Source organism: Malaclemys terrapin, chromosome 12, assembly GCF_027887155.1.
Source record: "Malaclemys terrapin pileata isolate rMalTer1 chromosome 12, rMalTer1.hap1, whole genome shotgun sequence".
Taxonomy (NCBI): domain Eukaryota; kingdom Metazoa; phylum Chordata; order Testudines; family Emydidae; genus Malaclemys; species Malaclemys terrapin.
Genome location: NC_071516.1, coordinates 34,422,907 through 34,494,995, shown reverse-complemented (window position 1 = coordinate 34,494,995; position 72,089 = coordinate 34,422,907). Strand labels below are relative to the sequence as shown.

Sequence of the window (72,089 nt, the reverse complement as noted above, 5' to 3'; positions counted from 1 at the left end):
GTGGTCATTGGTCATCAAGGGCCCCAACAAAGTATGCGTACCAATGAGACACTAATCTTACATTTGCTACCTCAAGTCACGTGACTGGGGAAAGTCACAGGTATTAGCAGCTTGGGCACTGGTGACCGTAAACATAGTGTTTTACCCTGTTATGCATATTCGTCTAGTGTTTAATACAATTACTGTGTTGAATATATTGTGTGTTTGTGTTATTTCTTGGAAGTCTCCAACTATCAGGCAAGTAAGTGGGTATTACCCTGTGGTTAGAGTTTTCCTCCCAAGCTGCCCTGGTGACCCTGCCAAGAAGGAGCGAGGGAGGGTGGAGGCACCACGAAATAAATTCATAGGAAAAAATAAAGAAGATACACCCTGCTGAAAGGGTGGCGGGATCCAGAAGAACCCAGACCTGTCCATGAAAACCTGTAAGCAGATTGGCATTAAAGAAGGTAACCGGGTGGAGAGGGGGCGCTACACATAGAATATCAGGGTTGGAAGGGACCTCAGGAGGTTATCTAGTCAAACCCCCTGCTCAGAGCAGGACCAGAGGATGGGAGCTAGGCTGTTCTCAGTGGTGGCAGATGACAGAACAAGAAGCAATGGTCTTAAGTTTCAGTGGGGGAGGTCTAGGTTAGATATTAGGAAACACTATTTCACTAGGCATGTGGTGAAGCACTGGAATAGGTTACCTAGGGAAGTGGTGGAATTTCCATCCTTAGAGGAGGGCACCTCACTCCCGTAGACGCTGCTGGAAATCATACCCGCTGGTAGCCTGAAAAAATTACAACTTGTGTGTTTTGGCTGTGCTGGATCAGGCTGGCCAGATAAAACACACATGCTTTGCTTGACCCTTATATTCATCCACAGGACATATATATAGTGTGGGCACCATCCTAGCTATATTCTAGGAATTATTTTGGGGAAGTTCTCTGGCCTTTGTTATACAGGGGGACAGACTAGATTAGCACAGTGGTCCTTCCTGTCATCAGAATCTATGAATCTAAGCATTGCATTCTTCCCCATCTCTTTATCCTAGTCAGTGTCCCCCAGCCCTAACGTAGAGGGACGATCTGCCTTTCTTTAAAGCCCCACAAATCACCATGATATAAAGGAACCTCCATGGTAAATTGTAACATCTACCAGTTCAGGAAAGTGACATTTACCCGTGTGCAGAGTCAACGCATGGCCAATTAAGCCCTTGAAATAGGATTGTGATGACCCCCTGGGGTACATCTGCGGAGACAATACACAGATACAGCCTATGAAACAGCTGCACCAAGGCAATAGGTATAGCTCTAGAAACACAGTGGGTACAAGAGTCCCACAACTTTGGGATGACGTGGTAAGAGGAAGCAGGGTTTACAGGACTTTAGCGGCATGTGGACCTTGTGTTTTACAGACATTGGTTTTCTGTTTTCAGAAATAAACTTACTTACAATTTAGCTCCTCCTTTGTCTCAATGCTTATTATTTACCACCATCATATACAGTGTATTTATTCCTTTTCCCCATTCCCTTACCTGTGTCCCTTAACTAAGGATGGCTGGCCATGTTGCCTTCTTGTGGTAATTATATATATTTGGCTAAAAGCTTAAAAACACTGTAGGGGAGATGAAGTTTGCAGATGATATTAAACTGTTCAAGATAGTTAAGACCAAAGCAGACTGTGAAGAACTTCAAAAAGATCTCACAAAACTAAGTGATTGGGCAACAAAATGGCAAATGAAATTTAATGTGGATAAATGTAAAGTAATGCACATTGGAAAAAATAACCCCAACTATACATACAATATGATGGGGGCTAATTTAGCTACAATGAGTCAGGAAATAGATCTTGGAGTCATCGTGGATAGTTCTCTAAATATGTCTACTCAGTGTGCAGAGGCGGTCAAAAAAGCAAACAGGATGTTAGGAATCATTAAAAAGGGGATAGAGAATAAGACTGAGAATATATTATTGCCCTTATATAAATCAATGGTACGCCCACATCTTGAATACTGCGTACAGATGTGGTCTCCTCATCTCAAAAAAGATATACTGGCACTAGAAAAGGTTCAGAAAAGGGCAACTAAAATGATTAGGGATTTGGAACGGGTCCCATATGAGGAGAGATTAAAGAGGCTAGGACTCTTCAGCTTGGAAAAGAGGAGACTAAGGGGGGACATTATAGAGGTATATAAAATCATGAGTGAGGTAGAGAAAGTGGATAAGGAAAAGTTATTTACTTATTCCCATAATACAAGAACTAGGGGTCACCAAATGAAATTAATAGGCAGCAGGTTTAAAACAAATAAAAGGAAGTTCTTCTTCACGCAGCGCACAGTCAACTTGTGGAACTCCTTACCTGAGGAGGTTGTGAAGGCTAGGACTATAACAGGGTTTAAAAGAGAACTGGATAAATTCATGGTGGTTAAGTCCATTTATGGTTATTAGCCAGGATAGGTAAGGAATGGTGTCCCTAGCCTCTGTTTGTCAGAGGGTGGAGATGGATGGCAGGAGAGAGATCACTTGATCATTGCCTGTTAGGTTCACTCTCTCTGGGGCACCTGGCATTGGCCACTGTCGATAGACAGGATACTGGGCTAGATGGACCTTTGGTCTGACCCAGTACGGCTGTTCTTATGTAAGTGATTTGCTATTTGGGTGTCTAGATCCTTAGGCTGTTCCTGGAGCCTAAATTCACACCTTTTGTATTGACAGTTGCTGAGATTGGATACCTAAACCCTGTGATAATCCAAGCCCCATTGCTGTCATTCTTATGCACTACAGAGCATTGCTTAAGGACTGACCCAGCCCAGTGTTAGTGGGAGCATGTTACAGAGAGTGAACTTCAGGGATCTTGTCCCAGGGGGAACGAAACAGCATTTAAACAGTTCTCAAGAAATCAGCTTTTAGTCCATGGAGTCAGATGAGGAAAGGCTCTTTGCTCCACTTCCACAGATAACCCTACACAGCTTGAGAGGTTTCACTGCTCCAGGGAAAGTGTGCAAAAGTCACATCCATAGACACATTGGATGTCCTGAGATGCTGCATTACAGATGTAGATAGACAAACTAGATAGCCAAATCCATACATTGGTAGGTAATCTAAGAAAACAGAAAGAGAAAATCATAGGTCAGAATGTTCTCACCACATGTATGATCCATGTTTAAAAGGCAGGTGAGTTGATTCATATTTTTATTCCTTTCTAATCTTTTTATTCTTTCAATTTCAAAGGAACAGAATCTGCCCCACTTATATAGCGGTTGGTCTCTCTGCAGGGTCCCATTGACTTCTGCCTGGATGCAGCAGTCTGCTCTTGCAGAGTCAGTTACAGTACAAGGGCCATGGCAGGCAACCCAGCTACTCTCCCTCTCGCCTAGGACAGGCACTGAGACAAATGAGATCAGTTGGTGTGTGTTAGCAGTAATTTCTATTTGTGGGGTGTATGTGTTAGAGGGTTGCAAGAGTAGGGGCAGGGCATTCTCTGCAGAAAGCACTTAGCTTTGGAATTCACTTTGCACAGAATCTGCCTGCGTTGACATTCACATTCTAGTGCAAGATCTCGTGGCTTGGGCCTTTGTCTGATGAGCTGATAATGGGGAAAAGATTTAGTTTATCTGTGGGGGACATTCAGGATTAAGCATAGATTTGACATTGGACAGAACATTGGCTTCATTCCCATGTCCATTTAAAATCAATGTCAAAGTAGCCAGTCGCTTCCAAAAGGGCAGGAAAGAGACTCTTATGTATGAGCAGCCTGATCTTCAAACTTGCAGGTCCTGTTGCATCAGATTTTAAAAGGAACGTAAGTGATTTATATATAAAACTCCCATCAACTCCCATCAGCATGCCTAGAGTGTGTTTTCTGGGCACATTCCTTTATTATGATTATTATTAATGTCCTTCAGTATTATATAAGATGTATTTTTAAAAAAGAAATAGCTTTCACAACATACAAAATCTTTAAGTTTAAAAAGGATAAAGCTGCTGACTAAAATGTATCCCTGTGAATCACCATTAAATCCTGGTTGAATGGACTCTGTAGGTTTGGGTAGTCAGGAGGTTTGTTAAACCCTTTGTAGAATTCCTGACTTTTAGGTGTTCAAATTCACTCATTCGCCTTTGAATTTCCTTCACATTCTCAAGGTGCCTAAGAGCGCTGTCTGCTGGAAGTCACTGACCAAGATGTCTTGCAGTCCAAACATGTCCATACCCCTGCTTGTCCATAACATTGTCCATAACCTTAGGGATCCCTCCAGGTGCTCGAATAACTGCTGGGGTTGTCTTTGTTCCAGTTTTCCATAACTGCTCCCCTTCGAGTCAGAGTTCTTCAGACTTCTGCATCTTCTCTCTGTGTTTCTTTTTTATGTTTTTGTCTGCAGGCATGGCAACATCAAAAAACACAGGCTTGTTCTGTTGTCTTCTTTTCTACAACTTTGTCTGGCCTGTTTGACTGCACCATTCGGTCTGTGACTATGGTATTGGACTACTGGCATCATGGACATATTAATGGCTGAGATCAAATTCTTAGACTTGAGTTTTGTTCTTAAAGTAATTTGTATACATCTGTAATATTCTTTCCTCAATTTTTCTTTCAATTTCTTATGTTGCAGCTGTGACAGTTCCCTGATTCAAAGATATTTGTAGAAGTCATGCTGAGATATCATGGAAAGTTCCTTCATTAACTTGCATGCCACCAGATTGTACCAGTCGGGCCATCTTTACAGATGCTGACACACAGTTAGCTAAGCCAACCAGTAGCTTTATATCTTCACCAAATTGTTCCACACATATCTCTGTAGCTCCTTCTTGTGACTACTTATGGATTTTCAGATTGCCCATGTCTAACAAATTGTTAATTAATTGTTGCTCTTTGCTGATGTGATAACCACAATTTATCTCAACAACCATCCATGTCGGCAGCAGCCTGGCTACCACAAACAGCACTGGTGCTAAGGAATCACCTTGAAATATTTCTTTTAATTTGGACCTCATCAATAAGAGTCCCTTCCTGATAGAGTCAAGTGCTCCAGTTAAACATAGATTGCTGCAGAAAGGAATTGATCTTTGGATGAAACTTGGACATTCACATTGTCTCAATGGTCCATGATAGTGAGATGTTCTTCTATACTTTCTGGTAGTCAAGCCACACAATTTCTATTTCTTTCTTTCTTTTTTCTTTCTTTCTATCTTCGATGAGCCTCCTGTTTAGCCTCGGGTGGTCGTTTATCACTTTCATGTTTAGTGTGCTGTATTTTTTGCTCAAGAGGCAGCATTCCATTGTGAGCTCACACTATCCAGATCTTCTTTGCCAGATTCATTGATAGAAATGCCCATATAGTTGGTCAATATGTGGTCAGGCTATAATTCATAGGATCACTGCAGCCTTCTTTTTTTTTTCCTATATGAGAAGAGTTACCACTGTCACCCTCTACCTTGGAAATCCATCCTTCAAATATTTATTAAGTTGTTCAAGTAAACAATTATCCAGTGTTGTAATGAATTTCAGCTACAATCTATGCATCCCATCTGATCTGGTGTTTTCCAATTTTTTATTCCTTTCAGTACCTCATAAATTTCTTTCTTTGATCTTTCTGTGTATTTGTCTTTGGTGTGGTTTTCTACATTTTATGCTACAATACATTTGTTACTCTCTAAGATGCCACAAGTACTCCTATTCTTTTTGTGGATATAGACTTACACGGCTACTACTCTGAAACCTGTCATTCCTCAGACTAGATTTCCTTCCAGTAGCACTGAAACTCTTCCACGTCATTTATTGGCTCTATTTTTTTCCTATTCTGCTTTTAATTCTCAATCAGATCAAAGAATCTCCTAATGTCTCAGGTCAAGTGACTGTTCTTCTCATACTTGGTGGGAAATCTTTCAGGTCCATGACACTGAGTGAACAGCTTCCATTTACATTGTTCCTCTACAATTTTCACATCCCTTTCATTCAGCAGATATTTCATCTCCAAGGCCATTTGCTGCTATTTCTCTTCAAATATTTTTTCTCATATTCATCTACTGGGCTGGTATCTCTAAGTAAAACCTTATTTGTTTCCATGGAGGTTGTTGAATATAGATTGTTTTTCAATGGTTTGCATCTTCAGATGGCTTGATGTTAAACTGATGAGCTGCTACTGTTACTGTAGTATAAATTATCTAATTCAGATGGTTAATACTTGTTGGTTTTACCCAACAATTTCCATAAGCACTTCATTAAGTGCTCTCTTTATATCATCCAGTCTTTGCTGGTCTACAAATTTCATACTTGGTAGTGCTGGTCAGTGCTCAATGTCTCTTACACTCTGAATGACCTCCATCAACAACTAATTCATATTTCCTGTACTTTCTTTAGATGGTGTTTCATTCACATTTGTCCTTGTTTTTTCTTTTCTTTTGTGGTTTCTGTCCTATTGTGGTGGGATCCCCGCGGGGAGCAGCCTGGGACTGTGGGACCACTGTGCCTCCTTAACTCCCTCCAGATTGGGATGTCTCTCACAATGCCTTGCTAGTGACTAGCAGCAATCCCCTCCAGGTGCTGTGATCACTCAGCACAAGAGCATGTGGAGCCCCACACGCCCAGCTAGATTGCATGAATGCTCCCAGAGCCACTCATGAATCATACAAAGAAAGGCACCAGAGCCAAATCCCCTCATCTACCAGCACTGTACCTCAGAAATATACCGTTTTGCACCGCTCAAGACTAGCAATGCAGATTTATTAATTGGTTCACCACTTCATCAATGGAAAGTGAACATACACCAGCCTTTGTCAAACCTGAGCAGATTTGCAACACACTTCATTCAAAGTCACTGGCAAAGATAAACAGTAAAATAAATCTATTAACTATAAAAGGTAGAGTTTAATTGATAGGCAAAGTTAGTTCAGAGTTAGTTACCAAAAGAAATAAAATATAAGCACGCAGTCTAAAGTCTCAACCCTATTAGACTGGGCAGCAACTAGATTAAGCAGTTTTTCTCACCCTGCTGGATATTGCAGTCCTTTATATAAAGGACTGCCTCTTAAATCTGGGCCAATCTCTTCTGTTGAAGTCTTCAGTCTTCTTCTCAGTGTCTTTGTTGCTTGCAACATAGGTGGGGGAAGAACAAAAGGACCAGTATGTGCCCACTCTGTCTGTTTTATACCCTCAGTCCGTGTGCTTGGAAAACACAAGTCCAGGCATGTCTGGGGGCATTGCTGAGTCTCCAGGCAAGGTTGAGCAATTGCCCTGGTGTGGCCTCATGCAGGTGAGTCATTACAACGTAGCTCCCTGGACAATGGTTGATGATGGGTTGATTGATACCCCACCCGTGTGTTGGCTACTTTCCTTGCTGTTGCCTCTGGGGAGCAAATGTCTGGCTGATTCCTCAACTTACAGCATATTTTAGTGACCACCGTACAACACAATTCTCATAACTTCATATGCATTAATGATATACGTATATGTATAGAGAAATGACTTTCAGCAGATCATAACCTTTCCCCTGATACCTTACAAGGCATGCTTTGTATGTAAGCTCACAATTATATGAAAATGAGGAATATGGGGTTACAGGATGCTCCCCCACGGTATAGAATGTCACACCTATATCACTTCTTTTATCAAAATGTTTGCATGTGGTTCAATATGATTAATCTCCCTTTTCAGGCTTTCAATCTCCAGTTGCATAAATAGTCCTTGTGGCAATTAAGATCTGAGTTGTCCAGTGAGTTTGTGATTGGTTGTTTCTTTCTATGTGTTGTTGTTTTTCTTCTTTGAGTCTTGGAGCATTCACTTCCTCCAGACCTTCTCTTCCAGTTTTGCTAAAATACAATCTTAGATCATTTCTTGTTTTGCCCAGTGAGTCTTTTTCACTCTTTTGTTGAAAATTATCTCTGCTTTTCTTGGATTGTTTGGTCAGTTGCATGATATTAGCCTGGAGGTACTTGCCTCCAAACAACACAGTTTGCCAGTGTGGGAGCCTGTCATACAGCTATGCTCTTCTGACACCCTCTTTATGGCATTCATAATATTTATCAATTTGTCTGTATTCTCTATACTTAGTTGGGTTGTCAGCCTATACTGGGTCACAAACTAGGCTGGGGATATTGTTGTTTGTATTAATTATTAATTAATTATTAATTATTATTATTATTATTAATAGAAATCCAAGATATTTTGATATGGATGAATCATATAAAATACTAAATACTCTTCACAAATTACCACATGTAACAGAGAAAGAGGTACTACTTATAGAATTGGCCAGATCCCCAGTGGGTATGAATCAGCCACAGTTCCATTAGAATAAAGAGGCCAGATCCCCAGCTGGAAGGGAAACAACTGTATCTCTATATGTTAGTGGGACAGATTAAAACATTATTAGGCCAGAGAGAAACAGCAAGAGAGTGGATGACTTTATAGCCTGGTGGTTGGGTACCTCACACCAGATGCAGTGTCCAGTCCCCTTTCTCCAATGCCTCTTTAGTTATTAAACCACAGTGGAACAGAGTCAACAGGAGAGACTAAGCAAGGCCTGCATCAAACTATTCCATAATCCCATCTGGGTGGGGATTTTGTGAATAATCTTGGGGCCAGATTCTGGGATTTAGGTACTTAAAGTGGCAGTTAGGGGCCTAAATCATTGTCTGTATCTGGCCCATTTTGTCACCGTAAAACATACAAAATCCAAACAGCTTATTTCTATCTCTTTCTATAAATTTTGTTTATTTAAAAAAAATTAAAGGCTAGAATACAGTTCTCTTTTAATTCATACTTCTGAACAGATGGTCTCCACAATCCATTTCAATTCACTTTTAGGATACGGGCTAATTTCATTTTCTTGTCTTACAGGTCACATTTTTCCTGAATAAATGTCAATGGAAAATCAAACCAGAGTGACTGAATTTATTCTCCTGGGACTTTCCAGTGACCCACAGATGCAGATTTTCCTCTTCCTGGTGTTTTTAGTGATTTATCTAATCACTCTGGTTGGGAACATACTGATCATGGTGGTGATAAGAGCTGATTCTCACCTTCACACCCCCATGTACTTCTTCCTCTTCCATTTATCCTTTACTGATACCTGCTATTCCTCAGTCACAGTGCCTAAAATGCTGATGAACTTCCTAGCAGAGCACAAAACTATTTCTGTCAGTGGCTGCATTGCCCAGATGTTCTTCATCCTCTTCACAGCTGGTGCTGAAGTTTTCATTCTCTCAGTCATGGCATATGACCGCTACGCTGCCATCTGTGACCCATTGCATTACGTGAAGAAAATGAACAAAGGGATTTGTTTTCAGCTGGTGAGTGGTGCATGGGCAATAGGCTTCTTTCATGCCCTTCTTAACACAGTCTTCTCATTCAATTTATATTTTTGTGGACCCAATCAAATCAGCCATTTCAGCTGTGAGCTCCCTCATTTATTAAAATTGTCCTGCAGTGAAACCCTCACCAATCAAGTGGTGCTTCTCACTTCTATTGTGATATTTGGATCAAGCTCCTTCCTCCTCACCCTGATCTCCTACATTCACATCATCTCCACCATCATGAGGATACGCTCTGCGGAGGGTAGGCATAAAGTCTTCTCCACCTGCAGCTCTCACCTTATTGTGGTTGGTTTATGGTATCTGACAGGTTTTTTCCAGTACACAAAACCCAGCTCAATTTCTTCTGGGGCTCTGGATGAAATGTTCTCTGTCCAGTACACCATCTTGACCCCCATGTTAAACCCCATCATCTACAGCCTGAAAAACAAGGATGTGAAAAGGGCACTGGCGAAAATGTTGGGGAAATTGAACTTTCTCAAGTAGTGTTGATGATTTTATTTTTATTTATTTTTACGTCAGAGAGCACAGAATTAAGGATAACTTGTCTTTGAGACATTCTCAGCTCAGGTAACTGAGCAACATGATGGGACAAAAACCTCAGCTGGGCTAAAATGGTGTGGCTCTTTGGAAGCCAGCAGGCCAGGCCCTTAATTGTACAAGAGTCACGAGAGCCTGGGGGCCTGGAGCCTGGGTCACCTGCACTCGGGTTGAGTGCTCAGACCACCAAGATGTGGAGTCATTCACACATGTTGCTCTTTCATCTCTCTGCATCTTTCTTTAATGTGGCTCACTGACTTCAGGGGAGCTATGGCCAATTTATACCTGCCAGGCATCTGGTCAATTCTATAAAAAGAATCTCTTCCTCTATTAATTTCTGTTCTCTTTGTTTTTGGCCTAATTTGTAGAAAACCTTATTTAATATCTGTAGTATCTTATTGGATTCTACCCTATTAAAATCTCAGGGTTTTTTTTCAATAATAATTCATGAAGTCAATGGGTTTACTCCCCAGGTAGTGATATATACTCAAAGGGACTGAGCCTTGCACAAGAGAATATGAGAGAGACCCAGATTAGGATATCCCATATGCCAGTGGGTTAGGGTACCCAACTGGGTGGAGAAAGATCCCTGTTTAAATCCTTTCTCCTTGTCAGGCACTTGAAGTGGGGCCCTCCCACATCCCAGGTGACTACCCTAATCAGTGGAATAAAAGTTATTTGCTGTCTCCTCCTTTAAATTTGTTGTTCTTCCTCTTCCCACCCTGCACCTCATCTTCTTGTAACAAAAAAAGTAGGTGGGGTTAGTGGGTTCCCAGCTGAGAATCCCAAGCAGAATGAGGTGTGTCACTCCTGGGAATATGAGGAGTGAATTCTTTGACACCTGCGGGGTTAAGAACACACCCTACTCCTCTGTATATAGTTTCCTAGCCAATGGATATATCATCATGTTAGAACATAAGAACCAATGAAAGACCATCCCAGGTGTAGTAGGAAGAAGGCCTGAAACATGTGCCCTTGTCTGAGAGGCCTGGTATGAGACCTGAGGCCTAGGCTAAAGTAGTGGTCAAAACTTTGCTGATATAAAGCAAAGTTCAGTTGTAAGCAAGAGGCAGGCCCTGCTCACATAATCTGGCAAAAGCAGGGCTGATATTGCAGAAATATACATCCCTAAGAAGTGATAGGCACAAAACACATGCAAACACACTCCAGAAGGGTGGTACCAGAACACCTCAGTACCAACACATTCCCCAAAGATAACAGGAACACACTGACCCACCCTAAAGATAAGATCAGGATGACAGCATGATGGATAGAGATGTTTTGATTGAACCAACAGGTACAAGGTAATGGGGGGTGGTTAGCTATGTTAGAGGATGGCACCTAACTAGGTCAGAGGGCAGTAACTAATCACTTCAGAGAGGTAATACGAAACTTGTTTGTATCTGTGTATAAAGTTGCATCTCAGAGGCAGTATTTTTGTCTGGCCAAGGGGAAAATGGAAAGTTCCGCCATTCACTGAGCCAGTCCATTGTCACGGACATACATGTGTTAGTATACCTGTAACCATTGAGCCCAGGCATTAACACCGTGCCTCATTGGCAATTAACCCGACCAAGTTCCTTCGCTACGAACCGAATCTGGATTTATTGTGCAGCTTGATCAGAGCCTGCTGTATGGGCTATTTAGCCAGAGTCAGTGCAGCACGCAGAGAGAACACACACGCAGCCAAACATCTGATGACACCATCCCTAGGACAATGCATCCCATGCATCTGGACCAATTGGGGTCTCCTTCTGATACTTTCCCTCAGAGCGCTCTTCCAAATCCTTACACAGCTTCGACCTTTCTGGGTCTTACCTTGGAGCATTCAGCATCCTTTTCCACACCGAGCACTTCCCACAGTGAGTCCACCCAGCCAGGGCTCCTAGGAAAGCCAGAGGGCCCTTCACCCCAACTCCACAGTCAGATGTGACTCTCAGCCAGCCGGTAAAACAGAAGGCTTATTAGTTGAAAGAAACACAGTGCAGAACACAACTTGTTAGGACAGAAATCAGTGACTTTCAGCCAAGTCCATCTTGGGGAGAAGGGAGTCCAGAGCCAGGGCTCTGATCCTCCCCTGAGCCCCAAGCCAGCTGAGACTGACTCGCTTCCAGCTGCCTGACCCCTGCCTGCCCATTGCTCCTCCTCCAGCCTTTGTCTCACTTCCCAGGCCAAGATTCACCTAGTAGTATCCCCCTCCTGTGTCTCAGGTTATGAAGGGGCGGCCATAGCATCCATGCAGGCAGCTGGAGAAGCCCCTGCAAAAGTCACCCCCCCTTATTCCCACCACCTAGACACTGGTGCAATACACAGGGAAACTGAGGCACACACAGCATTCATGCAAAACTGTAAGACTCGCATAGGCTTATATACAACATAGCAAGGTAAAATACCTACTTTGTCATATCTCTCCCCCCTTTGAGACCGAACTGAGTGGGGTCACTTTAGCCAGTGACCTAGGAAAGTTCAGGCCACCCTCTCCGGGACAAAGCATCAGGCCTTGGTATGGGCAGGCACCAGACATGGTGATGGCATTGAGCCTCTGACACACCACACAGAACTGGCTTGACCCATCTTTCCTGGGAACCAGCACCATGGGAGAGGCCCCCAGGACTGGTGGATGGCTGGATCACCCCTAAGCCAGTACGTCTCTGACCTCTCCCTCCAAGGCCTGTGCTGTATTCCCTGTTACTCTGAATGGGGAACACCTAATGGGAGGGCTGGCTCCTGTCTCCACCCAGTGGACAGCTCGGTTAGTGAGCCCAGGCCGGTTGGAAAACGTATTGGTATGAATGCAGCATCTCTCTGATCGCTGCCTGTTGGGAAGGGGTTAATTGGTCAGAGAGGGGGGCTGATTCCACAAAGGGGCTGGCTCCAGTCTCAGGGAAGATACCCACCAGGAGATCTTCCCCCTTCTCCCACTGGCCACACACGGCCAGTACCAGCCTCTCCCTGTCCCTGTACGGCTTCATCATGTTGACCTTGTCCCCTCGGTGGCTGTGAGCCCGGTTGAGCTGTTCCACCACATCATTCTCCTCATTCAGCGGCTTGATGACCGTGAAGGGCCCGTCCCAGGCAACTTGAAGCTTATTCTTCCTCACCAGGATGAGAACCCTCACCTGGTCCCCGGTGCCATAGGCTGAGCGGTCATACCAGACCTTCTGTCTCCCTTGGGCCCTGGCTAGGTTCTCCCTGACCGGACCGATGAGCTCAGCGAGCTTTTCCTGGAAAATCAGTACATACTCCACCACTGATTCTCCATCGGGAGAGGACTTCCCCTCACATCAGTCCCTCACCCAGTCCAGGACCACCTTCTGAAAAGGCTCATCTAGGACAGGTCGGTGTCCCAAGGCTGCGTTACCCCTGTCCTGAGCCATTTGCACCTCTGGACAAGGCAGCCCTGATTGGCAGTTGTCCCACCCTGGCTGTGCTTCCCCACATTAAGCTGGGGTCTCCGATCCCCCTGGGATCAGCCTTGACTCTGCTGTCCCAGTGAGGGCAGGCAGGGAGCCTCCTGCTTGGTTCACAGCATCAGAGCCAGGGTGAGCCACTCCCCCATTTGCAGGGGGACGGGGAGCATTTCTCTGTCCCACTCAGCTCCAGGGCTCTGGTTACAGAGAGACAGGTATCCTGAGCTTAGCATTTTCACTGACCACTTCAGTCTCAGCCAATTGGTTCCCTGGATTCAAATTCAAATCCTTGGCTGTTACAGGAGCAGGGCCTGGATCCTGTCCCAACAGGACTTCACAGCCAATATCTTGGAGAACCCCAACTACCAGCCAGCCTGACCCCTTCTGTGTCTGCACAGGGATCTGGGCCATAGGCAGGGCAAGGGGCTTCATCCCTGGGACCTACACCAAGGTCACACAGCCCCTCATCATCTGGTGAGGCTGCACCACCCAGGGCCTGACAACAGTTCTCTCTGTCCCAGGATCTCGCCACCCCAAGAATATCTCCCTATTGACCACCACTTTCATTATAGTGATATGTCTCTCCTGCTGCTGATGTATACAATATGAACAGCTTCAACAGGAAAGCCTGAGAAAGTTGTGCCCTCAATTACCTTATAGACCAAAGATTAAAGCAATTTCCTGAGAGATGGGAGACCTATCTACACATCTCTGCTCCACAGAAAGCAGAGGTGGGAAGTTAGTGAGTTTCTCCAACATCCGAGTAGCCCAGCCAATAGGTTAAATGTATTCAGTGTGGATGCTAGGGTTCCATATCATGGGTTGTCAATTTAGACTCCTCTCCCACCTTGCATGCAGATATTTGGTGAATGGGCATCAAATTTGCAAATAATATAGGATTAACCAAAACTGCTTTTTTTTTTTCCAAAAGAAGTATTTGTCTGAAAAGTTTTGCCAAATTCTGCACACTATAACTCCACCTTTGTCTCATCACCTACTTTTTTCCTGCCACCTCATGCAGTCTAGTTGTTCCTTTCACATTATGGTTAGCATCTTCAAAGGAGTGTTTGGGAGATGAAATGATTTGCTATGTGGGTGTCTAACTACTAGGGTGCTTTAAAAATCCAAGCCTAAATATGTGTCTTTTTTATTGACTGTCACTGAGATTGGATACCTAAATCCATTAGGCTCCTTTTCTAATCCAAGCTTCTGTCCTCTCATTCTTATGCATGGTAAATCGCTGCTGAAGGACTGACCCAGCACGGTGTTACTTGTAGCTTGTTACAGAGGGTGAACTTCAGGGATCTTGTCCCGGGTGGAATAGGACAGCATTTAAACAGCTCTCAAGAATCAGCTCTTAATCTAGGAGTCAGATGAGGAAAAGCTGTTTGCTCCACTCACAGGGATAACCCTACCTCCCTTGTCAGATTTAAGTGTTTGGAATAAAGAAAAGTTGATATCCTAAGATGCTGTATTGCAGAGGCAGACAGACAAATTAGAAAGTAGGGAGATAAATAGACTAAGACAACAGAAAGATAAAAGCACAGGTCAGAGTGATCTCACCATTTTTATGATCCACATTTAAAAGGCAGGTGAGTTGATTCATATTTTTATTCCTTTTTAACCTTTTTTTATCCTTTCCATGCCAAAGGACCAGATTCTGTTCCCCCGTATCCAGGGGTGGGTCTCTCTACTGAGTCCCATTGACTTCTGCCCACATGCATCAGTCTGCTCACACAAGCTGGGTGAGATAATATTTTTTTATTGCACCAGCTTCTGTTGGTGAGAGAAACAAGTTTTCGAGCCACACAGAGCTCTTCCCTCTCACCCACAAAAGTTGGTCCAATAAAAGATATTATCTCACTCACCTTGAGTCTTGAATCTCCTAGGACCGAGACAGCTACAACAACACTGCATGTTCACACAGAGTGAGTTGCCACCCAAGGGCTGTGGTTGAGAACTCGGCTATTACTTCAATCACATATCTCTCTCTCTCTCTCTCTAACTCTCTCTCTTTCTGAAATACCACTGAGACAGTTCTGGTCTCTCATGTTTAAGAAGGATGAATTTAAACTGGAACAGGTACAGAGAAGGGCTACTAGGATGACCCGAGGAATGGAAAACCTGTCTTATGAAAGGAGACTCAAAGAGCTTGGCTTGTTTAGCTCTCTATAAATATATCAGAGGGATAAATACCAGGGAGGGAGAGGAATTATTTAAGCTCAGTACTAATATGGACACAAGAACAAATGGATATAAACTGGACCTCAGGAGGTTTAGACTTGAAATTAGACAAAGGTTTCTAACCATCAGAAGAGTGAAGTTCTGGAACAGCCTTCCAAGGGGAGTAGTGGGGGCAAAAGAAATATCTGGCTTCAAGACTAAGCTTGCTAAATTTATGTAGGCGATGGGATAGCCTAATTTTGGTAATTATTTGATCTTTGACTATTAGCGGTAAATATGCCCAAGAGCCTGTGATGGGATGTTAGATGGGGTGGGATCTGAGTTACTACAGAGAATTCTTTCCTGAGTGTCTGTCTGGTGAGTCTTGCCCACATGGTCAGGGTTTAGCTGATTGCCATATTTGGGGTGGGAAGGAATTTTCCTCCAGGGCAGATTGGCAGAAGCCCTGGGGTTTTTTCGCCTTCCTCTGCAGCGTGGGGCACGGGACACTTGCTGGAGGATTATCTGCACCTTGAAGTCTTCAAACTATGATTTTAGGACTTAAATAGCTCAGACATAGGTTAGGGGTTTATTATAGGAGTGGGTGGGTGAGATTCTGTGGCCTTCGTTGTGCAGGAGGTCAGACTAGATCATCATAATTGTCCCTTCTGACCTTAAAGTCTAAAGTCTATGACAAATTGAGATCATTTTGTTAGTGTTAACTGGTGTTTCTTTTTCTGTGTGTTTTATGGGCATACAGAGGTTAGGGGTATGGCATTCTCTGGAGAAGCCTCTTAACTATATTAAGAGTATAAGAATGGCCATACCAGGTCCAATAAATTTTCCATCTAGCCCACTATCCTGCCTTCCAATATTGACTGGCGTCAGATGCTTCAGAAGGAGTGAACAGAATAGAGCAATTTATCAAGTGATCCATCCCCTGCTGTCCAGTTCCAGCTTCTAGCAGTCAGATGTTTAGGGATATCCAGAGAGTGGGGATGAGTCCCTGACAATCTTGGCTAGTAGCCATTGATAGATTTATCCTCTATGAACTCAATTCTATTTTGAACCCAGTTATACTTGTGGCCTTCACAATATCCCCTGGCAATGAGTTCCACAGCTTGACTGTGTGTTGTGTGAAGAAGTACTTCCTTATATTTCTTCAACATCTTTCTCAGTGATTTGGATGATAGGATTAATTGCACCCTCAGCAAGTTTGCAGATGAAACATAGCTCACAGGAGAGTTAGATATGCTGGAGGGTAGGGATAGGGTCTAGAGTGACCTAGACAAATTGGAGGATTGGGCCAAAAGAAATCTGATGAGTTTCAACAAGGACAAGTGCAGAGTCCTGCACTTAGGAAGGAAAAATCCCATGCACAGGCTGGGGACCAACTGGCTAAGCAGCAGTTCTGCAGAAAAGGACCTGGGAATTACAGTGGACAAGAAGCTGGATATGAGTCAGCAGTGTGCCCTGGTTGCCAAGAAGGCTAATGGCATATTGGGCTGGATTAGTATGAACATTGCCAGCAGATCTAGGGAAGTGATAATTCCCCTCTATTCGGCACTGGTGAGGCCACACCTGGAGTATTGCGTCCAGTTTTGGTCCCACCACTACAGAAGGCATGTGGACAAATTGGAGAGAGTCCAGCAGAGGGCAATGAAAAAGATTAGGGGGCTGGGGCACATGGCTTATGACTGGGATTATTTAGTCTTCAGAAGAGAAGAGTGAAGGGGGATTTGATAGCAGCCTTCAACTACCTGAAGGGAGGTTCCAAAGAGGATGGAGATAGAATCATAGAATCATAGAATATCAGGGTTGGAAGGGACCTCAGGAGGTCATCTAGTCCAACCCCCTGCTCAAAGCTGGGGATAGGCTGTTCTCAGTGGTGGCAGATGACAGAACAAGAAGCAATGGTCTCAAGTTGCAGTGGGGAAGTTCTAGGTTGAATATTAGGAAAGATATTTCACTAGGAGGGTGGTGAAGCACTGGAATGGGTTGCCTAGGGAGGTGGTGGAATCTCCATCCTTAGAGGTTTTTAAGGCCCAGCTTGACAAAGCCTTGGCTGGAATGATTTAGTGGGTGTTGGTCCTGCTTTGAGCAGGGGCATGGACTAGATGACCTCCTGAGGTCTCTTCCAACCCTAATATTCTATGATTCTATGAAAAGCTGATGCCTATTAATTTCATCAGGTGATCCGTTGTTTGTGTGTTATGTGAAGGGATAACACTTCCTTATTCACTTTCTCCACACCATTCATGATTTTATAGACCTCTATCACATTCCCCTTCATCATCTCTTTTCATAAGAACATAAGAATGGCCCTACTGGTCAGACCAAGGGTCCATCTAACGCAGTATCCTGTCTTCTGACAGTGGCCAGTGCCAGGTGCCCCAGAGGGAATGAACAGAACAAGTAATCATCAAGTGATCCATCCCCTGTCGCTCATCCACAGTTTCTGGAAAACAGAGGCCAAACAGTCCCAATCTTTTAAATCTCTCCTCATACAGCAGCTGTTCCATACTGTTAATCATTGTTGTTGCCCTTCACTGTACTTTTTCCAATTCTAACATATCTTTTTTGAGATGGGCCAACCAGAACTGCATGTAATATTCATGATGTAGGCATACCATGGATTCATATAGTGGCATTATGATATTTTCTGTCTTATTCTCTCTCCCTTTCTTAATGGTTCCTAATATTCTATTAGCTTTTTTGACTGCTGCTGCATATTGAGCAGTTGTGTTTTAAGAACTATCCACAATGACTCCAAGATCTCTTTCCTAGAACAGCTAATTAAAACATCATTGTTATGCATGTATAGTTGGGATTATGTTTTCCAATGTGATTTATTTTCAGTTTATGAACATTTAATTTAATCTGTCCTTTTCTTGCCCAGTCATTCAGTTTCTTGAGATTCCTTGGTAACTCTTCGTAATCTCCTTTGTATTTAATTATTTTGAGTAATTTTGTGTCATCTACAAACGTTGTTATTTACCTATTTTTCCAGATCATTTATGAGTATGTTAAACAGCACTGGTGCCAGTACTGATCCTTGAGAGACCCAGCTATTTACCTCTCTCCACTGTGAAATTTCCCTCTGTACAGAGTCTGCCTGTGTTAACATTTACATTCGATTACAAGGTCTATTTCTTTTCTTAGGTATTTCTCTCTTAAGCTGATAATGGAGTAAAGGTTTAGTTTATCTCTAGGGTCATATGGAGTCAAAGATTGGACATTGGAGAGGATATTGGCTTCATTCCAATTTCTATTAAAAACTGATGTCAGAAAGCCACTCACTTACATGAGGGCAGAAAAGATTCTCTTCTGTATGTACAGCCTGACATTCAGTTGTGCAGAACAATGAATCAAAGTCAGTTTTCAATAGAGCTTAAGTAATTTAGGGGGGGAAATCCCATTAATTTTCTATCTTGCTCTTTTCAAAATTATGTCACCATGACTAGAGAATGTTTGCTGGGCACATTCATTTCTTCTTCTTCTTCAAAAATATTAGTGATTTTAATAGGGATGAATCCAATAAGATACTAAAGATATTAAACTGCATTTTCAACAAAATAGTCTAAACCAGTAGACATAAATAATGGACAAAATGGTAACTGACCAGATCCCCAGTAGGTGTAAATCATACATAGTTCTTTTGCTGTCTATGATCTAAATTTGCTGTGGCTGAATTGAAGTCACTGGGGCAGATAAAGAGATATTAGGCCAGAGGGAGTGGACAACATAGAGAGTGAGAGAGAAAATTAATGACTCTATAGCCTCATGGCTAGAGCACTCAGCCTGGATGTGGAAAACCCAGTATCCAGCACACCGGTTGCACTTTCTCTCTAATTCTTTAGCCAGAGTGGAACAGCTTGCAGAGAAGAGTCTGAGGAGCCCCACATCAGCCTGTCTCAGAGTCCCAGTTGAGCAGGATATTTGTGAATACCAGTGGGGCCTGATTCTGGGTTTTAGACATCTAAAGGGGCAGTTAGATGCTTAAGTCCTTTTGTATATCCAGCCCATTTTGTCTATTTAAAATATACAAATTCCATTCAGCATCGCTCTCGCTCTCTCTCGCTCTCTCAATTTAAATGATGTAAAACACATATTTTACAGGCTGGAATAGGACTCTTTTTACTTTCATACTGCTGATCAGATTATCTCCACATGCTGTTTAAATTTACTTTGGTTCTAAATGTTAAATTCATTTGTTTTTTCCCCCGCGTTTCCCAGGTCACAGTTTCCCTGAATATATGTCAATGGAAAATCAAACCACAGTGACCAAATTTATTCTCCTCGGACTTTCCAGTGACCCACAGATACAAATTTTCCTCTTCCTGGTGTTTTTAGTTATTTACCTAATCACCCTGGTTGGGAACATAGTGATCATGGTGCTGATAAGAGCTGATTTTCACCTTCACACCCCCATGTATTTCTTCCTCTTCCACTTATCCTTTGTTGATATCTGCTATTCCTCCGTCACAGTGTCTAATATGCTGATGAACTTTCTTGCAGAGCACAAAACAATTTCAGTCAATGGCTGCATTGCCCAGATGTTCTTCTTTTTTCTCTTAGCTGGTACAGAAGTTTTCATTCTCTCAGCCATGGCTTATGACCGCTATGCTGCCATCTGCTACCCATTGCATTACGTGGATGCAATCAACAAAGAGATCTGGGTTTAGCTTGTGAGTGGTGCATGGATCACGGGCTTCTTTTATGCCTTAATTAACACAGTTTTTGCCCTCGAGTTGCACTTCTGTGGACCCAATCAAATCAGCCATTTTTGCTGTGAGCTCCCTCCTCTGTTACAACTCTCCTGTACTGACATTCTCACCAATCAAATGGTGCTTCTTACTTCTGTTGTGATACTGGGATCAAGCTCCTTCCTCTTCACCCTCATCTCCTACATTCACGTCATCTCCACCATCTTGAGAATACGCTCCGCGGAGGGCAGGCGGAAAGCCTTCTCCACCTGCAGCTCCCACCTTATTGTGGTTGGTTTGTTGTATCTGACCGCTTTTTTCCAGTACACAAAACCCAGCTCAGTCTCCTCTGTGCTTCTGGATGAAATGTTCTCCATCCAGTACAGCATCTTGACCCCTCTGTTAAACCCCATAATCTACAGCCTGAAAAACAAGGAGGTGAAAACAGCTCTAAGGAATATATTAGGGAAATTCAGGTTTCTCAACTAGTGTTGATGTTCTTATCTTTTTAAAAAAAAAATCAGAGACCATAGATTTCTGGGTAACAGGTGTTTGGGACATTCTCAGCTAAGGTATCTGACAGACATTTTGGGCCAAATCTTCCACTAGTCTAAATCAGTGTAGATCCAGTAAAGTAAATTGGCCAGATCCCCAGCATGTGTAAAATAGCATAACTACATTGGAACCAATGGGTGCTGGAGTTAGACTCACAAAGGGTCTGCAACAGGAGAAATTGAGAGAGATATCCCATATTCCAGTGGTCAGGGCACACATATGAGATTTGTTCAAATATTTTTCCTCATCATACACTTGAAGAGGGGGGTCTGCCACATACTAATTAACTACCCTAAGCAATGGGATAAAAGTTATGTGGAAGGTCCATGCTAATGATCATAATATAGTATTCAGGCCTGTATATTTGCCTTAGATAGAATTTTGGGCTTTGTTTGCTCGTTTGACTTTTGATACTTTATATTCTTGCTAACATGTGAGAACAAAGACACTGTGTATTGGATCTGCTCACAACCAGGTGGGGTTTATAGCAAGTGAGAAAAGATAAGGAAGAAAGTTAAAATGTTGCTGGGTATGGTGGGGAGTGTAATGTACAAGCATACACTTGAAGGCTGCCTGACTCCTCCCTCAAGCCAAGGTCAAACAACCAGTTAGGAGGGACAAGAGGGGGGATGGGAGAGAGACATAAGAAACACTAAAAGCTAAAGAAAAGCCTGGCCAGTACACAACCTCCCTTCCTCTCCCTCCCATGGGGTACAAAGAGGTGGAATCAAAGCCCCAAGACTCAAGACCCTCCAAAATGGAACATGACTATGCTGCTGCCAAGGGCATGCAGTACGGGTATAATTATGTCTGCTGAGAAAGAGAAGGGAGGAACAGGGGAAAAGTGCTCCTGGTGTGGAGAGCTATGGATAAGTTTGTTTGATTAACCCCAATAAACATCACATTGTCTGCACTTCTGGTCTTCTGCTTTCTGTCTGTGTGGCAAGAACCAAGGGAAGGTGAAGGACAAGTCCTAATATCTTGTTGACATGACTCGGATGCATCATGCTGGACAGGTGAGTAACAGCCAGATAAGTCTCCCTCAATAACAGTCCACAAAGCTGCTTGATGGTGATACGATGGGCTCTGGTAACCTGAGGTAACAGCCTTTTAAAATAAATTGATACAGAGGAATCAGGGCCCATACCAGTTAAGGGGGGGTCAACCTGAGATGAGATTGAAAAGGAGATGGGGGACGTTATTGGGGATCCCAAGGGAAAGGAATATTGGAAAAGAGGAACGGTATTACAAGGTCTGTGCCCAGGCATGGTGTACTGGGTAAAAAGGGAAGCTGATCTCCTCCAACATATTAAGGCTTTGGAGTGGACCAACAGATTTTAATGAAAAAAATCCATACTAGCAGTAGAGGTAGTAAATCTAACGACACGCGATGCTGTATGGACAGAAGAGTCCTGTGAGGCAATTTGGTGGGAGAGGCATGAACGGCTGGGGAGTGGAGCAAATTATTAGATGAGCTATATCAATGTAAGTGTGGGACTAATGGTCTTGGGGGTCTCAAACCTCAGTTTTTGGAGCAGTTGAATGTGTGGAGGTAAATACATCAGAGGAAGGAGCCAATCCATGTTATTATCCTGAGGGGACAGATCCCAGATGGTCATAGCCCTCTGCCCCATGCCTTCCCCGAAGGGAACAGCAGGAATCGTGTATGGTAGCAAAGTTAATAGACAATCTTAAGAGCCAGAAACTGCAACTCAATCCCAGGGAAGGGAATACAAAGGAATTTCACAGTGAAAAACAGTGAGTGAGTGGGTTAACATCTAGAATTAATGCATTAACATATGGGGTTGCCCAGAAACAGTTAACTGCAGCAGGCAATGGCACTCCTGCAATTCATTTGGCATGCAAACAAAAGCAACACTAAGAACAGGAGTACTTATGGCACCTTAGAGACTAACAAATTTATTAGAGCATAAGCTTTCGTGGACTACAGCCCACTTCTTCGGATGCATATAGAGTGGAATAAATATTGAGGAGATATATATACACACATACAGAGAGCATAAACAGGTGGGAGTTGTCTTACCAACTCTGAGAGGCCAATTAAGTAAGAGATGGGCTGTAGCAGGCTGGCTAACCTAGTGAGGAGGGCTTTAAACTAGGTTCACCGGGGGAAGGAGACCAAAGCCCTGAGGTAAGTGGGGAAATGGGATCCTGGGAGGAAGCACAAGCAGGAGAGCGCAACAGGGGAGGACTCCTGTCTCATGCTGAGAAAGAGGGACGATCGTTGAGTTATCTTAAGTGCCTATACACAAATGCAAGAAGCCTGGGAAACAAGCAGGGAGAACTGGAAGTCCTGGCACAGTCAGGGAACTATGATGTGATTGGAATAACAGAGACTTGGTGGGATAACTCACATGACTGGAGTACTGTCATGGATGGATATAAACTGTTCAGGAAGGACAGGCAGGGCAGAAAAGGTGGGGGAGTTGCGTTGTATGTAAGAGAGGAGTATGACTGCTCAGAGCTCCGGTATGATACTGCAGAAAAACCTGAGAGTCTCTGGATAAAGTTGAGAAGTGTGAGCAACAAGGGTGATGTCGTGGTTGGAGTCTGCTATAGACCACCAGACCAGGGGGACAAGGTGGACGAGGCTTTCTTCTGGCAACTAGCAGAAGTTGCTAGATCACAGGCCCTGGTTCTCATGGGAGACTTTAATCACCCTGATATCTGCTGGGAGAGCAATACAGCGGTGCACAGGCAATCCAGGAAATTTTTGGAAAGTGTAGGGGACAATTTCCTGGTGCAAGTGCTGGAGGAACCAACTAGGGGCAAAGCTTTTCTTGACCTGCTGCTCACAAACAGGGAAGAACTAGTAGGGGAAGCAAAAGTGGATGGGAACCTGGGAGGCAGTGACCATGAGATGGTCGAGTTCAGGATCCTGACACAAGGAAGAAAGGAGAGCAGCAGAATACGGACCCTGGACTTCAGAAAAGCAGACTTTGACTCCCTCAGGGAACAGATGGGCAGGATCCCCTGGGAGAATAACATGAAGGGCAAAGGGGTCCAGGAGAGCTGGCTGTATTTTAAAGAATCCTTATTGAGGTTGCAGGAACAAACCATCCCGATGTGTAGAAAGAATAGTAAATATGGCAGGCGACCAGCTTGGCTAAACAGTGAAATCCTTGCTGATCTTAAACGCAAAAAAGAGGCTTATAAGGAGTGGAAGATTGGACAAATGACCAGGGAGGAGTATAAAAATATTGCTCAGGCGTGCAGGAGTGAAATCAGGAAGGCCAAATCACACTTGGAGTTGCAGTTAGCAAGAGATGTTAAGAGTAACAAGAAGGGTTTCTTCAGGTATGTTAGCAACAAGAAGAAAATCAAGGAAAGTGTGGGCCCCTTACTGAATGAGGGAGGCAACCTAGTGACCGAGGATGTGGAAAAAGCTAATGTACTCAATGATTTTTTTGCCTCTGTCTTCACGCACAAGGTCAGCTCCCAGATTGCTGCACTGGGCAGTACAGCATGGGGAGAAGGTGGCCAACCCTCTGTGGAGAAAGAAGTGGTTCGGGACTATTTAGAAAAACTGGACGTGCACAAGTCCATGGGGCCGGATGCGCTGCATCCGAGGGTGCTAAAGGAGTTGGCGGGTGAGATTGCAGAGCCATTAGCCATTATTTTTGAAAACTCATGGCGATCGGGGGAGGTCCCAGATGACTGGAAAAAGGCTAATGTAGTGCCCATCTTTAAAAAAGGGAAGAAGGAGGATCCGGGGAACTACAGGCCAGTCAGCCTCACCTCAGTCCCTGGAAAAATCATGGAGCAGGTCCTCAAGGAATCAATTATGAAACATTTAGAGGAGAGGAAAGTGATCAGGAACAGTCAGCATGGATTCACGAAGGGGAAGTCGTGCCTGACTAACCTAATTGCCTTCTATGATGAGATAACTGGCTCTGTGGATGAGGGGAAAGCAGTGGATGTGTTATTTCTTGACTTTAGCAAAGCTTTTGATACTGTCTCCCACAGTATTCTTGCCACCAAGTTAAAGAAGTATGGGCTGGATGAATGGACTGTAAGGTGGATAGAAAGCTGGCTAGATCGTCGGGCTCAACGGGTAGTGATCAATGGCTCCATGTCTAGTTGGCAGCCGGTTTCAAGTGGAGTGCCCCAAGGGTCGGTCCTGGGGCCGGTTTTGTTTAATATCTTTATTAATGATCTGGAGGATGGTGTGGACTGCACTCTCAGCAAGTTTGCAGATGACACTAAACTAGGAGGCGTGGTAGATACACTAGAGGGTAGGGATCAGATACAGAGGGACCTAGACAAATTAGAGGATTGGGCAGAAAAAAACCTGATGAGGTTCAACAAGGACAAGTGCAGAGTCCTGCACTTAGGACGGAAGAATCCCATGCACTGCTACAGACTAGGGACCGAATGGCTAGGTAGCAGTTCTGCTGAAAAGGACCTAGGGGTCACAGTGGACGAGAAGCTGGATATGAGTCAACAGTGTGCTCTTGTTGCCAAGAAGGCTAACGGCATTTTGGGCTGTATAAGTAGGGGCATTGCCAGCAGATCGAGGAACGTGATCGTTCCCCTTTATTCGACATTGGTGAGGCCTCATCTGGAATACTGTGTCCAGTTTTGGTCCCCACACTACAAGAAGGATGTGGAAAAATTGGAAAGAGTCCAGCGGAGGGCAACAAAAATGATTAGGGGTCTGGAGCACATGACTTATGAGGAGAGGCTGAGAGAACTGGGATTGTTTAGTCTCCAGAAGAGAAGAATGAGGGGGGATTTGATAGCAGCCTTCAACTACCTGAAGGGGGGTTCCAAAGAGGATGGAGCTCGGCTGTTCTCAGTGGTGGCAGATGACAGAACAAGGAGCAATGGTCTCAAGTTGCAGTGGGGGAGGTCCAGGTTGGATATCAGGAAAAACTATTTCACTAGGAGGGTGGTGAAACACTGGAATGCGTTACCTAGGGAGGTGGTGGAGTCTCCTTCCTTGGAGGTTTTTAAGGCCCGGCTTGACAAAGCCCTGGCTGGGATGATTTAGCTGGGAATTGGTCCTGCTTTGAGCAGGGGGTTGGACTAGATGACCTCTTGAGGTCCCTTCCAACTCTGATATTCTATGATTCTATGATTCTATGATTCTAAAGCGTGTGCTCTAATAAATTTGTTAGTCTCTAAGGTGCCACAAGTACTCCTGTTCTTTTTGCGAATACAGACTAACACGGCTGCTACTCTGAAAAAAGCAACACTGGGAGAACAAATTCAAGGTTTGGAAGTGCAGTTAACAAACACCCACTTTTCCCCCAGAGCCAGGATAAAAACTAGGGGTAAGGGTTCCCAATTATTTTAACTCGGGGAGCCCTACTCTTAGCTCAGAGCTAATAATATCCTTTTTTGAAATTATTTGTCTTTCTTCCTTTTTTTCCAGTTTGCTAAATTTGCTGCTGTTAGCCTGTACTTTAAAATTACTTCACAGGCTTAACTGTTTGCTACACACACACACACACACACACACACACACACATACACACACACACACGTTTTTCTGAAGTTTTCAGGGAGGTTACTTTGGATACTTATGTGAAAAGTATTTTTGACAAAGCATGACAGAGGTCCGCTGTATTCCACTGAAATTTTAAAGCAAAAGACCCATGGGCAACCATGGAAATAATATTAATACTGCCTTTTCCAACAGTTCCATGGTAAAGAAAGCACAGACTAAGGTAGCTGTGTTGCAGGGACTGTACTTGGTGGCTAAGTCCTTACAGGCAAAATGCACCACTTTAAAGAAATGAATGCAGAAGTGAGTGACTTAAAGAAAGAGTGTGAAGAGATAAAACTAGCTGTTGCAGAAATTAATATTACAGAGTTTGGAGGGAAGTAAATAGTTGAGAGTTGTGGAAATGTTAAAGAGTAACCCTTGTGGTGTTATAAGAATAGAATTCTTGCTTTGATAATAAAACCCAGTCATGTAAATATAAATATATGTGCAACTCGGTACAGTCATACTGGGTGGAATCCTGTTAGTTAAACAAATTATACAAGGGGGTCAGGTACTGGCCACTACCACAACTATGATTTTGTCCCCAGGAGCCTTTGTTACCCAGGGTTTTCAGACCCCCAACACTGGTAACTTAACTATTTCACTCCAGGCAGTGTCAGGAATAAATCAATAGGAACAGAGCAATTCTGCCTATCAAGGATTAAATGCAAATAAGCATGTTCTTGTCTAACACTGCAGTTTATTAGATTTACGCATGAACAAACATAAGCAATAGGTTTAGAACATCCCAGACATTTCACTAACATCTGGAATGGTATTGAGTAGTTAACAGCAGGTTTGTAGTGGCCAGTTGCTCACCCACTGGGGAGAAAAGGTGTCAGGAAAAAGTCTCTCAAGATGGCTTCAGAGGACTGCTCCAAAGTACACTCTATTATCTAAACTTTTTATAGCTAACTTCTACAAAACACATAGGTCATGATGACCCCTACTGGATCATCATTTTTCTAACTTTCAATAAATTTTTAATATCAGAGGCATCTAGATTCAAGGCTTTCCAACCACCAAGCTTTTCAGTCTCACTTGTTTACTTGTCTGTCCCCTCCTCCCACTCTGATTAGCAGAAATGGCCAGCTAGATATGACCTTGTTTCTGAAAGCCTGCTTTCAATTAACCCTTAACTATGTGGTGTTCTATTTTATTAAATCATGATGGCTGAATGCACATAATATGGTTGCAATTGGCTTGATCGTGTTCTGAGTATACACATCCTTCAAATCCAGGACAACATCTTTACATCTAATCGAAAGGAGAATGGGCCCTTTCCCCAAAGGAATGGTCTGTAAATAATCAATTGTAAAGTGATGCTGCAGGTAGCATGCAGAGAGACAATCTGATTTAAATTATTTAACTATTGGATGATTTAATCAGAATCGCTAAAAGAAATAAGTGTTTACCATTGGAACTTGACTTGACTGCCTCCAATTGTATGCTATGGAAATGTAGTCTGGGCATAGTTGTAATAAAAATGAATGTTGGGAAAAGGGCATTTTTGTATGTGTGTATGTATTTTTGTGTAATTATGCAAGGTTTTAAGGACCTAAACCAACCCTCATGTTTTGTAAAACCCTGTTTTGTAGGTTTAAGATAAAAACAAAATAAAATCAGTTTTTTTTTAAATAACAATGTCACTAAAACTCCATTTGAATTTCTCATTCAAAGTTGCAATACTTACAGTCCCTTTTGCCAGACACATGCGGCTAGTTTGGCTTTGGTATTTAGTATTTAACCCTTTGGGTACTTCCATGTTTTTATAAAGTTTAATATCTTTTAAAATAAGGACCAGAGAATGTGGCCATGGCTAGGGCAGACAGAACCAGGAGTATAAAGTGAGATTCTGGATTCTTTTTGTTGGGGGGTGGGGGAAAACCAATAGCAGCTAAGAACTGCAGGAGAAGAACAAAAAGTTAAAAGCCAGTGTAACTCTGATACAAAAGAAGCAATGTCAGAAACAATGAGCCTTAAGGTGGCTCTGAGTAATCAGACTGTCAAAATGTTAAACCTTAGAATAAATGTAATGTTAGTAAGTAACCATGCAACAATGTATAATATGTATGGTTTCGGGGGGCGGAAATTAAGCATGCTAAAAATGGTAATTGAAAACAAATTTCATGTTCAAAAGTCTCCTGGTAATGCTGCCTCTCAGCTATTACCTGTAAATAAACCTATATCTTGGCACAGAAGAGAAACCATTACAAACCTGGTCTGCTGTAGAAGAAGGGAAACTGAATTACACCACCTCATGAATTTCATAAATGAACAGTAGGATAATCCACCCTTCCTCTTAAGGGTAGAAGCCATTAAAGCCTGGTCTGCTGATAGAACAAAAAAACAAGAAACTGTGAAAACAACAAGGAGTCTGGTGGCACCTTAAAGACTAACAGATTTATTTGGGCATAAGCTTTCGTGGGTAAAAACCTCACTTCTTCAGATGCAAGAAACTGTGGAGACAATTATTCTGTTTTTCCTGCAATCAGCAAGGAAGTTTGTAAAAGGAAGGGTTATTTTAAGCAATAATCTACTGCCCCCTAAAGGAGGTAGAAAAATGTGCTTTTTGTCTTTCAGAACTTTAGAAAATCTGACGCCAGCTGAAGAGGAACCCAGAATACCATGGATCACAGCAGGCAGTGGCCTGGCAAGAGGAACAAGGAGCAGCAAAGGTCAAAGCATGATGTGACCTGCCCAAAGAGCATTATCCACGCAAGATGGGAGATCAAGTGATGTCCCGGATTTGAGAGCAATACCATCCATTCTCAGCTCTTCACTGGAGGGGCCCTACATAGCCCTTGACCAATTAGGGCCCAGCCTGCTGCGATTGGGAACAGAGGATGCAGAGCAGGGATGGGTTCATTGCACACAAATAAAAGGGACAAAATGGAGGTTAAGAAGGATGACGTATAAATTCTATTGCATGTATCTTACAGATGAACCCACAAAGGAAAACAAGGACCCGTTGGCCTGGAATGTAACAATTGTTGCTGCTAATCACAATTGTTGCTATTGTAAGCCCTACCCGGAGCCCACAATGTGAGGCGACAAAAGGAGGAAACACGTGGACTGCTACACCCTCAAGTTATGGTAATGAAGCAAATGAGGACTTTAAGGATCTACCCATAAAAGATGCTACCACCAATCCTCCCATGGGAATTTGGCAGCGTCGGTATGTGGTGTACAGATCAGATGGTGGGAGGGGGGGTCCCCAACCCGGTGAAGAATATCAAATTTACCAGGACATATTGTGTGGTATTCCCTAGACTATGCCATGATCAATGACAATAGGAAACATAGTCATCCAGACATGTGATTTGTCATGGAGGGCCCCAAAAATATAACCCTCTGGTCTCCGAGTGTTTGAACCACCTTTGAGTTATGGGGTCTCATAATTAGGGTGTGATGTTACCATGTCTAATCACAATGGAATCTCCATAGAGGAAAATTCCAGGGTGTGAAGTTGTTATGTACACATCACTCTAGACATAAAATCTACCCTGGGACATTGGGTATATGACAATTTAACCGTTTTGAAGAATGTAACCCTACATGTAATATGGATGCCAAATTGGAAGAATCTGGATTTAAACTGGCCACAGCCTGGAGCTGGAAGTACTCCCCAACAGGTGAACGTGTGGGAGCAGGTGCACCCAGCGCTTTTCAATGTGTCCTTTCAGTCTAATACATGGGTGGTACATCCAAAAGAATGGTGGGTGGTCGGAATACACCCCAATTGCAACACATATATAGAAGGGTTAAAGCAACAATTTAATTGGTGGGTGAGGGGACATACAAGGAATCATCATTGGAGAAGGGATTTGTGGGCAGCAGAATAACTTGTAACTCTGAGTCACTCATTTATCCAGTTCGGCTATCTGAAAAGACCTTGGCTAGGTAATCAGCCAGAGACAATAGGTCTCTGCCCAAAGTGCAGCTTCTAAAGTAGCTTTAAAATTTGCATTTCCTTAACCCACCAAAATGTCCCAGGACATCCACTTCACATGTAATATCCCCCAAATTTCTTTCACGTTCCTAATTTCTTCCAGAGACTGAACTAATAATGACTTCTTCCTAAATAAGCTCCACATAATCTTGCAATAGTAAATAAATGTGCATTTTCATACAATCAACTCAGAAGATATTAATTCAATAATGTTTAATTTAACTCAAAAAGGTTTGTCCAGGGTGTTACAGGACAGTGTGATATCTGTCACAATTATGATCTTGTATTTAAGGGTATGTCTACACTACAAAATTAGGTTGATTTTATAGAAGTCATTTTTTTAGAATTCGATTTTATACAGTCTATGGCTTATGTCCACACTAAGCGCATTAAGTCGGCGGAGTGCGTCCTCACTAACATGGCTAGCATCGACTTACAGAGCAGTGCACTGTGGGTAGCTATCCCACAGTTCCCTCAGTCTCTGCTGCCCATTTGAATACTGGGTTAAGCTCCCAATGCCTGATGGGGCAAAAACTTTCTCGTGGGTGGTTTTGGGTACATGTCGTCAGGCCTCCCTCCCTCCCTCTTTCTGTGAAATCAATGGCAGACAATCATTTCACGCCTTTTTTCTGGAGTCCCGTCTGCCAGACCCGCTCAGCCTGCTGCCGGTCTAGGGCTCTGTCCACTGGCTCCTGCCAGCCAGGGTCCTGCTCAGCCCCACTCAGCTGGCAGACCTCGGTGAGGTCGATCAGGGGTGCCTGGACAGACATGGTTATCCTCCTCTTAGAGCACCGAATGGGAGTGACTCCAGGTCATTCTCTTCTTTAATTTTTCTCTAATGGAGATTCAGTCCTGCCTGGAATATCATGCAAGCTGGAGGCTTCTGCCCCAGGCTGCTCTCCTAGCCGGCAGCACCACGCAGTCACACCTACCCCAGCCTGCCCCTTGCTTCCATGGCTCATGAAGCCTGGACAGTAGTAAGGAGCACTTCAACTTGTGGAATGACAAATCCAGAACGAAGGATTGCACTCTATGGGCCACGTTAAGATTATTTCAGAGTCCTAGATAGCATTTAGTCCCTATAAAAGGCTTCATGACAATTTTCCCCAGCCCCTAACAAAAATGTTAATTTATCAGAGCAGCTGAAAGGGTAAGGAACCTGGGACTATAACAGAGAGAGGTTCCATATAATTTAACTCATAATTGATATAATTCAAGGTAAAAATTCACAGCGCGGTCTGTTCTAAGACTAAAAATGCAAGAGGGGAGTCAGAAAAAGGAACACTGACCTGTTTCCGCTCGGTTTCAAACCAGGGATATTTCGCGTGTTAGGTGAACGTGATAACCACTACACTACAGGGCTTCTCTTTTTTTGCCACCGACTTTGCTGAATGCACAGGAATGTTTTCTCTAGCTACAGAAGCTACCTATTGCAATGTCTATATCTATGGCCTTCCTGCTCACAAAGCAGTCATGCCCCCGACCAAGGCTGACACAGCGCGGAGTGCATGTGGCACAGCGACCTGTCTCGGGCAGGATCGCTAGCGAGGCATGATACTTTTGCCGTTAAGCAAACACAGCAATTCTTTCCTGGCCTCTGCCACTGAATGCCTCCATGCATTATGCTGTGCCCTATCAGTGCGGGAGGACTGCATGAGCTCGGAAAACATGTCATCGCGAGTGCATTTTTTCGCCTTCTAATCTGCAATAACCTCGGGGATGGAGATGATAGGGGGAGCATAGAAACATTCTGGGGGGACTGCATGGTCACCTGTGCTGCTGAGTGCTGCTGAGTTCACCACACTGGCCAAAAAGGAAATGAAATTCAAAAGTTCCCGGGGCTTTTCCTGTGTACCTGGCTAGTGCATCTGAGTTCAAAGTGCTGTCCAGAGCGGTCACAATGGAGCACTCTGGGATAGCTCCTGCAGGCCAATACCGTCAAATTGCGTCCACACTACCCCAAATTCGACCTGACAATGTCGATTTCAGTGCTAATCCCCTCGTCAGGGAGGAGTACAGAAATCGATTTTAAGAGCTCTTTAAGTCGACAAAAATGGCTTCGTCGTGTGGATGGGTGCAGGGTTAAATTGATCTAACGCTGCTAAATTCAACCTAAACTCATAGTGTAGACCAGGGCATAGTATCTGAATCCCTTGCTGCACTAACTCAACTCAAGGGCTTTTGGGATCCTTCTTATCCATTCCAGTCTGCCTTAAAGACAGTTCCTTAGAAACTCCAGAGCAAATCAAATCCATTACTATGAAATCTATCCATCTAGTTCTGGGTCTCCCAATTCTTCTCTTACCCTCCAATTCTAACTTTAACACTCTGTTCCCTATATATTCTTCTGGTGTTCTTTTCACATGGCCAAACCATCTAACCTGGATTCCCTCAGCTTTTTAATAACTAGTACCACCTTCTTGCTTCACCTATATAATTTATTTTGAACATGGTCCATTCTTGTAACTCCAACCACCCATCTTAATATATTCATGTCCACTGTGTTCAAGATCTGCTCTTGTCTCTTCCTCAGTGCCCAACTTTTGCAGCCCTGACAAAGTGCAGACCTAATTACAGTCTTATAGTTCTTACATTTAAATTTGATAGGCTTACTGAAAACTTAAAAGTTCATTTAAATATTAATATATTGCCCAATCCTGCTCAAGGCTTACCCCAGAGAACAGGTTGAACCCATGATTTGTAGGAATGTGTTGCTCCCTAATCACAAGCCTTGAAGAACGGCAAACTGTTCCCTTGGCAATGAGGCAGGAGTGACCTTGTTCTAGCGCCTAGGTTTGGGAAACTTATTTGGCTGATTTGATTGTTTCCTCGCAGCTGGCATTCACGCGCTCAAGAGATGGGTTCGTTATCTTATGTGCATGTATACTGCCTGGCCTTTTTATGCGCAGGAAATGTAACCACTAAGAAGTGTTGTAAACAAAGCAAGGAGAGAAATAAAAACCCCAGGAAAAGTTTTCCTGGGAGGCTTTTTGCAAGAGGCTTGTAAAGCTCTCTGGCTACCAACAAACCTGGCGTTCTGTTTCCTGCGTCGTCACCCCACAGCTGGTGACCCCGACGTGATACCCCTCTACTCACCAGCTGGATATGCCGAGTGCACTCTGCGGCCGTTTGCCGCCCCTTATTCGTGAGTATGGGGGAGGGACTTTCCAGTGCCCAGAAGGAGCACGCAAGAGAGTTACAAAAGATTATAAGGCAGCGATCATGTGTCGTTGTCTCGGTCGCTCATATTGAGGACTGTCGCGGAGTATTGGGGGACTCAGGGCCCTGCACCCCCGGCTTCCTGCGATTCACCATGACTCTCAGCCAGCCAGTAAAGCAGAAGGTTTATTTGGATGACAGGAATACAGTCCAAGACAGGTCTTGCAGGCACAGACAACAGGGACCCCCTCAGTTAGGTCCATCTTGGGGTCCCCGGGCATCCCAGCCCAGCCCCCCTTGGGAGGTCAGAGCCATCTCTGCCCCCCAGCCCTCTCTCCCTGCCTGCTTCTAGCCTGCTTCCAGCACTCTCCTTTTTCGACCCCCCCCACAGCCTTTGTTCAGTTTCCCGGGCTAAGGAGTCACCTCACCTTCAACCCCTTCCTGGGTTCTCATGTTACACACTCAGGTATGCGCCCTCGGGCGCCCTCGGGCAGATCCCATCCTGCAATGCAGACTATCCCAGCACACTCCCCTGTCAGCATTCACAGACCACGGTGAGAACAGGCCCAGTTCGTCACATCTCTCCCCCCTTCGAGACCGAACTGAGCAGGGTCACTTTAGCCAGTGACCCGGGGAAGTTCGAACCTACCCCCGTTCCCATGGATGCCCCCGCATCCCTCCCATTCCTTGGTGAGAATTACACCAGGCCCCTCCAGTTTCACGCTCCCCCTTAGGTTGGGGTTGCTTGATGGCACTCGCAGTTCGCATGTGGGAAGGTTTATGCGGCCTGCGCCCTTTTCCCACCCCCATACCTCTGGGGCTCCAACTGGGCTGTGGTCTTCTCCCAGCGCTCCAGTCTGGAGGTCTGTGCTTTGGGCTCTCTTGGTTTAGAGCCGCCCTTTTTACCTTGGCCACCCTCCGAAAAGGCTCCTCTATGCTGGGCAAGGGTCCTAAAGCTGTTTTCCCCTTGTCCCAGGCCTTCCTCCCCCTCTGACAGGGGTCACAGGATCCGCAGTACTGTCGGACAGTAACAAAGACCCCAGGCCAGTAAAAGCTCCGTAGCAGCCTCTGCTGGGTACGCCAGGTTCCCTGGTGCCCTGAGAGGGGAATGTCATGGGCCCGGCACAGCAGCTGGCGGCGATACTTCTGGGGTACCACCGGCTGCCTCCTGATCCCCCCTGACTCCATTTTCCCTGGGGGAGCCCATTCTCGGTACAGGAACCCCTTCTCCCACAGGAACCTTTTCCGGCCACCTCGTCCCATGGTCTGTACCGCATTGAGGTCGGCCAGGTCCCTTATCTTCCGCAAGGAGGGATCTCTCTGCAACTCGGCCTGGAACTCAGCAGCTGGGACGGGGACCTGCTCTTTCTCGCCCGCTGGGTCCGAAGCTGCAGCCTCCCTGAGCCGCGTCCCTGGGCGTTCCCTCCCCACCAGGTTAGAGTCCCGCGCCTTAGGCAAGGCACCCCCCCCAAGGCCAGGGCGCAGTGCCCCTCGCCGGCTCTGACCGCGGGTCACAATTAAGGCGGTCTGGGGGCTGCTGGGCCAGTCCTCTAGGTCCCCCCCCATCAACACCTCAGTGGGCAAATGGTGGTGCACTCCCACGTCCTTGGGGCCCTCCTTGGCCCCCCATTTCAGGTGTACCCTCGCTACGGGAACCTTGAATGGGGTCCCGCCCACCCCGGTCAGGGTCAGGAAGGTGTTGGGCACCACCCGATCTGGGGCCACCACCTCGGGCCGGGCCAGTGTCACCTCTGCGCCCGTGTCCCAGTAACCATAAACTTCCTTCCCATCCACCTCCAGGGGAACAAGGCACTCGCTCCGCAGGGACAGCCCCGCGCCAACCCTGTAAATGGAGAACTTTGAATCCGGAGCATCTGGCCCCCCAGAGAAGCTGGCCTGGGGCTCTCCTCCCTCCTTAGCAGGTGGTACTCTGCCAGCCCCCCTTCCCTGGGAATGCTGCCTCTCGCCGGGCTGGGTCTCTACCCAGTCAACCCTCTGTGGGTTCGGCCTGCTCAGTCTGTCCCTGAGCCTGGGGCACTGGGCCCGTATGTGGCCCTTTTGGCCACAGTGGTAGCAGCCCATGTCCCATGGGTCCCCTTGAGTGGGTCGGATGGTCCTGATGCCGGATGTTCCCCTCTGATGGGGTTTTTCTGTATTTTCCCATGGGGAGGTCCCATGGTGACTCTCTCTCTGCGTTGTGGTGGGATTGCTCCTTTGGGACTCCTCCCTGCCACCCCCTGACCGGCTCTTTACAAACTCATCAGCCAGCTGCCCGGCGTGTCGCGGGTTCTCTGGCTTTCTGTCCACCAACCACAGCCTCAGGTCGGATGGGCACCGCTCATACAGTTGCTCCAGTACCAGCAGTTTAATCAGGTCCTCCTTCGTCTGGGCCCCACCAGCCCACTTGCTGGCGTATCTTTCCATGCGGGCGGCTAGTTGCAGATATGAGATCTCAGGGGTTTTATCTTGACTCCGGAACCTTTCCCGGTACATCTCAGGAGTCAGCCCAAACTCTCGTAGCAGGGCCTTTTTGAATAGTTCGTAGTCCCCTTTCTCTGCCTCTCCCAGTTGGCGGTACAATGCCACGGATTTGGGGTCCAGTAAGGGGGTAAGGACCCGGAGTCTGTCCGCGGGGTCCACACGGTGCAGCTCGCAGGCCGTCTCAAAGGCCTCCAGGAAGTCATCCATGTCCTCCCCCTCCTTGTATGGGGCCATGATGCACTTATCAAAGCTCCGTGCAGTCCTGGGTCCCCCCTCACTCACCGCAGCCGGGGGTTCGCTGCCCTTCAATCTCGCCAGTTCCAGGTCATGCTGACGCTGTCTCTCATTCTCCTGTCTCTGTCTCTCTTCATGCTGACGCTGTCTCTCATTCTCCTCCCGTTCACGCTGATGCTGTCTCTCTTTCTCCTCCCGTTCATGCTGACGCTGTCTCTCTTCATGCTGTCTCTGTCTCTCTTTCTCCTCCCGTTCATGCTGTCTCTGTTGTTCACGATCCTCCAGCTCTCTCAGTTTTAGCTCTTTCTCCCATTCCAGCCAATTCCGCTCCCCGGATGCCGAACGCCGCCGGGAGGATCCTCTGCTGGCCGGTGGGCTTCGCCGGGGGGACCCCCTGCTGGCCGGGGGGTTCACGGCGCCTTCGGTATTTGCTGGGCTCCTCCCCACCCTTCTCCTAGGCATAGGAAGGAGGGGTCTCGGGAAGCCCTCAGCAGCCGGCTGACCACTCCCAGCTGGGACAGACACTGGTGCCTGCGCTGCATTTGCCAGGCTGCTTCCCTGAGACACAGGGATCAGTTCATTCGCGCGATCTTCCGCCTCCAGCTGGGCAATGAGCTGTTCTTTGGTGAGCCTCCCAATGCGCAGCCGCCTCTGCTTGCACAGCTCCACCAGGTCGCTCTTAAGCCGCTTGGCATACATCTTCCTGCTGGCCACTCACCGGCCTGTGTGCTCACAGCTCCCCACAGTTCCCAGGGGGCCCCCTAGTGTGCCAGCCCTTCTTGAGGTCACCACCTCTCTGCCAGGGTCGAGCTGCAGACTCCTCCGCCCCTGGGACCACTCGCTGCGATCCCCCCGGGGGACCCTGTTACTGCAAAAGTCCTTCTCGCTGGTCACACACTCCCAGGGGTAATAACCGTCTCTCTCTTACTCTTCAGCACGCCTGGTCCCCGTCAATCCCCCTTCGTTTTACTGCTCCCCAGTTACTTACTGCAGGAAGCGCCGTCCACGGGGTGCAGTAGATCCCGCCGCTGCCACCAGTTGTTGCGGAGTATTGGGGGACTCAGGGCCCTGCACCCCTGGCTTCCTGCGATTCACCATGACTCTCAGCCAGCCAGTAAAGCAGAAGGTTTATTTGGATGACAGGAATACAGTCCAAGACAGGTCTTGCAGGCACAGACAACAGGGACCCCCTCAGTTAGGTCCATCTTGGGGTCCCCGGGCATCCCAGCCCAGCCCCCCTTGGGAGGTCAGAGCCATCTCTGCCCCCCAGCCCTCTCTCCCTGCCTGCTTCTAGCCTGCTTCCAGCACTCTCCTTTTTCGACCCCTCCCACAGCCTTTGTTCAGTTTCCCGGGCTAAGGAGTCACCTCACCTTCAACCCCTTCCTGGGTTCTCATGTTACACACTCAGGTATGCGCCCTCGGGCGCCCTCGGGCAGATCCCATCCTGCAATGCAGACTATCCCAGCACACTCCCCTGTCAGCATTCACAGACCGCCCAGTTCGTCACAAGGACCTTCTAAGGGAAATAGATCGCCAGTGCCCCTGGTATCTGAACTGCGGGTCATTACAGCTTTTTGATTGGATACGGATTGGGATCACCTTGTATAGTGAACCCCGTGCCCCAGTTCAGCACCTGCTGCTCTGGCAGCGTTGTAAGGAGGCGCTGGAGGGGTTTGGCCCCGACGGCCTTAAGCCGGTTTCCCCTTTGCCCCCAGGTGATGGGCCACCCCCCTCCTGCCCGCAGCTGACCCCCCCTGCACCGCCGCCCATGGCGGCGCCCCCGTGCCTACCGGTCGGGTGGGGGGGCGCTGTCGCCGCGGCGGTGCAGCCGGTGCGCGAGGCTGGTCTCTTGACCGACAGGGAATCCAGCTGTGGGTTCAAGGCGTTCCCCGTCTCTAAGCAAAATAATGGAAATGGGGGGCGGGTAGTGGACTGGGAGGCTCTCCCCTACTCGGTTCTGCACGAGCTCCGGGGGATCTTGAAAGGTGTGTCAAACGGTTATCACTTGCTCCCCCAAGATTGGAAAGACATGTCGCATGGTGCTGTCTCCCACGCAATATGTTGTGTGGGACAGCGAGTACCAGCGAGAGGCGCTTGCGGCAGCAGCACAAGGTGGGGGGGCTTATCTTGCTGAGCAGTTATATGGCACAGGGCAGTTTTTGAGCATCCCCGAGCAGGCGGTGGGCACGCCCCAGGTAGCTTTTCCCATCATTGGCCAGTGTGCCCGTCGCGCGTTTCGCAGGGTCCCCGCTGCGAGCGAGTCCTCTAAGTCCTTCGACCCTGGCGGAGTTGCTGCAGGCGTGTACTGATGTAGGCACTCAAACCCATCAGATGGCCCTGCTGACAGCTGCCCTGCACAAGGGGCAGAAGCCTCAGGGGAACTGCTTTAACTGCCACCATCCATATTGATGATTAGGTGTACGGCCCTCCCCCTCCGTTGGCTCACTGACGAGCCCGTATGGGTTGCGCAGTAGCCGCTTTTCCCCAGAATATGTGCAGTGTATATTGTAGCAGAGGTAAAGGAAATGCAAACCTACCAATATAGGTTGTGTTGTCTTGTTCAGATCACTGTGTGTTTGAAAGCAGGAGTTAGAAGTAAAAGGCAATCAAAAGACTGGGAAAGTTAATTGTGTCCCTTTTAAGTAAAAATCTTTAAGCTGTGGATAGCTTTGGATTTGGAAGCAAGCCAGAAAGCATTTGTATTAATGCAAGTTTCTAACTAATAAGGTAGAAGCCACTGAAATCTGGGCTGCCTATGAACAAATACAAGGAAACATTTTAAGCAATGACTGACTGCCCAGAAGGGGTAGACCTCTGTTCTTTTGTTTTTCAGATCATCAGAGAAAACGGATGCCAGCTGAACAGCATTCAATGTACCATGCATTTACTGGCACAATAGGGATTATTTTTGTGTTTTATGGCAAAAATTGTTGTTAAGAATTGCATATCAACAGTCTTTGGAAGCAAGGACATGGAAGGTTAACCCACTCCCCATATTGCCCATGGGATCCTTCTGGCTACCTCAGATTTCTAGCCAGAGGGCTGGGGAGGGAGGAAAGCAATTAGACACCTGAGGTTGTACCGAGCGCACTCCTCAAAAGTGGGTGTGCTTGTCCCGGTTTGTTGCTCCAAAGCTCTGTAATAAAGTTATTTTACTGGAAGAGTGAAGGTTTCCTTTGTAGGTTAAAAGAAGCCGAGAAAGGGAGAAGAGGAAAAAGCACAGAATGAGTTAACTGAGAGGAAAATACAGCTTGCAGGCTCATCCAAGGTCACAGCCAAAACTTGGCTGACCCCCAAGACAAGGGGGGGGCTTAAATGTGCCCGAGCAACAATGAAATTTGTAAAACACTGCCAGGCATTAATGAAATGTGTTAGGTTTCTTTTCTCACAGGTAGAGAAGTGCTACCCAAAGACCCTAGCACCCCTGCCATTCATTGAAACCAGGAGACTGAGTCTATGTAAAGTCCATCAACGAAAGACTGCTTTGGCTCCATGCTGGAAGGGCCCTTTCCAAGTCCTGTTAACCACCAACACCGCTGTGAAGTGCCAAGGACTGACTGCCTGGACCCATGCTTTTCACTGCAAAAAGACCCCTCCACCTCGGGAGGACCTTTTGACTAATGACAAGCCTATTTCTCCTTCTAGTTCTGCTGTGCCGTCTGGACAGCAGGAAAAAGGAAAAAAAGACAAGGTGAAGTGCTAGTAACCTCTCCCTTGTCCACTGACAGACCTACTGTTGCTTTGAATTTTTCTAAAAGACACAAAACCATTACAGGGTGTGCCAGTAACCTCTCCCCTGTATGATGCTAAACCACACTGTTTCAGGAAAAGAGAAGAAGGAACACTTGCTTCATTGAAACCACAAAGTCCAGGAATTCCTGACTACAAGAGACATTAAGAACTGACCCTGGTGAAGAAACAAAAAATTATAACCTGGAAAAAAAGAAACTTGTGGGACCCATGTTTGGGAACGTGGTATTGATTGGATTTTGGGGTTTATTCTACAGGCTGCGCCCTGTGTTTTGAATAAGTCCTTCAGTATGTATTGCCTTCCCTAATTGGATTTTAAATGATAAGTACCAAAGGCACCTTGTTGCCATTGCCCCTGCCATCTCCTCTACTACACTATTACCCCTGTAACACATCAAAATACAGACAATGACCCAGAAGTTGCTGACAGAGATGGTATTAAATATCACTGAGGCTGGGAAGGCATTGCAGTGGGATCTAGCATGTTCAGGCTTGGCCCACTGCCCTTACAGACACATCAGGAGTACCATCTGATCTGTGGCCATGGAGACATACTTGGAGACTTTCTGGGTGGAAGTGTAGATGTTCTCAATGCTCCTTCCAAGCATATGGACCGGTAAAGGGGGTGTGGCCTCCCACATACCAAATCCTGCCGGGTCCATGGGGAGGATGCATGTGGGATTGAGTAATTCACCAAAACATCTGGGAAATTAAACTACCTGGTATGCCCAGTTAATTTTAGTCAGTGCTCCTGGGATTACACCTGACAGGACACTTACTTTTTCAAGTTAATGACAGTTGTGTGTATGTTAATGACACCACATTACAAGACATTTGGGTCCACCTGGCACAAGTATTGAATCAATCTGATTTCTGCCTGGCCGTTGCCCCGAAAATGCAAGGTCTGTTAAGTACTTGCCTTGTTCCTGTCTGCAAACCACCCAGCAACATCTGGGATGTGAGACAGTGAAAGAAATGTGCTGTTTTAAGCTTACTGATAATAGTTTTGCATGCAATAGCAAATTAATATGCTAAAATGTTATGCTTAAGTTATCCGCCAAAACGTTTTTTCTTTCTTGGTGGGATTATATCTAGTTATAGCCACCCTTAGAGTGGATAAAGACCCTTTTATAGTATGGGGTCCTAGTTTTGATGTTTGATGTTTTACTTTGCTGCTTTGTTTAATGTATACCCAATCTAGTGACATTGTGTATGCTACCCTGCGAAGGTGTTTTGTTTAAACACCGCATCTATATAATAAAATAGGGGGGGATGTAGGAATGTGTTGCTCCCTAATCACAAGCCTTGAAGAACGGCAAACTGTTCCCTTGGCAATGAGGCAGGAGTGACCTTGTTCTAGCGCCTAGGTTTGGGAAACTTATTTGGCTGATTTGATTGTTTCCTCGCAGCTGGTGTTCACGCGCTCAAGAGATGGGTTCGTTATCTTATGTGCACGTATACTGCCTGGCCTTTCTATGCGCAGGAATGTAACCACTAAGAAGTGTTGTAAACAAAGCAAGGAGAGAAATAAAAACCCCAGGAAAAGTTTTCCTGGGAGGCTTTTTGCAAGAGGCTTGTAAAGCTCTCTGGCTACCAACAAACCTGGCGTTCTGTTTCCTGCGTCGTCACCCCACAATGATTAATCATATTGAAGTTAAGCATGACTATGGAGCACTAGCATGAGAGTGAATCTATTTGAAGGACTGGGATTATACACAAATGTGATTGGGCTCAATCCTGCAGATTGTGTTCTGTGAGCCTTGGCTGGAGTTCTGCATGGAGACAGACTGTGGGGATATGTCCATTTAGTCAAAATACTCAAGTTAATGCAATATCACAAATATAGAGAAGAAGAGATGCAGAAAAAGACATAATAGATGAATGAAAAAGCCCATTCAGCTGAGACCTTCTCTCTTCCTTTCTATAGGATTTTGATAATGTGAGGGTGATGGTTTGTTGAACCACTAATGGAAAGATGTTCTATGCATGTGCTGATGGCACAAAGAAGACACATAATTGGACTATGGAACTCATTGCCACAGGGAGACACTGAGACCCAAAATGCACCAAGGTTCAGGAAGGAATTGCATAAGAAGATTATCCAGAGCTATTATAATTATTTAGAATACTATTTTTGGAAGGGATATTAAATATCATGCTTCTGGGCTTAAGACGTTCTCTAAAAAAAATCCAGACTCTATTATGGGTGCAGAGTGTCCCACATCTGTGTACTGCCAGGTTCCTGAGCCTTCCTCTGAACAGCTGGGTCTAGTCATTGTCAGAAACAGGATACTAGACTGGATGACCGGTCTGACTCAATACGGCAATTCCCATGTTCCCATAACACAGACAATGTCAGTAGAAGAAGTGAGCAGTGTTCTTCAGCAGCTTCCTTCACTCAAATATCTCAAGGGATTTCATGTGCATCAATGTAGGTTCTAATTTAGAAGGACTATATGGGCCCAAAGAGTCATCATAACCCAGTCACTGTGCAACATTAAACAGTATTAAATACAGTTCAGCGTTTGGTATGCAGAGCTCATCCTGCTTAATACCATGGTAAACACACCATGAAATATCCTATCTAGCTGGAGAGCTTTAAGAAGGGGGTTGGGAGGTAAAACTCTGCAGATAAACGTTTGAACTCTGGGGCTGCACTGACCACGGGCAGAGACTTTTGGGTTGTTGGACTTTTGGGTGATTTTTGGGTTGCTGGACTCAAGAGACTTTTGGGGTATTGGACTTTTGGGACTTTGGGTGATTTTTTGGGTTGCTGGACTTAAGAACCTGGGGGGAAAAGGTCACTGCCAAACTTACTTGGGGGTGAGTCTTTTGCTCATGGTTTGTGTTATGAATCCTGTTTGTGGTGTTTCCCCAACATAATCCTGCGTTGTTTCCCTCCTTTATTAAAAGGATTTTGCTACACTCAGACTCCGTGCTTGCGAGAGGGGAAGTATTGCCTCTTAGAGGCACCCGGGGGGTGGTATGTAATTGTCCCAGGTCACGGGGTGGGGGCTTCAGACGGTTTTGCATTGTGTTATTGAAATGGAACCCCTTGTTGCTGTCAACTCAGACAGGCAGAAGGGTTACATTTTGGGGGGCTCGTCCGGGATGGAAGATGTGCAACAACATCTTCAGGAGCTGGCTGCGAATGGCATCATTACAGAGTCCCACAGCCCATATGCCTCACCCATTGTGGTGGTCCATAAAAAGAATGGGAAAATCCAGATGTGTATTGACTACCTCACCCTAAACAGTCGCACTGTGATTGACCAGTACACTATGCCCTAAGTCCAAGATGCCTTAGACTGCTTGCTGGGAAGCCAGTGGTTCTCTGTGTTGGATCTTCGGAGTGGATACTACCAGATCTCTCTGGGAGAAGAAGATAAGGAGAAGACAGCCTTCATCTGCCCATTAGGGTTTTATCAGTTCGAACGCATGCCCCAAGGGATTTCTGGAGCACCTGCCACATTTCAACATCTTATGGAGAAAGTTGTGGGAGACATGAATTTACTGCAAGTGTTAGTTTATTTGGATGACCTAATTGTGTTTGGAAGAACCTTGGAGGAGCATGAAGAAAGACTTCTTAAAGTGCTTGATAGGTTGGAGGATTATGGTTTGAAGCTTTCAATTGACAAATGCCAGTTCTGCAGAACCTCAGTGAAGTATGTGGGTCACATTGTATCCCAAGAGGGTGTGAGTACTGATCCCGATAAAATAGAAACACTCACTACATGGCCATGTCCAAGTAACTACAGAGAACTCAAGACCTTTCTTGGGTTTAGTGGCTACTACCACAGATTTGTGAAAAACTATGCTACGATTGTAAAACTTCTGAATGATCTTACCAGGGGATACCAGTCCAGCAAGAACAAATATAAGACCAAGAATAAGGGGAGGTCCCCAAAGCCTCCTGTGCAAAGACACTATGGCCACTTCGAACCATGTGGGCCACGGTTGGATGAGAGATGCGAAAGGGCTTTTCGAGAAATCATTACTTGCCTAAGTCATGCTCTGGTCCTAGTCTTTGCTGACCCAAGCAAGTCGTTTATCGTGCATACTGATGCCAGTTTGGAGGGTCTGGGAGCAGTCCTGTACCAGGAATTGAAAGGCAAATGTAAACCTGTAGCCTTTGCCAGCCGAGGACTGTCTGATAGTGAAACTCGCTATCCCACCCACAAGCTAGAGTTCTTGGCCTTGAAATGGACCATCACTGAGAAATTTCGAGACTACTTGTATGGTGCTCAGTTCCAGGTGTGGACAGACAACAACCCACTGACTTATGTGTTAACAAGAGCTAAGCTGGATGCTACAGGGCAAAGATGGGTGGCCGCTTTGGCTAGCTATGACTTCAGCATTCAATACCAATCAGGGAGAACAATGTAGATGCAGACGCATTGTCCTGGCATCCGCAGGCACCAGAAGTTGCTGTGATACCCACGGATGGAGTGAGAGCTATTTGCAGTGTGAGTCACCAAGAGCCAGAGGCCCATGAGAGCCTTCATGGATGTGTTGCAGAAGCTCTGGGCCTGCCCCCTGAAAGCATGCCTTCTGCCTCAGTGAACTATATTGCATTGGACCAATCTCCCTTGCCCATGCTCAATGCGGCCAACTGGCAAAAAGCCCAGCTGCAAGATATTGACATTCATGGTACACTACTTGCCAAAAGGTAGGGGCGAAGCCCAGCTGCGGTTGTCCCATCTAACCTGGAGGGTAAACTACTATTGAGAGAATGGACCAAACTAAAATTGATTCAGGGAGTGCTACACCGAATGGCCACCGACCCCTTACAAAAGCAACGAGCACAACTAGTGCTGCCAAAAGAGTACAGAGCCCTGGCCATGAGGGCCTTGCATGATGACTTTGGACATTTAGGGATGGAGAGGACCCTGGAACTTATTTGTAGTAGGTTCTATTGGCCCTGGATGGCTGAAGATGTTCACAGGAAATGTGAGACTTGCGCTCAATGTGTTCAAAGGAAAACTCTGCCCACAAGGGCTGCATATCTGAAGAACATCACCAGCAACAAACCTCTGTAGCTGGTATGCATTGAGTTCTTGTCTTTAGAAGTAGACAAGAGGAATGTTGGGAACTTTCTAGTAGTGACTGACCATTTTACACGGTATGCACAGGCATATCCCACACGTGATCAGAGGGCCACCACTGTCACTTGAGTACTGTGGGAAAAATATTTCTCAGTTTATGGATTCCCAGCCCGGATACCCTTGAATCAGGGATCGGGGTGGGACTTTAAGAGTCACCTTCTGAAGCAGGTGCTGAGGATAGCGGGAATTAAAAAGTCTAGGACAATGCCTTATCACCTGCAAGGTGACCCTCAGCCAGAGAGATTCAACCGAACCCTATTACACATGTTGGGGACTTTGCGACCAGAGCAGAAGGCAACCTAGAGCCAACATGTCACATTTCTGGTGCATGCCTACAACGCCACAAAGAACGATGCTACGGGAGTCACCCCATATCTCTTGATGTTTGAGCAAGAACCAAGATTACCCATAGACTTATGCTTTGGTGTATCAGAGGATAGAGATAACTATGAAACTCATCAGCAATATGCATCCTGACTAAGAGAAAAGCTGCGGGATGCTTATCACTTAGCTACATCTATGGCTTGGAAGAACCTCAACAAACATTGATATGATGCTAGGGTACGTTTGCAGGAACTCCAGCCGGGGGACAGAGTCCTGCTGTGAAATTTGGGTATTGCTAAATTAGGTATTACCTAAATCACTTGGGCTCTTTGAGAGTCAAAGCCACAGTGCTCTCATTTTTATGAACCACACACTGTTGCTTTAAGAGCTGACCCAGCACAGTGTTACTGGTAGCTTGTCACAGAGAGTGAACTCCAGGGATCTTGTCCCAGGGGAACAAGACAGCATTTAAACAGCTCTCCAGAAATCAGCTCTTAGTCTTGGAGTCGGCTAAGAAAAGGGTCTTTGCTCCATTCCCACTGATAAGCCTGCACACACTGAAGGGTCTCACTGTTCCTGGTAAAGAGTACTGAATGTCCTTAGATGCTGTATCCCAGAAGCAGATAGAAAAATTAGACAGACAAATCAATAAGTAAGTAGATAGACTAAGAAAAAAAAAGAGAAAATCACAGGTCAGGAGCTCTCATCATAGTTATGATCCACTTTTAAGAGGCAGGTGAGTTGATTCATATTTTTATTCATTTTAACCTTTTATTATCCTTTTGATTCCAAAGGACCAGATTCTGCCCCCCATTATCTAGGAGTCTGTCTCTGTGCAGAGTTGCATTGACTACTTAAACTGCACAACTCTTTCTCAAGGCATCCCTGAGAAAACTGGGTTCAATTAGTGTGTAATAGAAGTAGTTTCTGGTTTTGGAATGAGTGTTAGTGTGTGTGTGTGTGTGCGTATTAGGGGTAGGGCATTCTCTGCCTTTGTTATCATTTTGGTTCCAATACAAGGTCCAGCTCTTTGCTCAGGCATTTGTCTGATAAAGTGATAATGGATAAAAGTTTTAGGTTCTGTCTGGAAGACTACAGGATTAAACATAGGTTTGACTTTGGACAGAACATTTCCCATTTCCACTCAAAATCAATGTCAAAGTAGCTGCTAACTTCCTTGAGGGCAGGAGAGATTCTCTTATATATGAACAGCCTGAAATTCAGATGTGCAGGACCCTGAGTCCAAAGTCCCATTGGATTGAATTTTCAAAGGCATGTACTGTAGCATTTTTCAGGAACGTAACCACGTTAAGCGAGGAGTTACTGTAACAGATTTAGGAACAAATCTCCCATTAACTTTCAATTCAACCCCTTTGTTTCAAATCATGTCACCGTACCTAGACAGTATTTGCTGGGCACATTCATCTGTTATGTTCAGTATTACACAAGGGGGATTTTTAAAAACAAATAGCTTTCACAATATACAAGTATAAAAAGGGGAAAGCTACTATCCAAAAGTTATCCCCATGAGTCACCAATAAATCCTGCCCAGCACCTGCTGTGTAGGTTTGGGTAATCAGGAGTTTTCTTAACCCCTCTGCAGAATTCCTGCATATTAGATGCTGGAATGCATTCATTTTCCTTTGACTTTCCCTAACATTCTCACAGTGCCTGAGAATGAGAGTTCTGTTTGCTGGAAGTCACTGACCATGATGTCTTGCACTCCTAATGTGTTCTTCAGCTGCTCAGTGATACCCTTAGGGATCACTTTAAGTATTCCAATAATTGCTGGGATACTCTTTGTTCTAGTTTTCAATAATCATTCTACTTTGTGGAAGTGTTCTTCATACTTTAGTATCTTTTCTTCTTGATTCTTATTATGATGGTGTCTGCTGGTATGGAGATATCAGTTAACATGCTTGGCCTGTTTTTCTGCACCACTCAGTCTGTGACAATTCCCAGATCCCAAAAATCTTAGCCTCTTTGTTCTCTAGAGCACCTTCGATTTGGTGGTGGTAATAATGCACAGTTTGTTTAAATCCATACTTCAACAGAGATTCTAATTCAGGAACTTGGTGGCCTCCTGTGTCTGTGCATATAGTCTCTCTCAGTGAGGCTCAACTGTCTTTCTTTTCCGAATGCGTTCTGCAATTCAGGGAGCAGTTTTTGTTGGTCAGTCTTACTTCTATATGATTAAGCCTTAAGGACTTCTCTTGTGCACTCATATTGAGCATCTCTTTCTCTCTGCTCAGATATCCTTCTAGAAGTCATGAGACTGTTAATGTTCTCTCACTAATAGGTTTGATCTCTCACCACCACTGTGCGTGCATTTCTTTCTGTTGAAAATTGTGGTGTCTTTCTGTGGGGATTTCTTTCTACTTTTTTTCACTGTTTTGGGGGCTGGAATAGACTCTCAGTCATTGATTGTTATCTCCACCAGATGATTTTTTACTCTGTCTGACTTTTCATATATTTTGATGTTGTATTCTTCATTATCACTTTCTCCTTCCACAGATAGACTTTTTCCACCATCACATGCCCTGTCCATCTCTTGCTTCATAATCAATACCCTGCATTACCAGCAGCTGTCTTGTTGGATGCCAAATTTTTACTTTTCCCCGTGATTCCACTTGGTCACCCCGGCAAAGTACCGTACTACAGGCACCACCCTCATATTAGTGGCTTGGATCAAATTCTTAGCCTTGAATTTTGTCCTTAGAATAGTTGCTATTGATCTAATGTTCTTCAATAACTTATTCTTTGACTTTGTTATGTTGTAGCTCTGACAGTTCCCTGATTCCAAGGTATTTGTGAGGATCATGCTGAGAGATATCTTGATAGTTCCTTCATTAACTTGTATGCCATTTGATTGTACCAGTCTGCCCATCTAATACAGATGCCAACACTGTCAAGGCTGCTTCCACACTCTGAACTTTAGGGTTGAAATGTGGGGGCCTGCATGAAACGTCTAAGCTTAACTACCAGCTTAGATCTGGTCCGTTGCCACCACTCCCAATGTGCTAATTCCCTTCCCTGGGTAGCCTTGAGAGACTCTTCACCAATTCCCTGGTGAATACAGATCCAAACCCCTTGGATCTTAAAACAAGGAGAAATTAACCATCCCCCCTCCTTTCTCCCACCAACTCCTGGTGGATCAAGATCCAACCCTCTTGGATCTAAAAACAAGGAAAAATCAATCAGGTTCTTAAAAAGAAGGCTTTTAATTAAAGAAAAAGGTAAAAATCATCTCTGTAAAATCAGGATGGGAAATAACTTTACAGGGTAATCAAACTTAAAGAGCCCAGAGGACCCCCCTCTAGACTTAGGTTCAAAGTTACAGCAAACAGAGGTAAACACCCTAGTAAAAGGTATATTTACAAGTTGAGAAAATAAAGATAAAACTAACACGTCTTGCCTGGCTGTACTTACACGTTTGAAATATGAGAGACTTGTTCAGAAAGATTTGGAGAGCCTGGATTGATGTCTGCTCCCTCTTAGTCCCAAGAGCGAACTCCCCCAAAACAAAGAGCACAAACAAAAGCCTTCCCCCCACCAAGATTTGAAAGTATCATGTCCCCTTATTGGTCCTTTGGGTCAGGTGTCTGACAGGTTACATGAGCTTCTTAACCCTTTACAGGTAAAAGGATTTTGGAGTCTCTGGCCAGGAGGGATTTTATAGTATTGTACACAGGAGGGCTGTTACCCTTCCCTTTATAGTTATGACAAACACACAGTTAACCAAGCCACTCCAGAGCTTTATATCTTCACCAAACTTTGTTACACATGTCATCCATCTCTGTATCTCCTTTTGGGACAGTTCGTATAGTTTTAGTCTATCCATGTCTAACAAATGGTTAACTGGTTGTTGTTCTTTGCTGATATGATAACCACAATTTATCTCACAGAGCTTCCATGTCTACGGCAGCATAGATACCACAAACAGCACTGGCACTAATTAATAAGAACATAAGAACGGCCATACTGGGTCAGATCAAAGGTCCATCCAGCTCAGTATCCTGTCTTCCGACAGTGGCCAATGCCAGATGTCCCAGTGGGAATGAACAGAATAGGTAATCATCAAGTGATCCATGCCTTGTCGCCCATTCCTAGCTTCTGGCAAACAGAGGCTAGGGACACCATCCCTGCTCATCCTGGCTAATAGCCATTGATGGACCTATCCTCCATGAACTTATCTAGTTCTTCTTTGAACCCTGTTATAGTCTTGGCCTCACGACATCCTCTGGCAAGGAGTTCTACAGACCGTGTGTTGTGTGAAAAAAAATACTTCCTTTTGTTTGCTTTAAATCTGCTGCCTATTAATTTCATTTGGTGACCCCCTAGTTCCTGTGTTAGGAGAAGGAGTAAATAACACTTCCTTATGTACTTTCTCCACACCAGTCATGATTTTGTAGATGTCTCTTTTCCAAGCTGAAAAGTCCCCGTTTTATTAATCTCTCCTCATACAGAAGCTGTTCCATACCCCTAATCATTTTTGTTGCCCTTTTCTGAACCTTTTCCAATGTTTTGTGAGATGGGGTGACCACATATGTATGCAGTATTCAAGATGTGGGAAGACAATGGAATTATATAGAGGCAAAATGATATTTTCTGTCTTATTATCTGTCCCTTTCTTAATGATTCCCAACTTTCTAGTCTCTTTTTTGACTACTGCTGCACATTGAGTGAATGTTTTCAGAGAACTATCCACAATGACTCCAAGATCTCTTTCTTGAGTGGTAGCAACTAATTTAGACCCCAGCATTTTATGTTTATAGTTGGGATTATGTTTTGCAATGTGCATGACTTTGCATTTATCAAAACTGAATTTCATCTGCCATTTTGTTGCCCAGTCACCCAGTTTTGAGAAATCCTTTTGTAGCTCTTCATGGTATGCCTGGGACTGAACTACCTTGAGTAGTTTTGTATCATCTGCACATTTTGCCACCTCACTGTTTACCCCTATTCCAGACACCACTATTTACCTCTCTCCAGTCTGAAAACTGACCATTTATTCGTATTCTTTGTTTCCTATCTTTTAACCAGTTACGAATCCATGAGAGCCAGTTACCAATCTTCCCTCTTATCCCATGACAGCTTACTTTGTTTAAGAGCCTTTGGTGAGGGACCTCGTCAAAGGCTTTCTGAAAATTGAAATACACTATATCCACTGGATCCCCTTGGTCCACATGCTTGTTGACCCCCTTAAAGAATTCTAATAGATTGGTGAGGCATGATTTCCCTTTACAAAAACCATGTTGACTCTTCCCCAACAAATTATGTTCATCTATGTGTCTGACAATTTTGTTCTCTACTATAGTTTCAACCAGTTTGCCTAGTACTGAAGTGAGACTTACCAGCCTGTAATTGCCAGGGTCACCTCTGGAGTCATTTTAAACAATTGGCATGTCATTAATTATCCTCCAGTCATTTGGTACAGCAGCTGATTTAAATGATAGGTTACAGACTACAGTTAGTAGTTCTGCAATTTCACATTTGAGTTCCTTCAGAACTCTTGGGTGAATACCATCTGGTCCTGGTGACTTATTACTGTTTAGTTTATCAATTTGTTCCAAAACCTCCTCTAATGACACCTCAATCTGGGACAGTTCCTCAGATTTCTCACCTAAAATGAATGGCTCAGGTTTGGGAACCTCCCTCACATCCTCAACCATGAAGACCGATTCAAAGAATTCATTTAGTTTATCCGCAATGGCCTTATCATCTTTGAATGCTCCTTTAGCATCTCGATCATCCAGTGGCCCCACTGGTTGTTTAGCAGGCTTCCCACTTCTGAGGTACTTAACCTTTTTTTTGCTATTAATTTTTGATTCTTTGACTAGTTGTTCTTCAAATTCTTTTTTTTGGCCTTCCTAATTATAATTTTACGCTTCATTTGCCAGAGTTTATGCTCCTTTCTATTTTCTTCACTAGGATTTAACTTCCACTTTTTAAAGGATGCCTTTTTGCATTTCACTGTTTCTCTTACTTTCTTGTTTAGCCATGGTGGCACTTTTTTGGTTCTCTTACTATGTTTTTTTTTTTTTTTTTTTTTTTTAAATTTGGGGTGTACATTTATGTTGAGCCTCTCCTATGGTGTCTTTTAAAAGTTTCTATACAGATTTCAGGGATTTTACTTTTGGTGCTGTACCTTTTAATTTATGATTAACTAACCTCCTCATTTTTGTGTAGTTACCCTTTCTGAAATTAAATGCTACAGTGTTGGGCTGCTGTGGTGTTTTTCCTGCCACAGGGATATTAAATTTAATTATATTATGATCACTATTCTCAAGTGGTCCAGCTATATTCACCTCTTGGACCTGATTCTGAGCTCCACGTAGGACTAAATCAAGAATTGCCTCTCCTCTTGTGGGTTCCTGGACTAACTGCACCAAGAAGCAGTCATTTAAGGTGTCAAGAAACTATCTCTGCATCCCTTACTGAGGTGACATGTACCCAGTCAATATGGGGATACTTGAAATCTCTCATTATTATTGATTTTTATTTTTATTTTTATAGCCTCTCTAATCTCCCTGAGCATTTCACAGTCACTATCACCATCCTGGTCAGGTGGTCGGTAGTATATCCCTACTGCTATATTCTTATTACTCGAGCATGGAATTACTATCCATAGAGATTCTGTGGTACAGTTTGGTTCATTTAAGATTTTTACTTTATTTGATTCTATGCTTTCTTTCACATATAGTGCCACTCCCCCACCAGCACCACCTGTTCTGTCCTTCCAATATATTTTGTACCCTGGTATTACTGTGTCCCATTGATTTTCCTCATTCCACCAAGTTTCTGTGATGCCTATTGTATCAATATCCTCATTTAATATGAGACACTCTAGTTCACCCATCTTATTATTTAGACTTCTAGCATTGGTATATAAGCACTTTAAAAACTTGTCATTTTTTAATTGAATGGGACTTTTTTTCATTTGACTGTTTATTATCAGATCCTACCTGTATTTTATCATCTTCCATCCTCTCCTCCTTACTAGGACACAGAAAATCTCCATTAATAGATCCTCCCCTAGGGGTTGTCTCCATCTGAACCACGTACTCCTCCTCACCTGTTGGCTTTCCCCCAGCCCTTAGTTTAAAAATTGCTCTATGGCCTTTTTAATTTTAAGTGCCAGAAATCTGGTTCCATTTTGGTTTAGGTGGAGCCCATCCTTCCTGTATAGGCTCCCCCTTTCCCCAAAATTTCCCCAGTTCCTAGTAAATCTAAACCCCTCCTCCCTACACCATTGTTTCATCCACACATTGAGACCCTGCAGTTCTACTTGTCTAACTGGCCCGCATGTGGAACTGGAAGCATTTCAGAGAATTCTACCATGGAGGTCCTGGACTTCAATCTCTTACCTAGCAGCCTAAATTTGGCCTCCAGGACCTCTCTCCTATCCTTCCCTATGTCATTGGTACCTACATGTACCACAACCACCGGCTCCTCCACAGCATTACACATAAGTCTATCTAGATGTCTTGAGAGATGTGCAACCTTTGCACCAAGCAGGCAAGTCACTACGTGGTTCTCCCCATCATTGCAAATCCAGCTATCTATGTTTCTAATGACTGAATCGCCCATTACTAATACCTGTCTCTTCCTAATAACTGGGATTCCCTCCCCCGGAGAGGTATCCTCAGTGTGAAAGGATAACACAACATCATCTGGAAGGAGGGTTCCAACTATGGGATTATTTCCTTCTGCTCCAGTTGGATGTTCTTCTTCCCTGAAACTTCAAAGTTACCCTTCAAAGATTACTTTTTTAATTTGGATCTCATCAATAAGAGTCCCTTTCTGCTAGAATTGAGTGTTCCAGTTTAACATAAATTGCTGTAGAAAGAAAATGATCTTTGAATTAACTTTAGGCATTTTCAGTGTCTCTGTGATCCATGATCGTGGAACGTTGTTGTATGCTCTCTGGTAGCCTACCCACTCAATCGCTAATTCTTTTATTTCTTTGTTTTGTATATTCTGTGATCCTCCTGTTCAGCTTGTGGTGTTCCCTTGTACCTTTCAGGTTTACTGTGCTGCTTTTTTGCTCAGGAGCAAATTGTGAGCTGGCACTCTCCACCCACATCTTCTTTGCCAGAGTTGTTGATAGAAATTTCTATATAGTTGAAAAACACATGGTTAGTCTATAATTCATGGGATCACTGCAGCCTTCTTCTTCTTTTGTTTGTTTGTTTGTTTGTTTGTTTGTTTGTTTGAGAAGAGTTGCTCCTGTCACTATCCATCTCAGGAACCCAGCCTTCAAACATCTGTTAAACTGTTCAAATAAGCAGTCGGGGAGGCATGTGCTGTAGGGGGTGCCTTGTTGGTCTAGGAATGTGAACCTCACTTAGGGTCTGAAAGATCCTGGGTTTCAATGCTAGACAAGATCTTGGTTTTTTTTTTTCTGTTGTAGCTTGAATTTGGAGGGCTAGTTATTTTAGAGATCCTCCTTTAGCTCAGGATGTGGAGGTGCAGATTCTGAGTGCTGTACACTGAGGGTTCAAGCCCAGCTGGTGACCTAAAGAGATAGAGATATTGCTGGGGGAAGACACACATTTAAGTGCAGGGTGATTGGAAAGCAAACAAGCTTCCTTAGAAAAGTAAGGCATTACAGCCAGAGTTCATGCATCCCATGGGCCTTCCACTTTTCAGTTCTCTCAATTACAGCATCTCAGCTATTTTTTCTTTGATTTTTCTGTGTATTCCTCTATTGTACTTTAAAAAAAAATTCCTCGCACATTTTTAATCTAGTTTGCTCTCGGATTATGTTGTAAGCTCTTCTCAAGCCCTCTTTATGGCATTAATAGTATTTATCAATTTGTCTGTATCCTCTGTATTTGGTTGGTTGTCAACCTATACCAGGCTGGGTCCCAAACCAGTATTTCAAAGTCTCAAGGGGTTGATGATGATGATGATGAATCCATGAAGATACTATAGACACTTATGCATCCGAAGAAGTGGCCTGTAGTCCAGGAAAGCTTATGCTCTAATAAATTTGTTAGTCTCTAAGGTGCCACAAGTACTCCTGTTCTTTTTGCGGATACAGACTAACACGGCTGCTACTCTGAAACCTATAGATACTTAATACTCAAAAAAATTACCACAGGTAACAGACAAAGATGTACTTCTTATAGAATTGGCCAGATCCCCAGTGAGTGTGAATCAGCCATAGCTCCATTGGAGTAAAGCGGCCAGATCCCCAGCTGGAGTAAAAAAGCTGTATCTCTATATATGTTAGAGGTATAGATTAAAAAGTCATTAGGCCATAGAGAAACAGGAAAAGAGTGGATAACTTTATAGCCCAGTGTTTGAGGCCCTCACCCCAAATCTAGGAGACCCAGTATCCAGTTCCCTTTCTCCAATAGCTCCTTACTTTTGGACCTGATTGAGGATTTGGGTACTTAAAGTAGAGGTAAGTGCCTAAATCATTGTCAATCTAAAACACACAAATTCCAACCAGCTTCTTGCTATCTCTTTCTATAAATTTTGTCAATTTAAAAAAATAATGATTTACATACTGGAATAGGGCTCGTTTTACATTCATCCTATTGATCAGATTATCTGCACAAGCCATTTCAATTCATTTTTATGACATCTGTTAATTTCATGGCTTTTCTTAATTAATTTATTTATTTATGTTCTTACAGGTCACAGTTTTCTTGAATAAATATCAGTGGAAAATCAAACCACAGTGACTGAATTTATTCTCCTGGGACTTTCCAGTGACCAACAGATGCAGATTTTCCTCTTCCTGGTGTTTTTAGTTATTTACCTGGTTACTTTGGTTGGGAACATACTGATCATGGTGGTGATAAGAGCTGATTCTCACCTTCACACCCCCATGTACTTTTTCCTCTTCCATTTATCCTTTACTGATATCTGTTATTCCTCAGTCACAGTGCCTAAAATGCTGATGAACTTCCTAGCAGAGCACAGAACTATTTCTGTCAATGGCTGCCTTGCCCAGATGTTCTTCATCATCCTCTCAGGTTCTGCAGAACTTTTCATTCTTTCAGCTATGGCATATGACCGCTATGCTGCCATCTGTGACCCATTGCATTACATGGAGATAATGAGGAAAGGGATCTGTGTTCAGCTGGTGAGTGGTGCATGGACCATCGGATTCTTCTATGCCCTGCTTAACACCATTTTTGCCCTCAGGTTGCATTTCTGTGGGCCCAATCAAATCCGCCATTTCAACTGTGAGCTCCCTCGTCTATTACAACTGTCCTGCACTGAGACCCTCACCAATCAAGTGGTGCTTCTCACTTCCGCTGTGATATTTGGATCAAGCTCCTTCCTCTTCACCCTGATCTCCTACGTTCATGTTATTGCCACCATCCTGAGAATACCCTCTGCAGAGGGCAGGCAAAAAACCTTCTCTACTTGCAGCTCCCACCTGATTGTGGTTGGCTTATTGTACGTGACAGGTTTTTTCCAGTACACAAAACCCAGCTCAGTCTCCTCTGTGCTTCTGGATGAAATGGTCTCCGTCCAGTACAGCATCTTGACCCCTATGTTAAACCCCATCATCTACAGCCTGAAAAACAAGGAGGTGAAAACAGCTGTAGGGAAAATATTGGGGAAATTCTGGTTTCCCAAGTAGCAATGTTCTTTTTTTTTGTAATCAGAGAGCGTAGATTTGTTGGTAACTAGTGTTCGGGACATTCTCAGCTCAAGTAGCTGACTGACACTATGGGACAAATCCTCGACTGGTATAAATTAGTGTAGATCCATTGAAGTTAATTGGACTTATCATCATAGTTTCTTTGGAACTAATGGGTGGGCGGGGGTGGAGGGGTGCTAGACACACAGGGACTTGAACAGGAGAAATTGAGAGAGATATCCCTTATTCCAGTGGTCGGGACACGCACAGGGGAGGTGACAGATCCCTGTTTAAATCATTTCTGCTCATCAGACACATGAAGTGGAGGTCTCCCCCATCCCAGGTGACTACCCTAACCACTGGGTAAAAGTTATATGGGAGCTCCTCCTCCTAATTCTGTCTCCTTGTTTGTATAAAAACAAATGGGTATAACTGGCTATGAACAAATTCAAGATGGAAATTAGAAGGTTTCTCACCACCAGAGGGTTTGAGTTTCTGGAAAAAATCTTCCAATAAGAGCAGTAGGGACACACAACTTAATCACTTTTACGAGAGACATGGATAAATTTATGAGTGTGGCTGTAAGATGGCATTTCTTGTGATGGTGGGGGGCAGGGCTCAGCAGTACTGGGGCATGCTTCTGATTGTTTGTCTTTTGTTCCCAGCAGTCATGCTTCAGGGTTTCAACAAGACATCAGAACAGATCAGGAAGGGGATCCCCCCACATCAACATATTCCAGGAGGGCTTTTTTTTTCACTTCTTCCTCTGAAGCTTCAGGGATGACCATGGCTGGAGAGGGGCTATTCGATGGGGTGAGCCAGGACTCAGAGGTGGCACTGAGCATTCTCTCTCTCTTGGATGTTTACCTAGGCCATTCAGGGAGTAACTGATTGACAATTAGCTAATGACACAAAAACTTATAGAAAATAAAAGTACATCAGAAACATGAAGTCTGACAAACAATCAGAGGTCTCCCTGGATGATCAAGGTGCTAAATGAGCACTCAAGCAAGACATTGCTGTTGTGGTCAAGCTACATGAATTCTTTGCAATGGTCTTCACTGTAGAGAATGGGAGGGAGAGCCTCACAGCTTAGGTCACAACTCAAAGGAACTGTCCCACATTGAGGTGTTGATAGAGAAGGTTTTGGAACAAACTGATAAATTTAGCAGTAATAAGGCACCAGGACCAGATTTTATTTATCCAAGAATTCTCATAGACTCATAGATTCATAGACTTTAAGATCAGAAGGGACCATTATGATCATCTAGTCTGACCTCCTGCATGATTCAGGCCACAAAAGCTGACCCACCCACTCCTGGAATAATTCTCTCCCTTGACTCAGCTGTTGGAGTCCCCAAATCATGATTTAAAGACTTCAAGTCACAGAGAATCCTCCAGCAAGCGACCCCTGCCCAGCAAGCGACCCCTGCCCCATGCTGCGGAGGAAGGCAAAAAACCTCCAGGGCCTCTGCCAATCTACCCTGGAGGAAAATTCCTTCCCGACCCCAAATATGGCGATCAGCTGAATCCCGAGCATGCGGGCAAGATTCTCCAGCCAGACCCTCCGGAAAAAGTTCTCTGTAGTAACTTTTAATATCCCATCATTGACCATTGTTACTAATTACCAGCGATGGTACATTATTGAACTATTGACTAAAATCACGTTATCCCATCAAACCATCCCCTCCATAAACTTATCAAGCTTAATCTTAAAGCCAGAGAGGTCTTTCGCCCCCACTGTTTCCCTTGGAAGGCTGTTCCAGAACTTCATCCCTCTGATGGTTAGAAACCTTCGTCTAATTTCAAGCCTAAACTTCCCGATGGCCAGTTTATATCCATTTGTTCTCGTGTCCACATTAGTATTGAGCTGAAATAATTCCTCTCCCTCTCTGGTATTTATCCCTCTGATATATTTAAAGAGAGCAATCATATCCCCCCTCAGCCTTCTTTTGGTTAAGGTAAACAAACCGAGCTCCTTGAGTCTCCTTTCATACGACAGGTTTTCCATTCCTCGGGATCATCCTAGTGGCCCTTCTCTGTACCCGTTCCAGTTTGAATTCATCCTTTTTAAACATGGGAGACCAGAACTGCACACAGTACTCCAAACGAGGTCTCACCAGTGCCTTGTATAACGGAACCAGCACCTCCTTATCCTTACTAGAAATACCTTGCCTAATGCATCCCAAGACCGCATTATCTTTTTTCACGGCCACATCACATTGCCAACTCATAGTCATCCTGCGATCAACCAGGACTCCGAGGTCCTTCTCCTCTTCCGTTACTTCCAACCGATGCGTCCCCAGCTTATAACTAAAATTCTTGTTAGTCATCCCTAAATGCATAACCTTACACTTCTCACTATTAAATTTCATCCTACAAGGTCATCCAAATCTCCCTGCAGGATATCCCAATCCTTCTCCGAATTGGCAATACCTCCCAACTTTGTGTCATCCGCAAACTTTATCAGCACACTCCTACATTCGGTTCTGAGGTCAGTAATAAATAGATTAAATAAAATTGGACCCAAAACCGAACCTTGAGGAACTCCACTGGTAACCTCCCTCCAACCTGACAGTTCACCTTTCAGTACGACCCGCTGCAGTCTCCCCTTTAACCAGTTCTTTATCCACCTCTGGATTTTCATATCGATCCCCATCTTTTCCAATTTAACCAATAATTCCTCATGCGGTACCGTATCAAATGCTTTGCAGAAATCGAGGTATATTAGATCCATCGCATTTCCTTTATCTAAAAATCTGTTACTTTCTCAAAGAAGGAGATCAGGTTGGTTTGGCATGATCTACCTTTCATAAAACCGTGTTGTAATTTGTCCCAATTGCCATTGACCTCAAGGTCCTTAACTACTTTCTCCTTCAAAATTTTTTGCAAGACCTTGCATATTACAGATGTTAAACTAACAGGCCTGTAGTTACCCGGGTCACCTTTTTTCCCCTTCTTGAAAATAGGAACCACATTAGCTATTCTCCAGTCAAAGGGTTCCCTCTGAAGGAACTCATGAAATTGCAGAACTACTAACTTTGATATGTTAAGTAAGTTAAGTAGGTTAAGTAAGCCTCTGTACAGATGACTGGAGGGTACCTAATGTAACGCCTATTGTTAAAAAAAGCTTCCAGAGGCAATCCTGGCAATTACAGGCTAGTAAGCCAAACTTGTGGATCATACAAATTGGTTGAAACTATAGTAAAGAATAAAGTTATTAGAGACATAGATAAGAACAGTATGTTGGGGAAGACTCATCACGGCTCTTGTAAAGGTAAATCATGCCTCACCAATCTATTAGTATTCTTTCAGGGAGTCAACAAGCATATGGACAAGGATGATCCAAGGGATATAGCATACTCAAACTTTCAGAAAGCCTTTGACAAGTTCCCTCACTAAAGGCACTACAGCAAACTAAGGAGTCAGAGGATAAGAAGGAAGGTTCTGCCATGGGTCAATAACTGGTTAAAGGATAGGAAAGAGAGGATATGAATAAATAGTCAGTTTTCATCATGGAAAGAGGTAAACAGTGGGGTCCCCCAAGGATCTGTACTGGGACCTGTGCTATTCAACATATTCATCAAAGACCTAGAAAAAGAGGTGAACAGTAAGGTGGCAAAAATTGCAGAGGATAGAAAATTATTCAATATAATTACATCAGAAACAGGAAGTCTGATAAATAATCAGTGGGGCCATTGAACAATGAAGGTACTAAAGGAGCACTCAGTGAAGACACAGCGGTTGCCAAGAAGCTAAATGAAATCCTTGCACCAGTCTGAACTGCAGAAGATGGGAGCAAGATCCCCTCACCTTACGTGACAAATCAGAAGAACTGTCCCAGACTGAGGTGTCGATAGAGGAGGTTTTGGAGCAAATTGATAAATTAAACAGTAATAAGTCATGAGGACCTGGTGGCATTCATCCAAGAGTCCTGAAGGAATTCCGATATGAAATGGCAGAACTCCTTCTTTTCCTTACACTCATGAAATCTGTCGTTTCACTAACACTGTCTCCCAGAATTGCCTTCCTCCTTCAGATTCACAACCAATTCCTCCCTGTTGGTCAGTCGAAAATGGCACCAGAGCCACACCTTTCACCCCCACTCTCACCACCCACACAGAAAAGCCACTGGCTCCCACTCCAGCCAGCTCCACCCAACAGGTAGTGTAAAGTAATTTCGGTGTATTCTATAGGGCTCAGTCATAGGGTGACCAGATGACAAGAATAAAATATCGGGACACATGTGGGGGGCAGCCACAGGCTCACAGCCCTCATCCCACTGGAGCCATGGGGGAAGGGGGATACACAGCTTGAGGAAGCCACGGGTCAGAGGCATATGGCCCCGGCTCCAGGCACAGCCCCGCCATGGGTTGGCGGTGCACAGCCCTGGCTCTAGCCGCAGCCCCTCCGCAGGTCGGGGTTGCATGGCTCCTGCTCCCAACGCAGGCCTGACACGGGTCAGAAGCGCAGGGCCCTAGCTCCCACCGCAGCCCTGCCACAGGATAGTTATTTAGCAATATGTAATCCACTACACTATGCAGCCCGTATGAGTGACAGGTCTTGCCTGCAGCTCACAGGTGGCTCCTGGATATGTGGCTTCCTAGGTAATAGAATAACAAAGTTATCGATATCTCAGTTAATGTTCTGTGGCCTCAATGGTATTGACCTTTTTTTTTTTTGTGATTTTATCCCCCTTGTAAAACTCTCCTGCAATGACCCTCAGCAGACAGAAATGGTGACTGTTGCACTCAGCTGCATTTTCTCACTGTTTCCATTCCTTCTTACTTTGATGTCCTACATCTGCATCATCACCACCATCCTGAGAATCCTGTCCACCACCACGAGGCAAAAGGGCTTTTCCACCTGCTTCTCCCACCTCATTGTGGTGAGCATTTATTATGGAACTCTGTTGACTGTCAATATATTCCCAACCACCGACCTCCTGAGTGACTTCAAGAAAGTTCTGTTTGTCGTCTACACAGTCCTGACTCCCCTGGTCAATCCCCTCATCTACAGCCTGAGAAACAAAGAGGTCCAGGAGGCCCTGAGGAAAGCGTGCAGGAAATTCATGCTTGGACTATGCTAATCGGTTAATTTCCTTGTGTTAAAATAGATATAACATGGGCTGGGTAGGGCCTGAACCAAAGCCTGCTGTAGCCCCAGGTCGTGTTTCCTTGAGCTTCATTGGTCTTCAAGTCATGCTCTTACAAAGTCACAGCCCTTGGACAAAGTGGAGATGGGGAGACCTGTGAAAACCTGTGACTCCATTGTTTTTATGGCCCATATAAGATGCCACAGTTCGATAATACTGGGCTGGTTGGAGACTTGAACTTGTGGCTACTGAAAGCCCAGACAATGAGAGGAGATTGTGCTCAGTGAGAGGGTGCAGGTGAAATGGACTCAGCTGGAACACTGGGCATCTATTCTGTGTAGGGTGTGTAGATATATACACACACATCACTAAACAAATAAGATGCCTGCATTCTAAAAATACAGGGTTGCAATGTCAGCATGGAACTCTACTTTTACAAAATTGAGTAATTAATTTTTTTTTCATAGAGTGTATTTCATCCCCAGGCTTCATTCAAAGGAAGAGAAAAGCCAAAGGAAACCCTCTGACCTGTGCCCCAGAACAGAGGACACCAGCACAGGCCTCTTATTTGCTCATTTTCAGCAACAGTTTAAGACCAGTTGTTTCCAGATATTTGTGGTCCAAGTGGGATTTTTCAAAGCCTCTGGACACCTGCCCTTTCAGATGGGGCCCTGGAGGAGAGTCAGGCAGGGGCATGCGCAACTTCCCCAGGTTTGTGCGTCGCTCTGGGGCCTCGGCATCCGGATGCTTGGTGTGGGGCTCCACAGGGTACGGCCAGGGGCACCTACGGCCCATTTACTGCAAACACTTGGGTACCTGCAGGGTTTGCTGGCAGGCAAGCTGGGTGTGTGAATCCCAGAGGGCCGGAATCACTCAGTATGCTGGTGGCAGGAAACCAACTATCCAGAGTGCAGGCCAGTGCCCTGTCTGCTCCACCTCATCCAATTGTATTTGACACTGGGACCAAAGGGTGTGAGGAGTCCAACTGCCATTCACTGTTCATAGGATTTGGGGCCTTTTATGGGAAAACCCAGCTTGTTCATTTACAGCCAAACCACTATCCTGAGAACTTTCCCAGGGGATGTTTTCTACCAATTCCTTCTCGTGTTCCTCCATTTTCTCAGTGACCCTTGTAACTGCGTCTCTGTCACCAAAAGCATTGTGCAATAAAAGAACTAAACTGAGTCTTCTCTTTCTGTTGTCTCTCTTGTCAGACCTCCCGTTATCTGTCCCCTTAATGTCCGGTGTACTGTATAATGAGAAATAGGGGGCAGCAGAGGGTCAGGGGTGGGAACGTTCAGCAATACTGTATAATGGGCACTAGGGGATAACAGAAGCTGAGGGACGAGGAAGGGGCGTCTGCACTGTATAATGGGCACTAAGGGTCAACCAGGGTTTCAGACCAGTGTTCTGTGTCCATTCTTAGGATCTCTCAATCACACCTGATCATGGGGAATGACACATGGACAGCAGTAACATTAAAACAGTGATTTTAGTTAACATATTGTTTAGTTAAAATATTAAGTGATTAAGAGTTGATAAACTTGGAATTTAACATTTGAAGTTAAAATGTGGAATTAAAAATGTAAGCCAAGCTTCATGATGATTCAGGTCTGTCCCTTTTTAATATATTCTGGCCCTATATTCAGTCGTAGCCTTCAAAGAACTAAGCAATAAGATTTCATCCATAACTGCTATATTTTTGTCCGGTTAATTAAATAACAAACAAGAAACCTCTTTTTTAAAAAAAAGCCATTATGTGAACCACAAATATTCAGATTTGGGCATTATGAAGAACAAAGCTTTGGTGACACAAAATTATCCAAGAAGAGAAAGGGAGAAAAGGCCGAACTCTTCTAGCAATTCAGTGGCAGTTGGGTGCTTGTTGTGTATGTTACCCGTTTTTGAAAATCCCAACCTACATATGTAAAGCACCCTGTTCTATCTGCACTTTATCTGAGGAAAAGTTGGGTAACGTTTTCAAAAACATGTAAGAGAACTTCAGAAGTGACTTAGGAGCCTTGTTGACTTTCAGTGAGACTTAGGCTGCTAAGCCTTGGTAACTAAGATACTGGGACATAGGCAGCAGAATAATTTCTTCACAATGGGAATAACATTCATCCAGTAAGCAGAGATTTATTTTAGGATGAAATGTTTTTCCTCTCTCCAGGACTTTTCCTTTGAGACTAGAAGTCCAACTCTACCAACATTGTCTAGAAATAAACCAAACACTAACTTCCCCTTGCCTGTTGCTTTCCCCACAACAGACGTGCCTCGGGAGACTGTCTCTTCCCACAGAAGGATATATAATGAATCAGAAAAGACGTTCCCCATTTAACAGAGGGTATGAGGCACAGGGTTACGTTACCAGAGATGGAACGGACCCTCGGTAGCTTTTATAGGTTATCATTCCAGTTACTTGGCATGAGGAAGTAGGTGAATGCAGTGTGGACGGAAAACAGGCTGAGTAACCTGGATCCTGGTCTTGAAATGCTGCATGAGGAAGTGACAACAGAGACCCCAGCTGCTGACAGACCCACCTTACAGGTAAGTCAACCTTTTCCTCCCTGCTCCTTGAATCTTGAGGAGTTTGAAGCAATATAGGTTTGCAAGGTTACTAACCCCACTGGAATCCAAGGGGAACTGGGCACTGATCTCTCTTAAACTCTCAAGTCAAAGCAAAATGACTGAATTTGGGAAAAGGAAAGACCTGACAGGTCACGTCTATCCTAGGTCTTTACCTAGGGTGACCAGATGCCCCATTTTTAAAGGGACAGTCCCATTTTTGGGGACTTTTTCTTATATAGGCACCTTTTACGCCCTATCCCCTGTCCCGTTTTTCCACAGTTGCTATCTGGTAACCCTATCCTTATCTGGCCCCCATCACCCTGGTATCTGGGCACCTCACTGCCTTGAATGTATCTATCCTCCCACCACCCCGTGTGATGCTATTACCTCTGCTTCACAAATGGGACCTGTTGCACAGAGGGGCAGATTTATGGATGTATATTGGGCACCTCAAGACGCAGACCCCCCCAGTGGGATTGGAAATCGATGGGCATTAGGTATGGCAACTACTCAGGCGCCTATATGTGCATTGTTAGGTACCTACCGGCCTTTGGAAATCTGGCCTCAAAATCACACAAGGAGCTGGTGATGAAGCAGGGAAATGAACCAACATCTGCCGAGTGAGTCCAAGGCCAACACTTGAAACACTGGAGCAGCCTTCCTTCCTCTCAAACCTCTTCTACGTGCTACGCAAAAGAGTTTACTATTCTTGGTGGCACTGACCTGGCCGGGACACTGAGAGATCAGCGAGGTGAGGTGGGTAATGCAGAGCTGATAGCTGCTGCTGTCCACAGTGCTCAGGGAGGAGACATTGATTATGAGCAGGCTTAGCAGTATGAGATTTTATTTTTGTGATTTGGACCACTAATATTGATTTTTATTAAGGATTTTTTCCCCCAGTTATTAACTAATTTAATGTTGACTGTTGTGGGAAAATTCAATGGGGGTGCGGTTGGGGTAGGACTGACAACGGGGGTACGGGGGGACTCCCAGTAGTGACAGCGGAGATACTGGTGGCTCCCTGCACTACCGAGGGGTCCAGGACACCAGCGCAAGGGGCAGGGAAGGCAGCTGCTCTGACCCTGTTGTTGGATGGCTCTGTCCATGGGCAGAAGCCATTCAGCCATTCAACAGTGGTGGGCCCACAGCGAGGCACTCCTCCTTCTCCTCCTCCTCCTCCTCCTCCTCCTCCTCGCAGACCAGGCTGGGGCTCTCGGCTCTGGCAGCCTTCTCCGTGCCTGGTGCCTGCAGGGATGGGTATCACTGGCCCCACAGCCATGCAGGGAGCCCTCAGCAGCTCTGCTGTCCCAGCCCCGCTCGCTCACTCCCAGGACAGCTGGGTGCAGAAGGCTCCGTGCATGGCCACTGGGCCAGTGACATCATCTCTGCAAGCACAAGGTGTGGGGAAGGCAGCACTAACGCCGACTGTTGCTGATATAGTTTGTTGTTGGTTCACGGTGTCAGCTGATATCGATGTTTACCAATGTCTGTCAATGGAAATCGAATCCTGCCAAGCTGAGCTATAAGTTTCAAAGAAGGCTAAAGGCATTAGCTGTCCAAATGCCATTGGAACCAAAGGGCCCCATCCTTGAAGTCAGTGGAAATTTTATCTCTGACTTCAGTGGGAGAAGTTGACAGAACAGAAATATTCCTGGGGTGTAAAAATAACCTTGTGCATAACTCTGTGCAGGATCAGGGCCTTACTGAGCAGTTAATAAGGATTAGTAAATCAGTCTAATAAAAGACATGACCTCACCCACCTTGTCTCTCTAAGGATCAGCAATGACAAGAGAGACAGTAAGGGCAGACTAGAGAGCCACAAACAGTGAAAGAATTAATTTTGTTTTAGCCAAAGAAGAAAATGTAGAGCTGATAAAAACGTCTGATGGAAAATGTGTCAATCAAGATCAAAATGTTCCCTGGGAACATATCAATTTCTACAAAATGTTGTCCAGGAAGTTATTGTATAGAGCTTTATGAAATAATATAAAATGAAATATTATAAAAATGACATAATATAAATCAATTTAAAGAACTATAAAATACAATGTAATATAAAATAAAAAATAACCTAGAAATGCAATTAAAAATAGATAAATACATTTTTTAAAAATGAAAATTGGAATGAAAACCCCAACATTTGAAATCACAGAATTGACAATGAAATGGAAGTTTGGGTTCTACATCCCTCTCACAATATGAAAATAGCACATTTCTTACAAATTTCAAATTTTATACAGAATTTTTTTCTTGCAAGAGAGAATCCATTTCTAGCTAACATAGTGGTTTCCAGCTGGAGTTCTTTTGTTTGTTTGTTTTTTAACGAAGATCATGTCTCTATATGTAGAGTGTCCGAATGAAGGACAATGAAATCTTGGCCTAGGGAAGGAGAGGCATTTGTCTGACGATAAAAACTTTCATATGGCTCTAATACAGTTAGACAGCCCATTTCCACTTCAATTCATTTGGAGTTGGCTCCCCACACACTGCAAATCCCACCCTTAGTTGCTTGGTTTGTTTCTTTGTTGCGGCTTCCTCTAAAATATCAAATCTTGGCCTGTTTGGCCCATGGATTTCCAATCTATAAAGGACATTGTTCTGCTTTCATACACCAGGCAGTGAGACGTGTGACTATTTCAAGCAATACGTTTTTGTACTGTTGTACCTAAGCCCCATCACAATAGTGTTAGAGTGCTTGATGCCACCAGTCAAGTTATTACACAAGTTTCGAGAGATTAAAGTTTTGTTGAACCTGCAGCCAGCTCAGATATGAAATCTGCCCCAGGGATCACGAGATGACATTTCCCCTCCCCTGGCCTCCATTCTCCACTCACCCACCGTTCTAATAGCCAGCAGAGGGGGACAATGAAAACAGTGCTGATGATTTATTGAGTGAACATTGCTTTTCATTTACATTGCAGTTAATTTCTTTCTTGTAGATAAACCCCATGGCAAATCCAGAAAAGGGAAATCAAACGTCTAACACAGAATTCATCCTCCTGGGATTCGGGGATCTCCCTAAACTGCAGCTCCTCTTCCTGCTGTTCCTAGTGATCTACATTGCAACCGTGGCTGGGAACGTCCTCATCATGGTGCTAGTTGTGACTGATCAGCACCTTCACACCCCCATGTACTTCTTTCTGGGAAACTTGTCCTGCTTGGAGACCTGCTACAGCTCCACCATCCTGCCCAGGGTTCTGGTTGGTCTCCTGACTAGGAACAGGACTATTTCATTCAATGGGTGTGTTACACAATATTATTTCTTTGCTTCTATGCTTGCTACAGAATGCCTTCTCCTGTCGGTGATGTCTTATGATCGGTATTTAGCAATATGCAATCCACTACACTATGCAGCCCGTATGAGTGACAGGTCTTGCCTACAGCTTGCAGGTAGCTCTTGGATAGGTGGCTTCCTTCTTTGTAGCATAACAACATTGTTGATATCACAGTTAACGTTCTGTGGCCCCAATGGTATTGACCATTTTTTTTGTGATTTCATCCCCCTTGTAAAACTCTCCTGCAATGACCCTCACCTCATGGAAACGTTGGCTTTCACAGTGAGCTTCCTTTTCTCACTGGCCCCATTCCTGCTTACCTTGATGTCCTACATCTGCATTATCACCACCATCCTGAGAATCCCATCCACCACCGGGAGGCAAAAGGCCTTTTCCACCTGCTCCTCCCATCTCATTGTGGTGAGCATTTATTATGGAACTCTGCTGATTGTCTATATGTTCCCAACCACCGACATCCTGAGCGACTTCAAGAAAGTTCTCTCTGTCGTCTACACAATCCTTACTCCCCTGATCAATCCCCTCATTTACAGCCTGAGAAACAAAGAGGTCCAGGAGGCCCTGAGGAATGCTTGCAGGAAATTCATGTTTGGACCATGCTAACTGGTCAATTTCCTTGGGTTAAAATAGATATAACATGGACTGGGTAGGGCCTGAAGCAAAGCCTGCTGTAGTCCCAGGTTGTGTTTCCCTGAGCTTCATTGGTCTTCAAGTCCTCCTCTTAAAGAGTCACAACTGTGGGAGAAAGTGGGAGATGGAGAGACCTCTTAAAACCTGTGACCCCCGTCCTTTTAGGACCTATATAAGATGCCACAGGTGGGTACTACTGGGCTGGTGGGAGACTGGAACTTGTGGCTGCTCAAAGTTCAGAGAATGATGGGAGATTGTGCTCTGTGAGAGCGTGCAGGCGAAATGGACTCAACTAGAACACTGGGCATCTATTCTGGATAGGGTGTGATACTTCTAGATAGACACACACCCTTAAAAAAGTAAGATGCCTGCATTCTAAAAATATAGGGTTACAATGTCAGCATGGAACTCCAACGTTAGAAAATTGAATAATTAACTTTTGTTTCTTAGAGTGTATTTCATCCCCAGGCTCCCTTCACAGGAAGAGACAACCCAAAGGAAACCCTGCGACTGGTGCCCCAGAACACAGGACACCAGCACAGGCCTCGTATTTGCCCATTTTTCAGCAATGATTTTAGGCCATTTTTTTCCAGATAATTGGGGGCCCAGTGGGATTCTCCAATGCATCTGGGCACCTGACCTCTGGGATGGGGCCCTACAGGTGAGTCAGGTAGGGGATCACCCACCTTGCTCATGTTTGTACATCACTCCAGTGCCTCAGCTTACGGATACCTGTTGTGGGGCTTCAGAGGGCACGTCCATTGTCACCTACAGCCCGTTTGCTGCAAACACTTAGGTACCTGCAGGGTTTGCCAGTAGCCGAGCTGTGTTGGTGAATCCTGGGGGGGCCAGATTCTGGGATTCAGGTGCCTAAAGTGGGAGCTTTGTGATTTTAGCCCCAGCTTCACACCCTTGTCCTCGTGTATTAGCTGGGGAAACTCAGGCAAAAAGAGGTGATGTTAACCTGCCCAGAGTCACACAGTGGGCTAGTGGCAGGAAACCAACTGTCCATAGTCCCAGTCCAGTGCGCAGTCTGCTCCACCACGTCCAGCTGTAATTGACAATGGGACCGAAGGGTGTTAGGTGCTCAACCTCTGTTCACTTTCCATAGGATCTTAGTGCCTAACATTGGCCTCTTATGGGAAAACCCAGACTGTACATTTACAGCCAAACCAATTTTCTTCTCATGTTTTACCTTTTCTAGGAGCCCCTAATTATTGTGGGTCTTACACCAAAAGCATCATGCAATAAAAGAACTAAAGTAAGTCTTCTCTTTCTGTCGTCTCTGTTGTCAAAACTCCCGTTATCTGTCCCCTTCATATCTGATGTGTGGAATAAATGTGCAAGGCTTGTCTACACATAGACGGTGCACCATGTTACCTATATCTGCCCATCCTTGCCGGTGACAGGGCCGTGTGCCCTTGGGCTGGACAGCCGGGGGCCAAGCCAGCCCGGGGAAGAGAAGGGTCCCCACCTGAGGGGAATTAGACAATTTCCAATAAAGGGCTCGGGAAAAAGGCAAACTCAGGAGGCTGGAGTGAGACTTCAGAGAGTGAGAGTGGCTCCTGCAGGGAAAACCTTGAGACCAGTGAAATTCCTCCATTATATGGGGAATGAAGAAGGGAAACTGAGGTGAGGGGCTGTGTTCTTGGCTTCCCTAAGTCCTCCGGGGGGCAACATGAGGTGTCCACTCGTCTACACCAAGTAGTTGCAATGATATTGATTTGATGCTGCTTCTGGTGGGATAGTTCCTTCCCATATGGGAAGGGAAATAAGTGATCAATTGGTAAACTGTGTCCGCACGAGAAGGTGTAGTGGTATAACTATTTCCATAACACATTCGCACCACTAATCAAAATAGTTATCGTGGTGCAAAATCTGTGTGGAGACCTCATGTGAGTCCCAGTGAAAATACGTCCATACGTTCCTGGCTTTGAAACAAACTCAGATAATCCACGTGAAATGTCTTTTCCATTAACAGAATCATAGAACAGTAGGACTGGAAGGGACCTCAGCTGGTCCTGATTAAAAACCTGATTGCCTTCTCTGATGAGATAACTGTCTCTATGGATATGGGGAAAGCAGTGGACATGATATATCTTGAATTTAGCAAAACTTTTTATACAATCCCCCACGGTATTCTTGCCAGCAAGTTAAGAAAGTATGGATTGGAAGAATGGACTATAAGGTGGGTAGAAAGCTGACTAGACTGTCGGGCTCAACGGGTAGTGATCAATGGCTCGATGTCTAGTTGGCAGCCGGTATCAAGCGGAGTGCCCCAAGAGTCGGTCCTGGGGCCGGTTTTGTTCAACATCTTTATTAATGATCTTGATGATGGGGTAGATACGCTGGACTGTAGGAATAGGGTCCAGAGTGACCTAGAAAAAATGGAGGATTGGGCCAAAAGAAATCTGATGAGGTTCAACAGGGACAAGTGCAGAGTTCTGCACTTTGGAAGGAAGAATCCCATGCACTGCTACAGGCTGTGGACCAACTGGCTAAGCAACAGTTCTGCAGAAAAGGACCTGGGGATTACAGTGAATGAGAAGCTTGATATAAGTCAGCAGTGTGCCCTTGTTGCCAAGAAGGCTAACGGCATATTGGGCTGCATTAATAGGAGCATTGCCAGCCCATCGAGGGAAGTGATTATTCCGATCTATTTGGCACTGGTGAGGCCACATCTGGAGTATTGTGTCCAGTTTTGTGTCCACTACAGAAAGGATATGGACACATTGGAGACAGTCCAGTGGAGGGCAATGAAAATGATTAGGGGGCTGAAGCACATGACTTGCGAGGAGAGGCTGAGGGAACTGGGCTTGTTTAGTCTGCAGAAGAGAAGAGTGAGGGAGGATTTGATAGCATCCTTCAACTACCTGAAGGGGGGTTCCAAAGAGGATGGAGCTCGGCTGTTCTCAGTGGTGGCAGATGACAGAACAAGAAGCAATGGTCTCAAGTTGCAGTGGGGGAGATCTAGGGTGGATATTAGGAAAACTATTTCACTAGGCGGGTGGTGAAGCACTGGAATGGGTTACCTAGGGAGGTGGTGGAATCTCCAGCCTTAGAGATTTTTAAAGCCCGGCTTGACAAAACCCTGGCTGGGATGATTTAGTTGGTGTTGGTCCTGCTTTGAGCAGGTCATTGGACTAGATGACCTCCTGAGGTCTCTTCCAACCCTAATCTTCTATGATTCTATGATCTAGTCCAGTCCTCTGAACTCAAGGCAGGACTATGTCCTTATCAGACCATTCCTCACAGGTGTTTGAGCTGTTCTTAAAAACCTCCAATGGTGGAGATCCCACAATCTTTTCCTAATGTCCAGTCTACAGCGCCCTTGCTGCACTTTAAGCCCATTGCATTTTGTCCTATCCTAAGTGGTTAAGGGGAATAACTTTTCTCTCTGCTTTTGTAACAACCTTTTATGTCCTTGAAATCTCTTATCATTTTCCCTCTAAGTCTTCTCTTCTCCAGATTAAACAAACCTTTTTTTTCCCTATCTTCCCTCATAGGTCATGTTTTCTGGACCTTTAATCATTTTTACTGCTCTTCTCTGGACTTTTTTCCAATTTGTCCCCATCTTTCCTGCACAGGACACAATTGAGGCCTTAGCAGTGTGGTACAGAGTGAAAGAATTGCATCTTTATCTTGCTTACAACACTCCTGCTAATACATCCCAGAATGGTGTTCGGGGTTGATTTGTTTGTTTCCAACAGGGAACTGTTGTGCGTATTGTTTTTGTACAGTGCCAGGTGCACATGCAAAATGTACCTGGGGCAAAGGGGCATTGGGGGAGCAAATGGTGAGGAATGGGAAAGGGGAAGTTCAAGTATATCATGGGCACTAGGGATAGCAGAGGAGGAAGGCTCGGAAAGGGGCGGCTATACTGTGTATTGGGCATCGGGGGAAGCAAAAGTTAATGTGGCCAATGTTTTATGTAACCTTCCTAATGATCTCTACAAGGCAGCTGATCACAGGGAATGCCAAATAAAATAATTCTTTTAAACTGAAATCACAGGTTTAATATTCCTTAACTTGGAATTAAAAATTTAAGCCGCCGTGTCAGAAGATTCAGCTCTCGCCTTGTATTCTAGCCAACGTGCAGATTAGACGTGTTTCCCTTGAAGAGTTAAGCAATGGGAGTTCATCCCTGTCGGCATGAGTGATGTGTGAGACGTTCCTTGGGGGAGTCAAGCCCCCAGCCCCGTCCCATCTGCCTGAGGCCCCGGCCACCTCTGTCCATTCCTCCAACCCTTCTGCCCCCTTACCCTGCCGGAGCCTCGAGCCCCTCTCTTCTCCCCGCAGCTGCTGGCCCCGCCGCCCCAGCCCCGGGCTGCCCTGCCCCAGTGCCCTAAGCCCTCCCAAGCACTGGGTGGCATGGTCCCACTGCCCGGGGGCCCCAGCACTAGGTATCCAGCTGCCTCAAGTCCCGGACACAGGCTCTAAACCAAGCCCAACCCCGGTACGCTTCCTGGAAGAGGAGCAGCCTGCCAGGGCTCAGGGAGCCAAGGGGAAAGCAGCAAGCAGGAGGGGGTCTTGGGGCAGAGCGTGGGCAGGGCCACGCTGGGCTGTTTGGGGAGGTTTAGCCTCCCCCAGCCTATGATACAAGCGACCCAGGCCTGACAGCAATGTTTTTGCCAGAGATCAATTACAAAAACAAAGAAAGAAAGAAACCCCTTTTGCAAAAATACAATTATGCTAGACACAAATATTCAATGTTTG

The 72,089-nt window shown here is 44.9% G+C and overlaps 3 protein-coding genes across 3 annotated transcripts; all 3 read left to right on the top strand.

Annotated features, from left to right (window-relative positions):
* Positions 1 to 8,837: 8,837 nt before the first annotated feature.
* Positions 8,838 to 9,776, top strand: LOC128846677 (olfactory receptor 1009-like). The gene has a single exon (XM_054045918.1). The coding sequence runs from the start codon at positions 8,838 to 8,840 to the stop codon at positions 9,774 to 9,776; it is 939 nt and encodes a 312-aa protein (XP_053901893.1).
* Positions 9,777 to 54,851: 45,075 nt separating this feature from the next.
* LOC128846751 (olfactory receptor 5A1-like) lies at positions 54,852 to 55,787 on the top strand (the record flags this gene model as incomplete). The annotated part of the gene is made up of 1 exon (XM_054045998.1): positions 54,852 to 55,787. A coding segment is annotated over one exon (936 nt), but the record flags the coding sequence as incomplete, so codon positions are not given.
* A 10,611-nt stretch (positions 55,788 to 66,398) lies between these two features.
* Positions 66,399 to 67,346, top strand: LOC128847063 (olfactory receptor 1020-like). Its single transcript, XM_054046385.1, has one exon. It carries the CDS (start codon positions 66,399 to 66,401, stop codon positions 67,344 to 67,346), a length of 948 nt encoding a protein of 315 aa, XP_053902360.1.
* The last annotated feature ends 4,743 nt before the right edge of the window (positions 67,347 to 72,089 follow it).

What these genes read in the sequence shown, in the direction of transcription:
- LOC128847063 (XM_054046385.1), top strand. Translation starts at nt 66,399, where the DNA reads ATGGCAAATCCAGAAAAGGGAAATCAAACGTCTAACACAGAATTCATC.
- LOC128846677 (XM_054045918.1), top strand. Translation starts at nt 8,838, where the DNA reads ATGTCAATGGAAAATCAAACCAGAGTGACTGAATTTATTCTCCTGGGA.